Raw genomic sequence first — 72,089 nt, forward strand, 5'->3', positions numbered from 1 at the left:
TGCAGGCGCGCAACGACTTGTTTTATAAGTAGCAGGACTGATCTTTGGGGAGTAGTCTTTGTCTATCAGCCGGGATGGGATGCGCGCCGTGATAAAATCTTATCGATGATTTTAGACGACTAACGTATGGGCTTATCACTCAGTTTATCAATTCAGCCGGGGGAACAGTAGACGCGCGCGCGATCGTTTAGCTGTTGCGATGGCTCCCGAGCGAATGCTAGGCGCCGCCTCTTACATAAGCTCGGTCCCGTTCACGGCTCCGCGTTCGGTGCTAGGGCTGTTGATGCGTCGCGGGCGTATGAATTGTATGTGATCTTTTGGTGTGTACGTATTAATAAATATGTTTGTGTTGCAGAGGCGGGCGGCGGCGGCGGACTGGCGAGTGCGACGTCGGCGTGGCTGTGGGCGTCGGCGGGCGGCGCGTGTGCCGTGCTGGCCCTCGCCGCCGCGCTCGCGCTGTCGCTGTGCTGCCGCCGCAGCCGCCCGCCGCTCTCGCCGCACACCAGGTGACCGCACTACACACTACACACTACACTCGCGCGTCACTCACACTACACAGCGCTCGCCGCCGCGCTCGCGCTGTCGCTAGTTTTAGATTCAGAATATTTGCTGTAGCGTAAGCGTAGCTTCATTTTGCGCTTAGTAAGCAAGCTTGCAGCTTACACTTTGAACTACTAACCAATTTATACTTTTGTATGTAAGCTGCGAGCAGACGTGCACTACTTATTAACCGTGATTGAGACTTTGTAACCGTTGTGTTTGCAGCACGTACCAGAAGTCGTCGGCGTCGGCGGGCATCAAGCCGCCGGACCTGTGGATCCACCACGACCAGATGGAGCTCAAGCACCTCGACAAGAGCCTGCACAGCTCCGCCAGTAAGAGTACGCGCCGCACTGTCTTAGTCGAGCCCTTTCTTGCAGAACTCTCTAACCTAGGAGTTCCCTAACGTATTTGATACGCGCACACAAAAAAATCCGCCCCCTCCTATTTATTGGTCGTATCACAGAATAATAATAAGTACTACGTACAGAAGTTTTAATTCGCGAAGGTATTTAAAAAAATGTATGCTCAATGTCATTAACAATATGGTGTAATTTAGCCTGTCTCAAGAGTCAAGCACCATTTTGTTGACAAACGTCAGTGATCGGCACTGCGCCGAAGCTATAGGGCTGACTTCGGTAAAATGATGTGACGTGAGGTGCCAAACTGCGGAAAATGACGGAGGAAATACATGTTTTAGCATGAATTATCATGAATAATATTAACTACTTATTTACCTCTCAGTGTCTTGAGGCAACTTAAAAAAGTACATTCTGTGTTTTTATTATTATTTAGGCAGTTAAATACTGCACAGTATTTAGTACACCATTTTCTTTATTTTCTTCCATCATACACAAGAATACGCGTGCGTGAGTCAATGTTCGCTCGTATGTGAGGCCTTGTCGTATAGTATCCTGTAGGTGGGCAATCGTGCGTGTTTTGTTTGCGATGTAAACTCGCGGAGATGAACAGGCCTGGTCGTATCGAACAGTCTGGAATGCATTCTCTCAGCGGTCGCAGGTTTTTTATAATTAAGTACACATTGAAGCTGGATGCGGGCAGCGCAGGACCGTGCATTGTGGAAAACCTTAGGGGAGGCCTTTGTCCAGTAGTGGACGTCATTTGGCTGAAACGAACGAACGAAGTACACAGATGGCCCGCGGCCCCCTTTAAATGTCTTTGCGCCTTCCCTAAGGGACGCGCCCCCCACTTTGGGAACCAATGCTCTAACCATTAAAAGGCCGCCTGGCTTGCTACCCGACTGACGGCCAATGGGGCTGCAAGGTTCTGGAGTGGAGGCCACGTACCGGAAAGCGCAACCTAGGATGTCCACCCACCGGTGGACTGATGACCTCATAAAGGTAGCAGGAAGGCTGTATGCAAGCTCAAATCATTGTGGAAATCATTGGAGAAGGCCTATGTTCAACAATGGACGTCCTATGGCTGATATGATGATGACTAGTTAGCTACCGCCATCTTACATAAGTCTATGGCCATAGCAACAATGTTAGCACCATTGTTGTGTTCTGGCAGTTAGAGGTAAGATAGCCAATTCATATGGCTGGAGGATTCCAGGTAGAGCTTCACCTGGAATCCTCCAACCATTCCAGGTGAAGCTCTTTTCCACCTTCGGCCTGGTCATCACTTCCATCAGGTGAGATGAAGGCCAAAAGCAAAAATGCGTGATAAAGAGCAGTAAAGCAAAAAGCGAACTTCTGTGTAATCTCAGAAAATTGCGATTCACGATATTAAAACAATACCGTGTGGTATGTTCTTTCACGATAAAGGGATGTTGTCCTTTGCGTACAAGAATCCGCCGTCTAAGCAGGTTTTTACCCTTCCTATAATCAGTTTCTGGAACTGAATTAATTGAATCATGCTACAACTCGCTTGCAGTATCAGCGGGCAGCGTGGACGCGCCCAACCTGGCGTCATCCACACTGATGCTGCCTAAAATCAGTGGGGTTACTTCGAAACGCTGGAACGTAGTTTCGGGTCATCTGTCACTGGCATCTCACTTTGCGAGAAAGGGGTGGCAACATTCGAAACTTCGGATAACGTCTTTCGGAGTAACCCCGCAGTTCTCATTTTATTTTATTTTATTTTATTTATTTATTAGGTCTACCAACATTGTTACATAACAACATGTACACTTAAAAATAACAATAGGGATGTTTCCTGGGTCAAAAAGCAAGAGTTTTAATTAGTCCGTCAGTTAACTTATCAAAAAATACTCTACACGTATTTTTCACTTTTTCAAACTAATGAAAATTTAAAGAGATAAAGCGCGCCAAAGTTCATAAGAAGAGGCCCGTGACGTCAATGCTTGCATAAAAGTGCCGCACGTTGTGACGTCGTGCGGAATTTCAACGCACCATAACTATGTAATTATTTGTTAGATTGACAAATAAAAATATATGTGTCCAATATTTTTTGATATTAAACATGACGGACTAAAAAAATTTTTTTAGGAAACTAGCCTATTATGAACAAATTTACAATTAAGTTAAAGTCATTGGTGGAAATTAAGCACAACTACAACGTTCCCTCGCTTGCAGTATCGGCAGGCAGCGTGGACGCGCCGAACCTCGCATCGTCAACACTGACGCTGCCGCGCGGCGCGCCGCCCGCCGACTACGAGCCGGCGCGCATGCAGCCGCCGCCCGCCTCGCTCGACTCCAGACACTACGTGCCTACTTATGTCGGTGAGTTAACCTTTTAACTGGTATAGAGAAAAATATTTTTAATTAGTTTTGTACCTTACGTTTTCTCAATAAGGTTCAAAATATGGTGGCAACAATTCTGCCACTACCAGGTAAAGGTTTAAGAGTTTAAATTATCAGGTCATTTGGTCTGCACAACCTTAGAAGGGTAGCAGAAGCAAATGACATACCCACTTCTGTCGGTGAGTGCAAGAGATCATCATCATTCTCCTTCTTGTCGTGTGTACAACAAACCTACACAGAGTCGGCCTAAAACTCTGCTCCAAGAGTGGCGTTGTCAGTAGTATTCATCAAATCTTCCTTCGTGCAGTTTTTGGGCACGCAGGGCAATGCTGATAATGATGCCTCATCATCATTATCAGGGAATTGAGTCTCCACTGCAAGAAGACTACCCACTCGACTTTACTAGATAGGTACAAATGGAGGGACACTCCTCACACTGGCTTTCATGATTGTCAGGTATTTAGTTTCCACTGCAAGAGCACAACCCTCTCTTATTTACCAAAAATACGAGGATTTGGCTTAGGCCCGGTTTCCACCAAGGCGGAGCGAAGCAGAAAAAGAAGTGTTTTGAATAACCAATCAGATTTCATTATTTCCATCACGCCGCGCCGCGCCACTGCCGGTGTCAAATTGTAAAAAAAATTGACGGCTCAACACTGCTCCGCTTTGGTGGAAACCGGGCCTTACATTCCTTGCGCTAGCCAGAAATGGAAAGTTATTCAACAGGACGCGCTAAAATCGTGGACACGTGGTGACTCTTGTGGCATTTCATCCAGTCTACGATTAAAATATCGATTGTGACAAATCTCCTTTTCTTTCTTTCTTTTTATACAGCTTATTTTTTGTCTTTAAAAAAAGGTTTTTTTTGTTGTGTTTATTGTTTTGTTTTGTCTTATTATTTTTGTTCCTTTTCCCCCTACCCCCATAGACGGGCTACGCCCTTCGTCGCGCGGCGGCAGCGACTCGTGCGGGTCGTGCGTGTCGCGCGCGTCGCCCGGCACGTGCGCGAGCGCGTCGCAGGCATCACACGCGTACCCGCGACGCTACGACGAGCGCCGCGACGCGTGCGATTATTCGCGTGCGTTTATTTTTGAGTTGCTTTTTTTGTTGGCTTTTTGTTTTGTTTGATTTGGTATTTATCCTTTTTTAAATTATTAAATGTTTTTGTTTTTATTCATCGATAGAACAAGATTTCATGGTAAATTAGGAAACTTTTGGTCGCGATGGTTAAATTATTTTTTATGGACTTTTAAAATGCTGTCTTTTTCAATGTACCGCAATGGAACAAAAAGGATGGGTTTATCGCTAAAAAATTAATCAGCCGAAAGAATAACGAAAAAGGGAAATAACTATTTTTTTTCTCTGTGAACAGCGATGACAGGCGTGGGCGTAGGAGTGGGCGTGGGCGTGGGCTGCACGTCGACATGTGAGCGGCGCGGACACCCGCGACATAACGTTCCTGATCAGGTAAATAGCCCATTGATGGGCAAAGACTTGTTCTCGATCTAAACATCAATTTTAAAATGTCCAACAATTATTGAATCCTTTTGGTTGCAAAATGGATATATTCGGGGCGTTTGGTCGAAATAATAATAATAATGTATTTTTATTTTTTGATAATTACATTGTAAAAAGAAAAAATTAAAAATAAGAAAGAAAATTGAATAAAAGATAATAATAATAAAATATTTATTTTCATAAAAAGCTAGGTACAATACAAGGCAGCAGTAGTTATTGCACTAGGCTCGCAGACCTGTGTCGCAATAACTATAAGTGGGTTTACAATTTTTGAATTATTATTTTAATTACTGTATTACCGCTAAAATAGTGTCCTTTTAGCGGTAAGTGCTATCACTGCTAAAAAATGTATGGGAAAACGTCACTTGAACTTAGCAAACGTGTCCTCGCCGAAAACATGGTAAAGTTTTCGCCAAAAGCATTTCCATTGAAAGAATGAATGAAAGAGGAATGAACATCATTTAACATGTGTGCTGACATTTGCCTATTTAATTGTGTTCCCCAGAGCACGCCGCTGCTGTCAGGCGTGGGCCCGCTACTGTCGCCGCAGTCGTCGCTGGCGTCGCTGCACGCCCCACAGCACGCCCCGCCGCCGCCGCACGCCGCGCACGCGTCGCAGCGCGACTACTGTACGTATCAAAATCTTGGTGGCACTTATGAACGTCAAAATATAGTAAATAAAAAAAAGGTAGCCCTTATGGGGCACTTTACATGTCTCCTTATCTTTTGGGCCCTATCAGCGCTTCGAGACAAATATATGACAAGTGCTGAGAAGAAACGCCGGAACAAACTCACTTAAACCCTTAGCTAAACTGCTCGCAAAACTGGCTGAAGATGAAGAAGATAATGTAAACACGCACAACAACCTCGCCTCGCCTTGGTCGACTTCCGATTGTTATCGGTTTTTGGGCTCGAAGCATTTCAAAATTTGAACACGAAGTGTCCGACTACACTATTCTCTTAATCTGGGTAATTCATCGACCTAAAACAAAAGTACTACTAATAAAGTGAATGTTTGTCCGTAGGCGGCGGCACGTGTCCTTTAGGCGCGGCGTGTGGCGCGCCTCCTTCCACTGGAGGAGATATTTACGCGTGCGCGGCGCGTGAGAGAGGACACTATGTTGCCTACGAGCCGCTCGGCCACTATACGCAGTGAGTACTTGCTGATAACGGGACTATTCCCACCTCTCGTTCCCACCACTGCAACTCCTGTGTAGCCAGGATCTACAGCTTGACCGCCACAAAAACCCAACCAATGAAGGTCAAGTTTGTCCCGGGGGAAAGTTAAACTGTCATTGGACCCGCAACGAAATTAATCAGAAGAACATAGGAGGAGTTCGAAATTAAGGTTCGACTTCCCTCCATTATACTTGCTGATAAGTGGGGACTAATCTACTGACTTCATCTCCATCATAATCATCCTAGGCTGCATCTCGCTTACCATCAAGTGCGATTGCAGTCAAATACCAGTGGCCTAATTCACGTATTTTGACAATCAAGACCTCGCTGACGTTCAGAAGTCGTCCCATTGAAAAACAGTTCCAAATCCGAATTCACAAGGGTCATTTTCAACCGACTTCAAAAAAGGAGGAGGTTCTCAATTCGACCCGTATGTTTTTTTTTTCTATGTTTGTTACGCGATAAACTCCGCCAATTATGAACCGATTTGAACAAATCTTTTTTCGGCGTATAGGTAATACCTCAAGGGTGGTCCCATTTAAATTTAATAATAGAAAAAACAACCCCCAAGGGTGGAAAATTGGGGATGAACTTTTTTATACGCAATATCTCCGCCGATTATAAATCAATTTGAACGATTATTTTTTTGTTGAATAGGTGTTATCAAAAGGGTGGTTTCATGCGAATTTGAAGAAAATAGTTCACCCCCAAGGGTGGAAAATTGGGGATGAACTTTTTTTAAAGCAATATTTTTAATTTTTAGTTTTTTTTTGTGTACACGCATTTGAAGTCGGTTTTATTTTTTTAAAAAGTTAATTATGATAGAACGATTACTCGATAGGATCGCATTCAGTGATTTGTTGTCGTTGAAATTATGTTACGTGAATAAGGCTACTGTTTTGTGCGGCATAGTGCGAAGTATTTAAGTGATATGTGGCTCAGCAGTGAGTATTTGACTGAAAAATTGGCTCAACATTGGGTATACGACTGAGAATCTCATCTCAATTTATCGTGAGGCGTGCCACCTTCTATTGGTGGCGACATCTACGCGTGTGCGGCGCGCGAGAGAGGACACTATGTCGCCTACGAGCCGCTAGGACACTACACGCAGTGAGTACTAATATAATGACTTCATCTCCATCATAGTCATCCTAGACTGCATCACACTTAACATCAGTGAAATATGTACTTTGTGAAAAAAAGGTGCTTAGTGTCTGACTGATAAGTGGCTCAACGGTGGTATCCTGGTGATCGTTTATTCCCGATGTCCCCCACTATTTGTCCACCACTGGTGCACATCGAGAAAAAAAGTTGCAATGTCCACCAGTGGGGGACAGCGCTACTGAAATTTTCCCGTTGGGCCCTACTGGTGGACACTGAGAAGAAATGTGTTGCTCTGTCCCTCAGTGGTGGACATCGAAACCAAAAAAGTTCCGTTGTCCCCCACTATTATATTTGTGTTCATGAATTTGAATACAAACATTTTAAGTAAATCTTAAACTAATAATTATAATACATACATTTTTAAAGCATTTTTATTATAGTTTAAAACAATCCTTAATTAATACTGACGCCCGAAGGTGCCCGAAGTGTGCGTTAATTGGAATGGTTTTGTCATTTTTAATTTTCTAAGTACCTACCCACAATGTTCATGTTATCAGAAATTATTGTGTCGGTAATGTTACTATTTTGCACTTATTATCTGTAATAATGTCGGAAATTGCAGGATCTAGTTCACGACAAATTGAAAAAGTTTACATAAATAGGAAAGGTAGCCCATCAATACACTTTAAAAAGTTTTTTGTTTTTATTTTAATTGCTGTAGAATAATACCGCATTTTCTATGAATATTGTTAATATCATATTATATATTACTTGCGGCCGCCCGCGACTTCGTACGCGTGAATCCCGTTTTTCCCGCTAATTCCCGTTTCCGTGGGAATTTCGGAAATTCCTTTCTTAGTGCACCTCTACGGTACCTAAGCTACGTCCCTTCCAAATTTCAAGTGCCTACGTTTAGCCGTTTAGGCTGTGCGTTGATCTGTCAGTCAGTCAGTCAGTTTCGCCTTTTATATATTTAGAAGATTGCTATTAATATCAAGGACGAAGGTCAACTTCATATTATGTTAAAAAACTGAGAATTATATTTGATACGAAATAAAAATGTTTATTTTTTAATAATCATGAAAACAAAACAAATAGTGGGGGACAACGGAACTTTTTTGGTTTCGATGTCCACCACTGAGGGACAGAGCGACTCATTTCTTCTCAGTGTCCACCAGTAGGGCCCAACGGGAAAATTTCAGTAGCGCTGTCCCCCACTGGTGGACATTGCAACTTTTTTTCTGGATGTCCACCAGTGGTGGACAAATAGTGGGGGACATCGGGAATAAACGTTCCCACCGTTTTCTCGTTCCCACCGCTGCATCTCCTGTGTAATAATAAGCTTGTGACTTAACAGTAGACATCTTACTTATAAGTGACCCCAGTGACAATGACAGTTTAACTTTCCCCCGGGACAAACTTGACCTTCATTGGTTGGGTTTTTATGTTGGTCAAGCTGTAGATCCTGGCTACACAGGAGTTGCAGCGGTGGGCACGAGAGGTGGAAATAGTCCCGTTTTTTATAAGTGACCCCGAGTCCCCGATTGTCCTGCTGATAAGTGAGCTCAGCATTTTTTTGCGTTAACAACTCTGGCAGCTTCTTGTGTCAAAATACTTCAATATTTTACGAGTGACTTGTTTTTCCCTGGGCACTACATTATCACATTTCAAGGATGTAATGAACAACCTCTCCATCCATAGCCGCGACTCGCTAAGCAGCGACGTGGGCGCGGGCGCGTCGAGCACGCTGCCGCACTCGGCGGGCCCGGCTGGCTCTATGGGCGCAGCTGGCTCTATGGGCGCGGGCGGCTCGCTGCAGAGACACGCGCGCGCGGTGCACAGCTTCCTGGACGGCTCGGAGCACTCCACGCCGGCGCACTCGCGAGGCATGTATCATACATAGCATGCTGCCCCACTCGGCAGGGCGGGCGCTGTGCGCGGGCGGCTCGCTGCAGAGACACGCGCGCGCGGTGCACAGCTTCCTGGACGGCTCGGAGCACTCCACGCCGGCGCACTCGCGAGGCATGTATCATACATAGCATGCTGCCCCACTCGGCAGGGCGGGCGCTGTGCGCGGGCGGCTCGCTGCAGAGACACGCGCGCGCGGTGCACAGCTTCCTGGACGGCTCGGAGCACTCCACGCCGGCGCACTCGCGAGGCATGTATCATACATAGCATGCTGCCCCACTCGGCAGGGCGGGCGCTGTGCGCGGGCGGCTCGCTGCAGAGACACGCGCGCGCGGTGCACAGCTTCCTGGACGGCTCGGAGCACTCCACGCCGGCGCACTCGCGAGGCATGTATCATACATAGCATGCTGCCCCACTCGGCAGGGCGGGCGCTGTGCGCGGGCGGCTCGCTGCAGAGACACGCGCGCGCGGTGCACAGCTTCCTGGACGGCTCGGAGCACTCCACGCCGGCGCACTCGCGAGGCATGTATCATACATAGCATGCTGCCCCACTCGGCAGGGCGGGCGCTGTGCGCGGGCGGCTCGCTGCAGAGACACGCGCGCGCGGTGCACAGCTTCCTGGACGGCTCGGAGCACTCCACGCCGGCGCACTCGCGAGGCATGTATCATACATAGCATGCTGCCCCACTCGGCAGGGCGGGCGCTGTGCGCGGGCGGCTCGCTGCAGAGACACGCGCGCGCGGTGCACAGCTTCCTGGACGGCTCGGAGCACTCCACGCCGGCGCACTCGCGAGGCATGTATCATACATAGCATGCTGCCCCACTCGGCAGGGCGGGCGCTGTGCGCGGGCGGCTCGCTGCAGAGACACGCGCGCGCGGTGCACAGCTTCCTGGACGGCTCGGAGCACTCCACGCCGGCGCACTCGCGAGGCATGTCAAAGTCAAATGTATAATCCATTTTTATTGGAATTTGAACTTTACTACAGCGGGCTGGCAGACGTAAGGGCTAGGGCCCTGCCACACTGGCGGGTTGTAAGCTTTTTTAAAGCGGAGCATGCGTCGCGGCTGCGCGGCGAAGACGCTGCGGATACGCAACGTTTACGCCTTGAGTGAGCGGCGTACGACTCGTAGCCGCCCCACTTTGAAATGCTTGCAATCCGCCAGTGTGGCTGCTATCGTAGTGTGGGCAACATCTACTAGGTGGACTGACGATCTAGTGAAGGTCGCGGGAAGTAGTACCTGAATGCAGGTAATGCAGGATCGGTCATTATGGAAATTGTTGGGGAAGCCTTTGTCCAACAGTGGACGTCATTTTACTGAAACGAACAGCGATATAAGTTACGTAATGTAGAACGACTAGCCTTTAGCAGACACTTCTAAGAAAGGGGCACTCACTTGGTATGTACTATAATTTTTATACTTCATAGTTGACACCACTAGTGAGTCACATGACTTTGACTCTACAGTGGCGCCATCCTAGTGAAGACAAATGCGATAGTCCTTCTACCACTTGAAGAACGCTTACCAGTTGCCGCCACCGTTTTAGCCTAGCGATTAACAGATTCCTATTTTACGTCAACTGGTGAAGTGGTGAGGATACACACAGAAAATAGAGGATTATTTAATTATTTTATAGACACACTAGCTGTGCCCGTGATTTCGTACGCGTGAAAACTTGTTTTCGCACCATTTGTCATTGTTGCTCTGTTCCTATTGATAGTAGCGTGATGTTGTATAGCCTATAGCCTTCCTCGATAAATGGGCTATCTAACACTGAAAGAATTTTTCAAATCGGACCAGTAGTTCCGGAGATTAGCGCGTTCAAGTAAACAAACAAACTCTTCAGCTTTATAATATTAAGTATAGATTTGGGAGGAGTTTGTCGCTCTCTTTTATGCATTCCAGCATCATTTAATCCTACCTCTGCTACGGGACAATAAATGGGCCAGTGTTGAGAAGAAGCAGCGCAAGCACTCAGTCACTATTCACATAATTTCGTCGTGGCATTATCTAATGAGATGCTACGACACCATGCTGAGCGGATATCTTTTTAGTATCATTGTGTACATTCATTTTTAAAGATCTATGTTATTTGTTATTGAATAAATACTTTTTGTTTCTTTCTAATGAATATCTGGTATTTGTGATTCGCAGCGGGCAGTGCGCGCGAGACGTCGCCCTACAAGAAGAGTGCCAGTTCATCGCCTGGACATCTTCCTAACCGCCTGCAGCTCGGTCAGTGCACTGCTGCTTACTATTCTCTCATCATCATCATCATTTCAGCCACAGGACGTCCACAGCTGAACATAGGCCTCCCCCAATGACTTCCACATCGCACGGTTGGAGGCGGCCTGCATCCAGCGCCTTCCTGCTACCTTTAACAGGTCGTCGGTGGACGTCCTACGCTGCGTTTGCGCTACTATTCTTTATGAATGAAAAAACTTTAACATTTTTATCCAGTATATGGGGTGCGGATTTGTGTACAGTCAGCGCCAATTAGTTCGTGACACCCAAATTAACAAAAAGTTCACAACAAGTCTTTCATCCGTATTCACAAACGATGTTTGCGTAAGTGAAGCTTCAACGCTATGCGAAGTCAAACGTACAGCGTTGAATAGAGCTCTGTGATTGGTTCGTGTGTGTCACTCCGTCATTCAAGTATTCTCTATAAATGGGTTTTTTGGCGCACTGTGAAACCATATTAATGTTCGTGACGTATTCACGTTGTTTGTTACAATTGGAATAAGGTTGTGTTATCAACTTTTTGGTCACGTGACACGCACGAACTATTTGACGTTGACTGTACTTAAGTCCGGTCGACAAGCAGATAGAATTTCGTACATTGACCCCAAGCTACTGATCCTTATCTGTTTGTTGATTGTGCGACGGGCGGCCACAGTGAATGTGCGAGCGATAAGGATGGGTAGCTTGGGGTCATTGTACGAAATTCTATCTGCTCGGCGACTGGACTTTACAACGTAACATGCAATAATGTTTGTATCTGTCCCAGGCGGTGCGGTAGCTCACTGCAGCTCGGAATTAGAGCCGCTGACGCCGTCGCGCTCCACGGAGCGGCTGCAGCGCGAGATGCAGAACCTAGAGGGGCTCATGAAGGACCTCTCCGCCATCACGCAGCAGCAGTTCCACTGCTAGCGCAAGGAGTACCGCCACTAGGCCACACGGCGGACTATAGGTCAAGTGGACGCTAACTAAGCCACCAACTGGACTTACAGCTCACGTGGGCTCTAACGAAGCCACCAACTGGACTTACAGCTCACGTGGACTCTAACGAAGCCACCAACTGGACTTACAGCTCACGTGGACTCTAACGAAGCCACCAACTGGACTTACAGCTCACGTGGACTCTAAGGAAGCCACCAACTGGACTTACAGCTCACGTGGACTCTAAGGAAGCCACCAACTGGACTTACAGCTCACGTGGACTCTAAGGAAGCCACCAGCTGGACTTACAGCTCACGTGGACTCTAACGAAGCCAACTGGACTTACAGCTCACGTGGACTCTAACGAAGCCACCAACTGGACTTACAGCTCACATGGACGCTAACTAGGTCACCGACTGATCTGGTAACACTTACTAACTTTGTGAGATGACATGGACGCTAACTAACTGAGCCACCCCCGGCCAGATGGTAACACTAATTACACGGTAATTGAAGTTGGACGCTACACAGTATGCTGCGTCAGCGAATATTGTAAGAGGTCACGTGGACGTTAACTATGCCATCGACTGATCTGGTTACACTTACTCTAGGATACTTGTGAGCGAGCGCTCGCTAACTCTGGGATACTTGTGAGGGCTCACATGGACGCTAACTATGCCATCGACGGATCTGGGATTACATTTACTTTAAGATACTTGTGAGAGCTCAAGTGGACGCTACCGAAGCCACCGACGGATCTGGTAACACTTACTCGAGACTTGTGAGATCACATGGACACTAACTAGGCCACCCCCGGCCAGGTGGTAATACTTGTAATTGATGAAGGACCACTCCGCCATCACGCAACAGCAGTTCCACTGCTAGCGCAAAGAGTACCGCCACTATGCGTCGGGCTGACGGATTTACAGTCACGTGGACGCTAACCAAGCCACTGACTGGTCTTGTAACGCTTACTTGTGAGATCACATGGACGCTAACTAGGCCACCTCTGGCCTGGTAACTCAGATAGTAACAATTATAATTGAACTTGGACGCTACACAGTTTGCTGCGTCAGCGAACGCGAACATGTCGTGAAACTTGCAAGAGGTCACATGGACGCTAACGAAGCCACCGACGGACTTGTTTACACTTACTCTGTGAGACTTGTTAACTCTGGGAAACTTGTGAAGGCTCACGTGAACGCTAACGAAGCTACCGACGGATCTGGTAACACTTATAACTTTGTGAGATGACATGGACGCTAACTGAGCCACCCCTGGTCAGATGGTAACAATTGTAATTGGACTTGAACACTACAGTGTGCTGTATCAGCGAACGCAATGTGTGATGAAAGGCACAAGACACGGACGCGATTGGACCGACGCTACACAGTATGTTTCAACAATCCTGCGACAAGAAGCGACTTCACATGTTGCGTAGCGTCGTGTCGCGCCGCGTAGCGTCTTGTCGCGTCACGTAGCGTTTTGTCGCGTCGAGTCGCGTTTTGTGAGGTGAATTATCTACACTGCTCATTCGCATATTATTATGCAAAACATTAAATGGACTTATGGAAGACTACAACACCAAGTTAGCTATTCAAATGCATGAATGCATACATTAGTTGTGCAATCAGAAAGACAATTTACAGAAATGGATTTGAACTAACTTCTTACTAAATTTACTCCCTTTTGACATTATTTTTTAGTAAATTGTCTTGACCAACGGTTTGTATGATGTGATGACAACCTTTTCTTGTCGTAAAATCGTAACTGTACTACATCATATACTTGTAGAGGATTTACAATTCGTATGCTCAACGCAATGCTCAAGACTGCGATCTTAAGTATTTTAGCTAATTTATACTTGGATGCTAGGCTCGGCAACAAAAGTTGGATCTTTTATGGCACAAAATAGTATTATAAGTTTTAAACTACGCTGAATGTTAGAAAACTCTTTTGATATTGTTTGTTTCTTACATATTTAGGTACTTGAATGATGTTTAGAATCCAGAAACAAATCTCTTTGAATTCAAGTCGAACCAAGGCTAAGAAATGCGACGGCGTTTCTATCTCCGCTTACATACTTAGTTATGTTTATAAATGTGATTCATTAAATATATAACTTGTATTATATTTTAAGAATTAATTTTAGGCTTCAATTGTTTAGGAATTTATTATACAAAGACATTTGGTAGGTTAAGGAATAACCAATTTTATTAGTTGATTAACATCAATTTATACATTTAACTAAAACTTGTAGACATCGAAAAGTCGCCAATGAATCTTGTATCTTAATCCACCGTTATACTGATACGTATAAATGTATAAGTTTTATAAATTGTGAGTACAATGGTGGTTTAGGATAAACGTAGCCAATCTTGTCTTGCCTGAGTGAAAGATTTTATTATTTTTGTAAGCATTTAAGCAAAGGAAATGTGTGGTAACAACGGGGCGGGGCTATTTAATAAATGATCAATTGACAGTGGTTCAGCAGTCGCTGACGTTTGTTGTAGTTAACCATGAGAAAATGTACTTGCCACTGGCATTATACTATGCAAGATGTTAAGTGCCATTTTTACTGACAAACTGGTAAAACATTCAACTTGGCTCCTACAGTTCATATTGCATTAGCCCCGGGTCTATTCCGCACTATCAAGTCGTCGGACAGCAGGCATTTGTATGTAATGTAAAGAACTAGTCAAATAGTCCTCAGGTAGCTTAGTTAGGTTTTGTAAATGGGCCGGGCCGCGTAGAGGCGGGGCTTCACTGCGAGCGATAAACTGTTCAAAGATTAGTGTAGTGAAACCCCTGCCTCTTCCGTTGTTGGTCGGGCGATGTATCCTCAGATTTGTAGTTTGCGTTGAATGAAACTACTTTAAATATCATAGTCTACTTTCTTATTGCACTGTGATAAAGATAATTTTTGATTTCTCAATGGAGAAGAGCATATGTTGACAGTATTTAGAAAAATATTTTCTATGCATTTTGAACTGTATTACAAGGTCACAATGATAAAAATACAGTGGCAACAACGGTGAGACTGATATTCTGAGTAGTTTCACCCTACGCCCAATATGCCATCTAGATAGTTAAGGTGTACGATACTGTAGCGTTTTGATACTTGACGTTTGTACAAACTTCGCACGAACTGGTTTTTGAACATTTTGCGCTCAACGGCGGCGGGCGCGGTGTTGCCATCTATTAAAAGGTTTATATGACGCCATTTTCTACCTACATTTGATAAATTAAAAATACTTTATTGGATTTTGTATTGATTGAATAGGGTAAATGGAATGCTATGATGACAACACCGCGTTCACCCGCATTTTTGTAATATAACTAACGTTTACTTAGCATAGGACGAGTATACTGCACTTGTAAATATTTTGTACCTTAACACTAACGTCGTAAGGTTGATATCGAATATGGACTTTTTGATATTAATGTGGCGCGCAAGCTTCAGTGAGGAAATAAATAAATTTGATTGTATGGTATGATATTGTACTTAAATATGTTTTGTACGACTTAAAATCTTAGTAAAACAATCAAATGATCTCATGTCTAAAATGTAGCTCTTCGATGTAATTAAAGCCCGATCTCTGATCCTTATCGCTCGTCCGTCGCACAGTCGCGACAGCAACATAATTACGCGCGAGCGATAAGGATGGGTAGCTTGGGGTCATTGGACAAAATTCTACGTGCTCAGAGACCAGACTATACACACTATTGATTATTATAATGCATTGTGATTCATGCATAATGGACACTACACGCCCTAGCGTTACAGCTGCAGTGCAAGTCGTTCTTATTTTCAAGGTAATAAAAGCGATGGCAATACCAAAATGCTATCTGATGTCATGGTTCTGTTCATCAGTATGAAACTCCCTTCGCGAAGAGAAGCCTAAGATAAATATAAGGTTTATTTATTTCCTCGTGCGAGTTTCCGTTTTTCTATTTTGATCTTAACGTTTGCATTTTGATTCGGAACGTGCTCGTGTACATAGAACTTGTTTAAGATTATATTGTATTTGTAAGTAGTTAATGTGCGCTCGGCAGCAGGTCAACATCCACACAATGTCAATGGATTCTGAACTGTATTGCATCAATGTAAGATTCAAATTCAATTGAAAGATGTCGTTTGTGGCAAGTTGACGTGTTGACGACTGCACGCATGAATCGAGACCAAACCAGGAATTGCGCTCGAATTGATAGGTTATACAATTTTTCGATCTTTTGCTAGTAATCGATTTTTCCTTTTGAGATGTAATATTGACCTTGAAACCTTTTTCTGACGTTTTATTTGATAGTGAGAATATCTTTTTGTTTAAAAAGGTTAGGATATATTTTTTGTTAATGCAGTTGTGCACGATTACTTAACAACGTTAGAACATTATGTGCCATCTATTTTGTATATTTTCATAAGAAACAAAGACATATTGACATGCTTCTATGCAAAAACCCACAATGTATCTAATTTATCTTTCAGATAAGTTATCTGGAGGTTGGCCCGTGTGACAAAAAAATTGTTTTTGTAAAGTAATCGTGCGCACTGGAACCGTACCTTCCTGTATTCTTCCATCTTGCCCCCGCGGCACCTAATAACTCCATTATAATATTATTGTGACTTTCATGTTGATGCAGACTTTTTCTGCTCTAGTTCTTTCGCGGCGCTATTTTGTTTTAGAAGTTTTAGAATATACTAACTTTACGAACCAGGTACAAAAGAGAAGGGACTATTATTTATTTACATATCTATTTAACTAATAACTGGTCTGTTAAGGTCCATATAAACAATCCAAACCCAACTGTGTTTTCCTGAATAAAGAAAAATAAAATAAAACTCAGCAAACAAAATAGCGTCACAAAACAACTATCGTTTATATAAATACTTGTAATCTATCATTAATTCGCCATTACCCATTTATTAGTTGTTAAGGGGAACTATTAGACTGATTTAATGATTTTACTGCGATCATTTTAGAATTTATTTTTTCGCTGCGCGGTTTGTATGTGCAAATAGAGGAAGTTTTACCCAACAAAAGGGGCAGCCAGCTTGTGTGGCATCTATTACCAAGTCCAGTATTTAATCTATTTAATATGAAGCCTTTGTGCCAGGAACTCGTATGTTCATTTGGTAGGTATATGAATATAAAAATCTAGATTTTCGTATTTAGTGTTCATTCACTTGATCAATACGATTTGTGCCTTAAAATCATCTTGTAGTTCATTTTAGAGTTACATTTCAATAAGCGTAGTCTTTTCATCTTTTTGTTAACTGTTTTTTTCTTTTGGTTTGTCCCTCGTTATTTAAGATTCAAAATAATGCATATACAGTGCAATGTTTACTTTTATGACGTCACGTGGCGTATATTAAAACTTCCAGTTGCTTGCTCATCCTCACTGTTCGCAGCGTTTCTGTTCCCACCTCACGAGACTGGCTAATTTATTCAAAATTTATATTATATTTTACGTACTTGTATAATTTATACTCGTTTAGTTACGGATTTAGGTGTTTGATTGTATAAAATGACTTGCGTCGACCACGCCCTCTGTACATTTATAATAAACTTGTATTATTTATTGATGACGTGTTTTACTTTAAAAAAATGCGACTTTTTTTTTCAAATGATATGAATTAACGCAGTAATTTTTTCTCTTGCAACTTCCGAAAAATTAATCGAACGATTGAGTCTTTATAATTTTTATTTTATAATACATTTACACAATACATTCCATACACTTTTCAAGCATTCACATATTTTGGTGGGTAGGTACATAATCATAAACTACACTTAATCTTTGATTTTGATCACTGAAATAGAAACAAAACACGTGGGTACAGTCATCATGGAATATGCAATTAAAAAAGGGACGTATCTAAATAACAAAAAACAAATTTCGCACATCGCTTAAAAAATGTCACAACTCAAAAAAATAGGAATTGGAATCAAACATAAAACTCATCCTGTAAGATTTTATCGTAAATTCCATGTTTTATCTCTTTAATATCCGCATTTAAGTCCTTCCGAAATTAATTCTTAAATTACTAACTTAAAACTATAACATAAACTTAACAAATCGGTATTATACACAGATTAATTCGAGTCAGTACTTTGACAATGATCTATGATTTTTAGCCTAGCGCAGATCATTTACTTTTAACTTATACATGTATGTTATTTTCTTATTCTCTTTCTATAAGAATTTAAATTTATGTGAAACCGTTGCAAATACTTAACTCATACCTACAATGTATGCAAAAGAATAAGAAACTGAAGACTACACACAACACGTTAAAATGGCGACAAAGATACACGAATCATCCATTTTATGCTTACAAATATTTCTCTGCTGTACAAAAAACTGCGTCATAAACTTATTTATTAATAATACCTTGAGCGTTTGTTAAACAATAAGACATTCGTCATCTTTATTTCAAGTCAATGTAACGAAACATTTCATTTTTGTCAATTGTCTCGTCATAATATCAATGATGATCACCACTATTGGTAATGGTGTAAAGAATAAAAACTGAACATTTACATTACAACACTTGGGTCCACTGTCCAGGCAGGATTGGGGGAGAGCTCGTTGAAACTGAAAAAGAAAAACGCATTTGTGTAACATGCGGTAGGGATAAATTAGAGAGAACACATAAGGTTTGAACATTTGTGTTCGCATACGCAATAACCAATCGGAACTAATATTACAAAAGAGGTAAGTCCATGCTCAACTTCGAACTCTTACTTTATTTTAATTTTTAAAATAAAAAATCCTCTGTTGTAAAACAACGGATTTAGCGCCATCTATTTAAATATGCAACTGTAAAGCGCCATTTATGCTTCTTTATCTTTTCTTTGAACGACTTCATACCGGAGTCGGGACAAGCGAATTTATACAATGAAAAATAGATGGCGCTACATCTGTGCGTGCTGCTATCGCTCGGTCCGCACTCGGCCATTACAATACTCGACACTATACCTACTGCGTGTGAGAAAATACAAATACCAATACCGTCTCGAAATTTTTCTTCCCAATATCCTCATTAAGACTACAACAGAGATCAGCGTACATAACTTGTCTAATTTTGAACCAAAGTGGCAGCCAGTTTGTAGCCATTTTTGTTGCACAATAATCACTTCAATTACTACGGACATAAGAAGCTACCGTGTTACCTTGATGTGCTGTCTCGTCTGAACCTATTCCAAATGTGTAAAGTCTCATTTGTACAGATCGTTTCATCCACGAAGCCGCTCCCCACCAATTTTTTTTGTCTCGGTCGCGCGGGGTGCGGGGAATTCGATCCGAGCAATCCGTAAGGCATTATTGTAGTGTGCGTGTGCGCTCATGGATGATTTTGCGTGTACCGATAACACTTAAAGTCAAACATTAGCGGAAGAATGGTGGGGCGCGTCTTTGTGGATGAAACGATGTATACCAGTGGTTCCCAAAGTTGTCTGGGCTGCGACTCATTTAATACTCAAACTCGGGACCCACCTATAGGAAATTTCGCCCGCCGCCCAGCGGTTGGATCGGTAGGATGATGTGTCGTTCTACAGGCAGGGCCATCTCAATGTTCGTTTGGGACCCACCTCTGGGTCGCGACCCATAGATAGTTTGGGAAACCCTGATCTACAGGGTGTTAGGTAAATGGGTTTATGAGCCGACACTAGCCTATGTTAACATGGGCATATAAATGGTATGGTGAAGTCAGAAATTTGATATCATCATTTTATTTTTTTAAATTTTCATACAAAATAAATTTTATAAAATCCGATTTGTATGAAAATTAAAATAATTAAAATGAAGATATCAATTTTCTGAATTCACCATACCATTTATATGACCATGTTAACATGGGCTAGTGTCGGCTCATATACCCATTTACCTAACACCCTGTATACAATGTTTTCTCTCACCTGTTGACCAGAAGTTGCGCGAGCGCGGGGTGCGGGCAGCGGATGGCGCGCTCCCTCGCCTCCAGGGTTGTCACCGTGTCGGTGGTGGGGCTGTACAGGCGCAGCGCCAGCCCTGCCTCCAGCAGCAGCATGCCCGACGCCGCGTCCGTCAGCGCCGTCAGCACCTGGCCGGACACCTCATTTAATATCGGTTTTCTACAGGTTCACCTTCGGAGAATGTGCGAAAGAATGCTGCTTCGAGAAAGATCTCGAAGACTATAATTCGGCTCTTTCGAGGCGAGAGGAATTGAACGCTTAAAGGGCAGGTTTGGAGCATCCTAGACTGCATCCCACTTAATACCAGTTGCGATTATGATCGAACACCTGCCTTGTTAAAAAATATACGCACACATCGCCATCGGTAACTCATTTACCTCGTTACTGATAGAAAGTTACACGATCGTTCGCCTAGCTAATTTTCCAGGTGAATTGAGCCGACTAAAGCGGTCGCCTTTGTTTGCCTCGGAATTAATTCACCCAGGTAAACAAATGCGAAAACCTGGGTGAATCAATTCCTAGTTGAACTTAGTTTAGTCGAATCGATTCACCTGGGTGAGAAAAAATGGTTCCAATGTCAAATGAGGACACAAAATGGAATAATCCTTTGTATTTGAAAACTGTTGTTTAAAATTAAATTTCCATACAAAATTTTAAACAAGTGTTTAAAGTGCGTGTAACTTATAAGTAAGGGGGTAAAACTCAATTACACAGGTGGGGGTCAACGTTCGCTCGTTTAATATTAACGTCGCGTCTCTCGATACCCAAAGGAAAAGTAGAAGTGCTATACGGCAAACTACAGGGAACCAGGTTTTGGTTCAGGAATTCAAGTGGTCAACAGAACATCAATTTGAACCTAATGCTATGAAGATACGGTTTATTTATTTATTTATTTATTATCAGAAAATGTATGTTTACAGACAGGTCCAAAGCACGGTTGAATGAACGTATTGTTTTCCTAAGCTTAAATAACGAAGATTTATATGAAATAATAACTCACCGACGCGTACACCGGCAGGTCGCACGACAGCTTCTTGTAAAGTTTCGAGTCGGCCAGCACGTCCTCCGCGTAGACCGAAGTGTCCTTGTTCGGCGCAGACGTGTCCGCTGCGGACGCGTCCGGCGCCGCCGTGTCCGGCTCGGACGCGTCCGGGGCCGGCGCGTCCGGAGCGCGCGCGAAATCGCGCACTTTGATGCGCGCCTTCTCGAAGTGGACCGGCACCGGCCGGTTGTACGTCTTGCAGTTGATCACGTAGTACCTGCCACAACACGGAGGAAACGTTATTGCAATCGACTGATCACCTCTAGCACTCGAATCGATAGGATAACTCAGCGGTTCCCGAAAAGTGGTCCGCGGAACCCTGGGGTTCCGTGGAAAGGCCGCAAGGGTTCCGTAAAAAATATTATCCCACGTTTCGTGACCGACGTTGTTCGCGCGCACCGAGACTTGTTTACGCAAGGGAGAGGCAGGGCGTGCGGGCGGAGTAGTACAGGGGTTCCGCTAGGAAAAGTATAATCAATTAGGGTTCCTTGGCAAAAAAAAATTGGGAAACCCTGGGATAACTAACTGTGATGCGGACGGAATGTGAGTGGGAGCCTTTTCAGCAGCACCATCATCATCATTTCAGCCACAGAAAGTGCTGAACATAGGCCTCCCCCAATGACTTCCACATCGCACGGTTGGTAGCGGCCTGCATCCAGCGCCTTCCTGCTATCTTTACCACCCACAAGGTGGACCGACGACCTGATAAAGGTAGCAGGCAACGTCCCACGCTGCGTTTTCCGGTACGTGGCCTCCACTCCAGAACTTTGCTGCCCCATTGGCCGCCTCTACAGCATGCCTCAATAAACCGTATCGCCTCAGCAGCGCGAAGGCAGCAGCGACACGTGGCGCCGGTCCCGGGCTAGTGTCGTACCGGATGTGGTGGCAGGCGACGGCGGCGTCCGTCAGCACGAGCCGGCCGGCGGGCGCCCACAGCGGCCGGCGCCGGTCGAGCCGCAGCAGCGACACGTGGCGCCGGTCCCGGGCTAGTGTCGTACCGGATGTGGTGGCAGGCGACGGCGGCGTCCGTCAGCACGAGCCGGCCGGCGGGCGCCCACAGCGGCCGGCGCCGGTCGAGCCGCAGCAGCGACACGTGGCGCCGGTCCCGGGCTAGTGTCGTACCGGATGTGGTGGCAGGCGACGGCGGCGTCCGTCAGCACGAGCCGGCCGGCGGGCGCCCACAGCGGCCGGCGCCGGTCGAGCCGCAGCAGCGACACGTGGCGCCGGTCCCGGGCTAGTGTCGTACCGGATGTGGTGGCAGGCGACGGCGGCGTCCGTCAGCACGAGCCGGCCGGCGGGCGCCCACAGCGGCCGGCGCCGGTCGAGCCGCAGCAGCGCGAAGGCGGCGCCGCGCGCGAAGGTGGACACGTGGCGCGCCGGCTCCCGGGCCAGCGCGCCCGGCATCAGGAACTGCACGCGCGCCGCCGGTACTGACGAAACCATTTTTTTTAAATAAAGAATGTTAGGAATTTGTATTGCATAGTCCCGTTAGCCCCTCCTACTAAGCCAAATAGTCCAAATACCTACTAAATAAATAATATCTACAAAAAGTTACACAAGGCAAAAAATTACGTTTCATTTCGTAATTCTAATAATTTTGATTTTTTTTTAATGTATTACAAGTGAGTTCCGAAAGTTATAGTTTTCAATGTTTTGTTGAAATATTTCATGTGCATAACCACATTTTGAGCACGAATATGCAATAAAACATAAATGTAAGTTATTATTTATTGACACTTCACCGTTGATATGCTTGTTTACTAGTGGGCTCATCATAATAGTGATGTTAGGGGAAAAAATTCTCGACATATTGTATTTTTTACTTTTTTTACAGATAAAGCGCGCCAAAATTCAAAAGAAAAGGCCCGTAACGTCAAGAAGTGACTTAAAAGTGTAGCACTTTCTGACGTTGTGGTTGCGTTGCAGTCAGGATAAATAGCAGAAATAAATGTAGAAGAACAATCAGTCGCCATATTGGCAAATACAGTAAAAAAAAAAATACAACGGATGTAAATTATTTCGCTGCTAATTATTTGACCACAATCGCACCTGGTGTTAAGTGGGATGCAGTCTAGGATGGTACATATCTGCCCTGTAAGTGCCTATTCACTTTCGCCTTGAAAAGGCCCGGAAACTACAAATCATTGACTTACTTTTCTTCGTCCGGATGATGATCTTCTTGGGCGGCGCGGAGGTGATGACGCAGTCGTCGTCGTCGTCATCGACGGGCGTGCTGGGCGCCGCGTCGGCCGCGTGGCTGACGGCGGCCATGTTGAATAGCGCCGGCGCTATTCTGCGGAACTCGTCGGTGCTCTTCGACGACGACGGCAGCTCGTCGAAGATCCTCGGCGACCGCGCTCGTTCACTCGTCGACGGTTCCTCGTCGGGTTTCGGAAGCGTCTCCTCATCGTCTTTGACGACTTCCGTGACCCCCCCTCCACACAGCAGAGACAGATTCTTCACCATTTGCTGCCTGAAGTCCTCGCGGAAGATCGTCTGCCCTTCGGTCTTCGCTCGAGGCTCAGTGATTTCAGGGGTCGGGTCGGCGGGCTGCGCCTGCGGCGTCTGCAGGTCGATAGCCACAGGTACGATGGCCATGGTCGGGGCCGAGCGGACGGCGCTGGTGCTGGGCTCCTGGTAGATCATGTAGTAGCTGCTGCCGGTGTCGGGGAGCGGCACGAGCGGCGGCACCAGCAGCGTCGAGCCCACCACCACGATCTGGTTCGGAGCCGGCGCTTGGCTGGCCACGTGCGTTATTATCGGAGGCACTGACTCGACTGCCGCGATTGGAGTTGGTTCCTGACTAGAAACGCTTTGAGACTCTTCAGCCGGCGCTGCGCTGGCGGCTGCGTTGGCGGTTGCGATGGCGGCTGCGTTGGCGGTTGCGTTGGCGGTTGCGTTGGCGGCTGCGTTGGCGGTTGCATTGTCGCTGTTGTGAAGCGCATTGGACTCGTCTCCGGCTTTTTTTTTAGCCTCGTCGAGGGCGTAGGTGTGGTCGGCCGCTCTCTTCTTGCTTTTGTCCTTGCCGCTCCCGCGCAGCTCGAAGAACCTCCTGTGCGAATTCTTCTGCCTCATCCACTCCTTGTAATCGTTATTCTTTTGTTGCTTTTCTTTGTTCTGTTGTTCCGCTTCAATTTCCTTGTCATCGTTTTTGTTTTGTTGTTGCTCCGCTTCGATATCTTTTGTATTTTGTTCCAAGTTGATATCTTTTTTGTTTGTCTTTTTACTCTTTTTTCTCCGTTTCCCTGCTTTTGACTTTGGCCTCTTCTTTTTGGACTCGGCGACAGATTTGCTTCGTTTTCTACTGACAGGCGTTTGTTTTTCAACCTGGTAAATGTCACACACAATTAATTATTAGATTATTATTTTACGAGTATCTAATATCAAACTTTTGTTTATTTGTGTCAATCATCATCATCATCATTTCAGCCATAGACGTTCACTGCTGAACATAGGCCTCCCCCAATGATTTCCACGTTGATCGATTGGTAGCGCCCTGCGTCCAGCGCCTTCCTACCTTTATAATGTGCGAATAGACGTTATGAAAGATGTAAATATCAATTAGCAGTAAAATAAGAGCCTCATAAAGATGAGTACAAACATATTGGCAAAGTTATAAACTGTTTGCTTACCTCCGCGATGTCTATCACGAGGCGCTCATCTTCGGTGGAACTGCGCGATCCACGCGGCCTTCTTGATTGTTCTGTGTATGTTACGAAAAGGATCAAGTTATTAGAATAACATGTAAACACAAAGAATATAATAAAAAGAAAAACTGTTATTTTTGGTAGGTACGTACCACTGTTGCTCGAATGGGCTTTTTCTGGTGGATTATCCTGAAATAATATTTAGTCGGAACTTAATTATTGTGCAATGTATAGATTTATAAACGTCACATACAGATAACAAGCCAACTGAGTAGGAAAGATCTAAGTAGCAAATATAGGGCGATGGAGCGTGCTATGCTCGGAGTTTCCCTACGTGATCGAATCAGAAATGAGGAGATTCGTAGGAGAACCAGAGTGACTGACATAGCCCGCAGAAATAAAGTGGCAGTGGGCGGGGCACATAGCTCGTAGAGCTGATGGCCGCTGGGGCAGGACAGTTCTTGAGTGGCGACCATGAGCCGGAAGACATAGCGTGGGCAGGCCTCCCACTAGGTGGACCGACGATCTGATGAAGGTCGCGGGAGGTGCCTGGATGCAAGCGGCGCAGGATCGGTCTTCGTGGAAATCCTTGGGGGAGGCCTTTGTCCAGCAGTGGACGTCTTTCGGATGAAACGAACGAACAAACAAATATAGATAGATGCTAAACTCAAGATATCTTTTCTTTTTTTGGAGTCGATTTAATATTGTTAAAAATATTTCGCTCCAATTTTTAATTGACAAATAATCAACATTGATTTCAAAGCAATATAATATACAGCCCCCATTCATAAGCTTACAAGAGCGTTATTACCCGACTTCATTAATTTTTGAATTTGTAGTTAGGCGGAGCGTTGTGTGACAGCGTTAAGTATGTTCGTTTCCCACCTTCGGACGTAGCAGCGCTTCGACGCTCTTGAGCAGCTCGTGCTGGCGCTGCGCCAGGCGCGGCGGGGCCAGCGCCAGCAGGTGCAGGCAGCAGCAGCCGCAGCCGTACGGCGGCCCGCCGTGCTTGGCGCTGACGACAAATTCAAATTTCAAATTGTTGTTGCGTATTAAGTGACAATTGTAATGGTGGAAATTACATAGACATGGGTCTTAAACTTATGCCCGTTTTTACGATCAATCCCTAAGTTTTAAGTGACCCCTACGCTATGGTAAACACATAACAGGAATTTTGTTTTTAAAGGGGTCACTTGTTTTCATTAAATCACTGCAAAGCTCGTCAATTGAGGTAGCAAATTATCTTATCCTATGTTTGCGAAGAGAGACGTAATTATTCATCATCACCAAAAATATATTTCTGTATTGCAATATTGATTGTCACACGTTCTGATAAATAAAAATATCTTTATCTTTTAACTTTATCTCAAACAAAGATTTATCCATAGTAGGATTCGAGGCCGCACCCCAGTTAATTTTATTTCTGTATGCGAACAACTTGGCCTGACACAACACATATTATTATGACTTAACAATAAACAGCGTTGATAGATTGCGTTAAATAAATACGTTACTAAAGCCTGGTCCGTGAGCACCTGGACCAGGCTTTAGATGTGGTAAGAGCGCGACTCACTCGTGAATGTCCTTCTCTTGGAGCAGGCGGGTGGTGGTGGCGATGAGGCGGTGGCGGTGGCGCGCCTCGTTGTAGGCGCGGTCGCGGCGCGCCAGGCAGCAGTACGAGATGCGCTCGGGCGACGACGGCTGCGGACAAATTCATGGTTTATAATCTTTATTCTCATTAAGAATTATCATTTCCCGAAGACGATAATCCGGGCCTTTTCTAGGCGAGGGTGAATAGGCACTTCCAGGGCAGATATGTACCATCCTAGACTGCATTCCACTTAACATCAGGTGCGATTGTGGTCATTTACCTGCCTTGTTATGCATAATTTTTTTTTACAAAAATTCGCTTATTAACACAAACATAATAGCATTCATAGAAAAACATAGAAGTTGGAGGTAGTGAAAAAAAAGTCAGCGTCAGGTGTAAATGTTTTGGCAAAACCACGGTGCAAAACTAAACTTCGACCGCGGATATAGTTTCAAAGTGCGTTCAGCGTTTACAAGAAGTGGCCCGATTTGAAAATGGATCTCGTGTGTTTTAATGAATATTTGAGCAGTAGTGATTGTACATAATTTATGAGTAAGTCCACTGTTAATCATACACCAATCACAATTCCACCAGCTCGCACTAAGCGTTTCGACGACTCCTTTATAATGCGAACAGCTAGGGACGAATTCGCTGCCTGCTGGTGTATTTCCTGAACAAACAATTTATCTTGTGATTTGTTCAGTGTAGTTATATACGGTTTTACCTGAGATTGATTCAATATCATATGGAGCTGTTCCTCGGAGAGTAGGTCGTCGGAATCTGAAATATGAAGATGTTCTTGGTCAGTTCTGATTGGTTCAGTGACCTTGATCGACTCCCATCCCAGGCGGTTATACAATGTATCACATAATAATCGACGCGTCTATTAAAGATTATAAAAAGCATCAAAAAGGTTTTACTTCACCGGTTGCTGTACAAGAAAATAAGAAATTGTGTCGTATGGTATAGTCAGCGTCAAATAGTTCCTGACACCCAAAGTAGCCCAAAAGTTCGCAACACGTCTTTGTAACTTACAATGGGAATAAGGTTGCGTTGTCAATTTGTTGGCCACTTTGGGTGCCACGAAATATTTGACGCTGACTGGTAGGTACTTATGAGGGCTATTAACATACCTTCTTCTTTAGGCAGCTGCGTGAATAAGCCGAAATCTTCCAGCAACGGCGAATTCTGATACAAATGAAAATAAATTTATTACGAAGCCACGATTTTATTTAAAAGTGACTTCAATATCACCAGATACACAAACACAAGTCTTTATAATGAACACTCACCGATTTGTTGCTTCCGATCGAAGACTCTAAGGAGTCCGTCCGTTCGCTGGTCCGCGATGGCGTCTTGGCTTCTGCAAACAAATCATTTCCTTGCCATGCTTGCTTATTTGTCAATGACGTACACCAAGCGTACACAATGACGAATACGTGTCTATTACGACGCGGTCATGGACTGTGACGCTGATGCTGGTTTTAGAGTCACGCTGACGCACGCTGACCGTCAGCGCTGATTGCCGAAATGTATGAAACGTCGGCGCCGAGCGATCAGCGTCACTCAGGAACGTTCCCTTTAATTACATACATAATATTGATCTGTCAGCGCTAACGATTAGCGAGCGGTCAGCGCGATTCTAAAACCCGCCTAAGTACACCTTTTACAATATCCACAGGAGAGTGAGTGGTCCCTATATCATACAGTGTGAGTCACGTTAAAGTGTACATATGAAAATAGATGAAACTAAACCTATTTTTATCGACAAAAAAGAGGTCAAAAATTTTTTGAGATTTTTTTTTAATTTTTTATAGAATTTTTTTTCTTCAAATTACTTATTGTAAAAAAAACGTTATAACTTTTAAACTAAGCGGTATATCCTGATAAAATAAAAACAGTAATAATGCTAAATAACAGGTGATACTAAAAAAATACATAAAATACACAAAAAATGCCAACAAATAATAAAAAATGATACGTTTTGAAAAAAATCTGAATAAAAATTCGTGTTTTTTTGGTTATTTTATAAATTTCTCAAAAAAATGCCCCTATAACCGGTGGTTTTTATTACTTTGTATTATTTTCTATCGTATTATCTTTGTAAAACCAAAAATCGCATGTCTCTATCCCTATCACAACATTTGCTATGATCGTTTGAACAAAGGCCTGCCACAACATTATTCTACGCTACAGGTAGAGACAATTTTAATTTTAACTAAAATGCTTATTTTACTTCGAAATCTTTTGTTTTTATTTGAAATCTAACTTGTCTTTATCAAAATTACAAATCTAGAGCCATTTTCAGTTTTGTTGTAAACGAAGCGTTGAATGGCGCGCCCGGAGAGGCTTAGTTCAAACGATCATTGCAAACGTTGTGATAGGGGTAGAGACATGCGATTTTGCGTTTTACGAAGGTAATATGATAGAGAATAATACAAAGTAATAAAAACTACCGGTTATAGGGGCATTTTTTGGAGAAATTTATCAAATAACCAAAAAAACACGAATTTTTAAGTGGATTTTTTTCAAAAAGTATATTTTTTTATTATTTGTTGGCCTTTTTTGTGTATTTTATGTATTTTTTTAGTATTGCCTGTTATTTAGCATTGTTACTGTTTTTCTTGTATCAAGATATACCGCTTAGTTTAAAAGTTATTATGTTTTCTTTACAATAGGTAATTGGAAGAAAAAAAATTCTATAAAAAATTAAAAAAAAATCTCAAAAAATTTTTGACCTCTTTTTTGTCGATAAAAATAGGTCTAGTTTCATCTATTTTGATATGTACACTTTAACGTGACTCACACTGTATAAACCTCGCGCGCAATTTTTGAGTACCGAATCTTGAGAGATTCACGTGGATTATGCCACAGCTACTCACTACAACTTACAAGTTACTTTACTCAATATGATGATGTTTTGTTTTTCGGTTGTTGGCTTTACACGGCTTGTGTTGCTATTTGTCGAGTAATAACGGGGAAACGGTTAAGGAAAGAAAAATTACGGAACGGAAGGATCGGATGGAGAGAAGAAAGTGATCAGGAGAGTGGATTGTGGTAGGATAAAATTATAATATTATACAATAATTAATTTACAATATATTAGGTACACATTTTTTTTAAATGTACATACAAAATTAAAGTTTGATATTGTTTAAAATAATAAATGAAGCTAATGTTTTGTATATTGTAAAATCGCAAGAAAGGAGAAGTTGGGTAATGCTGGTCGGGAAGGGAACATGGGAAGAAATTAAACCATCCAAAAAGCTTGATCTGTCGTACAAAGTGCAAGAGAAAAATATATGATTTACGTCAGCAATATCAACCCTACATTCACACAGAGGGTCTCTCACGATACGAAGTCTAGCAAGGTGAGCAGGAGTGCATGTGTGACCTAGTATGATGATGTTAATCAGCATTGTAAAGGTGATGTTTCCGTTACCGGCGTCGTGCTGCAGCGGCGCCACTTGCGCGACGAGCTGGCGCTGGTGGCGGCGCCGCACCTGCTCCAGGTCGGGCAGCTGCACGGGCCGCGCCGGGCTGTCCCCAGCGTCCGAGCCGTCCGGGCCGTCCAACGCGTCCGGGCCGTCACAGCCGTCCGGAGCGTCCGCGACCTCGTCTTCGGCGTCCACGCTGCAACACACGCCAAATCACGAGGCTATAATATCTTTTTCATCTTCCACGTAGAACGATCAGAACCGATCGAATAGCAGATCAAGCGCAAGTGGAACTGGATCGGCCACACTCCGACCGAAGAGACCCCGATCACATCCCAAGCAGGCTCTGGATTGGAACCCCCAAGGAAAACGAAAATCTGGTCGCCTCAAGCAAACTTAACTTGGCGGCGCACTGTAGCAGACGATGCGAAGAAAATCGGCAAGACCTGGAGCGAGATCAAACGCGAAGCTCAAGACCGAACGCGATGGAGGACTGTTGTGGACGACCTCTGCCCCATTTAGGGGGACATAGAACCTTAAGGGTGGATTTGACCAAACAAGACAACTAATCTCAGAATAAATCGTCGGTTTTGACATGTTTCCCATACTGAAACTGACAATGTGTCAGTTATAACACGAATTATTCTCAGATAAAAGTATGGTCGAATCGGGCCTAAGTCAAGTAAGTCATGTAGAACGAGATCTCAACTAGGTTACACTATTAACAACCCAAAAACGATGGGGACTGAAGCAGGGAAGCGAATTTTTAAATTACTTATATCTCTGCTAACCCTCAAAGTGAGCAAAATACAGGGTGGCCAAAACAGTGAGGTCTAAAAGAAAAATTTAGATTCCTTACATCAAGGTGTACCTAAATCACCCCCATGTATACAGGGTGGCCAAAACAGTGAGGTCTAAAAAAAAAATTTAGATTCCTTACATCAAGGTGTACCTAAATCACCCCCATGTATGTAATACGATTGTGCTTAGTTTAGGAGATAGAGTTAATTTTGTGATATTTTAAAATTTTATGACCTAGTAGGCTTTAAACATTTTTATCTTTTTTTTGGGTTGACTTTTTTCAGATTTCTTTTTTTAGACAGATTTGTTATTAATTGCAGATGTTTGAAAAAAATAATCACCTTCCTATCTTTGATTCAAGATACAAAAGTTTTGCTAGAAACATTAAAATTATGCTTTTATCAGAACACTATCAAATTTTCAACTTAAAAGTTTAAGTAAAAAAAAGAACTTCCATAGGTCCAAAACCATTTTAAAAACTGCGCCGTTTCCTGTACTTTCATAATAATACAAAAAAACATGTACTTAATGGGCCACTATTTCCTGTAATCGGTCCACTAAAGTGGTAAGTCGGAGATTCCGTTACATGTTTTTGACTTTCTTAGAGTGAATTAATATTGGGAATATTCTAAGTTTACATTACGTAGAACAAATTTAGAGCAGTAACTGGACAGAACATGTTTTTATTCTCAACGAGGAAGCTCTTGCCCTTCATCACACCTGGTGGAAACTGATGATTAGGCTGAAGGTGGAAGGGAACTTCAACTACAGAGGAACTATGGCTTCCTACCTCCAAATTCCGGAACACATTGTTATTTTAAGTAAGTTTTAATGAACATAAACCAAATATCCCTCCTTCTTCTCACTGTAGTAGGTATTTCAAGGGTAATAGTAAAATGTAACAACTGCCTCTGTCTTCAAGGGGTAAGAGGTAAGCTTCAGAGGTCCCGGGTTTGCTTCCCAGTGGAGGTGAAATTTTCTGCTCGGTTTGGGTTTGATCTAAGTCTGCCTGGTTAGCAACTCTATTTTCGTAAGTCTGTCACTATAACAATAATGTTAACAGCATTACTGTATTCTGGCATTTGGAGGTAGGAAGCCATAGTTCCTCTGTAGTTGAAGTTCCCTTCCACCTTGAGCCTAATCATCAGTTTCCACCAGGTGTGATGAAGGGCAAGAACTTCCTCGTTGAGAATAAATACATTTTCTGTCCAGTTACTGCTCTAAATCTGTTCTACTTAATGTAAACTTAGAGGATTCCCAATATTAATTCACTCTAAGAAAGTCAAAAACATGTAACGGAATCTCCGACTTGCCACTTTAGTGGACCGATTACAGGAAATAGTGACCCATTAAGTAGATGTTTTTTTGTATTATTATGAAAGTACAGGAAACGGCGCAGTTTTTAAAATGGTTTTGGACCTATGGAAGTTCTTTTTTTTACTTAAACTTTTAAGTTGAAAATTTGATAGTGTTCTGATAAAAGCATAATTTTTATCTTTCTAGCAAAACTTTTGTATCTTGAATCAAAGATAGGAAGGTGATTATTTTTTTCAAACATCTGCAATTAATACCAAATCTGTCGAAAAAAAGAAATCTGAGAAAAGTCACCCCTAAAAAAAGATAAAAATGTTTAAAGCCTACTAGGTCACAAAATTTTAAAATATCACAAAATTAACTCTATCTCCTAAACTAAGCACAATCGTATTACATACATGGGGGTGATTTAGGTACACCTTGATGTAAGGAATCTAAATTTTTCTTTTAGACCTCACTGTTTTGGCCACCCTGTATAATCGCTCACCAGACGCGGTTTACCAGACTTATTCTAAACAGGATTGAACTAGCCTTCCTCGAGTCTTGAAACACAGTCACCGTTGGGCTATTGTCGCCTTATATTATACTTATAACACAACCGAAATAAAAATAATGAAAACTATACGTACTTGTTCAAAACTTCTTTGGGCAGCTTCTCTACATAGATAGATACAGGCGTGCACAGCCACCTGAGGTCCTCGACCCTTCCCTGCAGGGGTCCCTTGTACCCCCAGGGCCGCGTCAGCCTGTCCTGGGGCGCATCCGACCCCGGGACGCTGCCCTTGTCTGTGTCCACTTCGTTTAACCCTGAAATGTCCTCTTGTATCAAAGTTTGTGGCCTCTCAGACCGCACGCTCTGCGCTCGCCCGTCCCACCTCACGAGTGTTACACATGGAATCATTTTAAGTTTGGGGTCTGAAAGAGATATGCGCGGATATTTATAAATAAATAGATAAATGTAACTAAATAATTTTGTTAGCTATTGAAAGCTTACTAATAAAAAGTAACTGAAGGGTGTTAAAGGGTTAATTTATAAGAACGAGGGGGAAGTTATAGTGCAATAGATATTTTTGTGTAAACATAGCAAATAATAATTAGTGAATATAATACAGTTCTTTAGTTCTGGCCTAATTTAAAGCGGGTTTAAATAGGTTTTTTTGTCAACTACACAATTTAATTTATTCGGGACACCAACAGCAACGCTACAATGTGCAAGGCGCAAAGAAACATTTTAGCTTGGCTATTTACAGGGTAACAGGTATTTACAGGTTCTATTATAATGTAAAAACACAAATAACCAACATACCATCACTCATAGCGTCCTTGGAACTTTCTTCAAACTCCTCAGTCTTAGTTATCGTTGAATTATCTTCACATTTCACTTCTGATTCATTCACGCAATCGTCTTCGGTTTTTAAATCTAACTCATCGCCGGAATCGCTCAGTTCGCATATTTCAACCGTATTCTCTATGATCTGGCAATCGTCTTCTGCATCCATTTCTGGCGATTTTGTTTCCATGTCCGAGTCGCTTTCGAATATGATACTGGTGGATGCGAGTCGCGGGTCTATCGATTCTAGCGCTGAGAGACTGTCGGTCATCGAACTTTGACTGTCTAGTAAGTCATCTTTGATATTTTGAACCAGTGATTGGAAAACGTCCTGTGTTTGCTGCGTTGTTTTATCATTAGTGTTGGTTTGCTTGGGTCGGGCGGGCGTTGCGACCGGTTCGGGCTTGACGGGCGGCGGCGGCTCCTCTATCGCTGTGGTCAGTCGCATCGCTCCGAGAAGTATTAAATCGTCGTCTGTGGAAAAGTTTGCACTTTACAGACGGAGGACAAGGTAAGATTTAAAGAGAGAAAGAAAGAAAAAATATTTATTTGGTATCAAAGATATTACAATACAGATCAACATAAGGAGCAAAAAAAAGAATTATTTGTAAAGCCTGGTCCGTGAGCACGTAGAATTTTGTCCAATGACCCTAAGCTACCCATCCTTATTGCTCGCGTGTAATTTTATTGCTGTCGCGACTGTGCGACGCGCGCCCGCAGTGAGTGTGCGAGCGCGACAGCAACATAATTACGCGCGAGCGATAAGGATGGGTAGCTTGGGGTCATTGGACAAAATTCTACGTGCTCACGGACCAGGCTTTACCAAATTGGTCTTTGCTCAGTATGAGGCCATAACGTACTCGGGAGCACGTTACTGCCACTGGTATTCTGCAGACACTGGTATTTAAATTAAAGGCACATTTGTCAATCCGGAAAAGGATCGTAACCGTATCAACTCGAGGCGGTCAGTATTCTTTGTAAGAAACTCCATACTTTAACGCACACTTTATCTTCACTGTAACGTAAACGCCTCGCATCGCGATTGGCAACGCGCGAAAAGCGATGACAGCTCGCAAAAGGCGATACGGTGTTGATCTCTTTCCGAGTAGATATGTCTGCTATGTCCTTTAAAAATATTTTATTGTAATCTAAACACTTGATTCACAATTAAATGTTTCTTTATAAAAATGTGGTTTTGAGAGTACCTGCGACCGGCAGCGGATCGACGAAGTTCTTGAAAGCCTTCACGTCCTCCTCCTGTGGAGACGGTATGGTTCAACAATTGATATTAAGTACAAATAACAAGATCATTTTAGAGAATCATTTCAGGCTTCCACAGACCAAACGCGGGTCAGAAGCAGTGCGGGTCAGTTGCAGCGCGGCTGAGGCACACTGAAGGCAGCGGCAGTTTCAAAGCAGTTGCAACGCGGGCGGTTGTAAAATAATCTGGGGGCACGGCAGTGCCCCCACCAAGTCGAGCACGGCCGTACCATCCTTTTCTCGAAGCAATTCAGGCCATTTTCGACCGCCTGTAACTTCGTTCTGGATAAAACTAGAAGGCTGAATTTTCATTAGCTATGCAGGCATTGTAAAGACACGGTATATTTCAAATTTCATTCAATTTGAACCAGTAGTTTAAGAATTATAACGGGTCAAAGTTACTTAATTTTGTCACTCACTGACTCACTGACTGACTCACCGATCATCAAAACTCTAAGGCACTTCTAGCAGACCTAGAAGCTTCAAATTTGGAATATAAGTAGTGTTTGGTGTATGAATCAAGGAAAAACTAAAATATTTGGGGGCACGGTAGTGCAACCGCCAAGTCGAGTAAAATTTTTCATTTTCGGTCCAGTTTTCTAGATACATAACTGCTGTCTACAAAATACAAAAAGAAATGAGATCCCATCAAAAACAATACTTGTCAAAAAAACCAAGTCTCGCAACTCAGTTGTTCTACGGTAAAAAGTTGTGAGATCCATGTAATACCAAGTCCAGGCCAGGAAATCTTTAACGTTTTACATAAATATATTGACTTGGCCATCGCATGAAAACACGTGTAAATTAAATTATTTAGTGCAATGGTCAAGTCAATAATTTATGTTAATTGTTTTTGATGGGATACAATATTCGTAAACCGCTTTCAACGCTCTGCTACCGCCCTAAGCTGCCTCCGGTGGGTCATGCTAATATGGCCGCCATAGTAACACAACAGCGCGGGCCCGCGTTCGCGCCGCTTCTGTCCCGCTCCCGCGCCGCCTGGTTTGTCGTTCGGCAGTTGCAGTGCGGCGCGGTTGGAGCGCGGGCCCGCGTTCAAAGGACGATTGTATGGAAGGTGGCGTCTTTTTACCACCTTATTTTTTTATTACAAAATAGTGTAATAAACCAAACTTACTATGACATGTATACCTCTTAACTCCGTCTGAACTGAGTTTGATGATTTTACATACTAGATTTGCTTTCTGCGCGCAAGTTTTGTAAGAAATTGCAACAAAATAGTGACATTGTATGTGTAAACAAACAATCCCATCCATTATAGGCTCCAGCCAGTGTGGAGCAGAACCAGCGCAATAAAAAAAGGCGTCACTATTTGTTTTGTCATGTCATATTAAGTTTGGTTTATTACACTATGTTGTAGCCAAAAAACATGGTTTGGTCGATGGCAGCGCGAAAAAAAAGGACGCCAATTTCCGGCATTGTCTTTTGGTGTGACACACTTCAAAGAGTTTTTTGTATTTCAACTTGCGCGGGCCCGCATTCGAACTGCGCTGCTAATGCCCCGCGTTTGGTCTGCCGAAGCCTTTCATATCGTTAGAAGTAGCTATACAGGGTGGAATTTTGTAATGCCACCTGAAGGGAAAGTACTCTTAATACAGCAGATAGAAATTTTTACTGAAAGAAAACATTCCTTTATTTTTGAAAAGAAAGACAACTGCATTCATATATTTTCGAAAAATTTTCGAAATTTCACTACCATACCATACAATTTTCTGTACATTAATTAAAATAATTTAAGATTTTATGGATTTCCTTTAATTTGATTTATCAAGTTTGTTAGAGAGATTTCATCCTTATCCTTGATGCTAACGATCGATGCAATAAAAATACAGGGTGTAATTTTTAACAGATTTAAGCTGGTTTGATTCCCGGGTGTGGCAAGCAATTTTTTGAAAATCTTTGAATGCAGTTCTATTTCTTTTTAAAAATAAAGGAACGTTTTCTTTGAGAAAAAAATTCTATCTACAATATTAAGAGTACTTTCCCTCCAGGTGGCATTACAAAATTCCACCCTGTATACACTTTTTAGAGTATTCAATGAATGTACGGCCGGTGTACTCACGGTGACGTCGACGATGAGCGCTTGCGCGCGCAGGTCGCGCCACGGCGGCACGCGCCGCGTCGCCACGTACGGGTATCTGCGGACATAGCACCATTGTAAGGCCAGTTTCCATCTGCCGAGCGAAGCAAAGTGGAGTTGTGCAAATGATGGAATCAGAGGTGGAATTATGTAAAGCAATCGTTATCATTTTACAGTTCATAACGTATGATTATTCTGTCAAAAACTTTGTTTAACTGACTTTATCGTATGTTATGAACTGTCAAATGATTACGATTGCTTTACACAATTCCACCTCTGATTCCATTATTTGCACAACTCCACTTTGCTTCGCTTCGGTGGAAATGGATCGAGCGGAGAAGTGTCGGATGCACTTGTTTTTTTAGGGTTCCGTAGCCAAAATGGCAAAAACGGAACCCTTATAGTTTCGTCATGTCCGTCTGTCCGTCTGTCCGTCTGTCGTACTTACGCGCGGAAACTTGTAAGCAAGCATTGTTTGTTTCACAGACTCACAGTTTCACTTAATGTTTATGTTTATGTACAAAAGATTTACAAAAGTCACTTGGTCTGTAGTCTAACTAACCTACTATATACACACTATAAAACAATAACAGTTAATGTCACAGTCTGTACAAAACTCTTACGTGCACTGGATAATGTAAGTCGAGCCTGATAAACGCACACTTGCACTAGACTGACTTCTCAGTGGAAAGACGTAAACAGTTAATAATGTTCGTAAAGTTTTTACAAGTTCACAACACAGTTCAATTCACAGTTCGAAGCCACTCGTTGGATGCGCCATTTATAGGCGTATAAGTAGGTTTAAATGGTTTATTCACTAAAGACAATATTATAAACGTGACACAAGTAGATTTACAAGTTACAAAGCAGAAAAGACAAAATGACAGTGAGAAACAAAATGCGCCGGCCCCGCGGCTCGTGACGCGCGCACCGTTTGCCTTTCTGAGACGGACTGGCCGACGAGGGGCGCCGGAGTTTATGAGCGCGGTGTGCGTAGGCGGGGCGAGCGGCGGAGCGGGCTAGTGGCAGTGGCGTTAGGCACAGTACTCCTAGTTCGCGGTAAAACATCGCGCGCTATATAGGTTGATTTAACTGTTGCTGCTACGGAACCCTTTGTGCGCGAGCCCGACTCGCACTTGGCCGGTTTTTTCTATAGAATTTGACAGCGGCGGCGTGACGCGACGCTGTGCGTTGTCAGCTTTGGTGCACCGCTCCGCTTTGGTGGAAACCGGGCCAAACAGTTCCGTTAACTCCTCGTGGTAAGTTAAACATGTTTATGTCAAGGGCAGGTACATCATCATAGTCCAGCCGCCAGTCTTGTGTATACACCAGCCCTCTGCCACACAGCGAGCCTGCCTACCTGTGCAGCACCAGCCGCCTGCCAAAAGCGAGCCCGCCTACCTGTGCAGCACCAGCCGCCTGCCACACAGCGAGCCTGCCTACCAGCGCCGACACCAGCCGCCTGCCACACAGCGAGCCTGCCTAGCTGTGCAGCACCAGCCGCCTGCCACACAGCGAGCCTGCCTAGCTGTGCAGCACCAGCCGCCTGCCACACAGCGAGCCTGCCTACCAGCGCCGACACCAGCCGCCTGCCACACAGCGAGCCTGCCTAGCTGTGCAGCACCAGCCGCCTGCCACACAGCGAGCCTGCCTAGCTGTGCAGCACCAGCCGCCTGCCACACAGCGAGCCTGCCTACCTGCCACACAGCGAGCCTGCCTACCTGTGCAGCACCAGCCCCCTGCCACACAGCGAGCCTGCCTACCTGTGCAGCACCAGCCGCCTGCCACACAGCGAGCCTGCCTACCTGTGCAGCACCAGCCCCCTGCCACAAGCGAGCCTGCCTACCTGTGCAGCCCCAGCCCCCTGCCACACAGCGAGCCTGCCTACCTGTGCAGCAGCAGCGCGTGTAGCGGCGGCAGCGGCTGCTGTGCGCGCGCCAGCTCGTGTGCCTCCAGCTTCAGCTCCCACCAGCGCCGCTGCAGCACCATCGCCGACGACACCAGTCCCCTGCGACATACACACAGACAATAGGGATGTTTCCTGGGTCAAAAAGCAAGAGTTTTAATTAGTCCGTCAGTTAACTTATCAAAAAAAACTCTACACGTATTTTTCACTTTTTCAAACTAATGAAAATTTAAAGAGATAAAGCGCGCCAAAGTTCATAAGAAGAGGCCCGTGACGTCAATGCGTGCATAAAAGTGCCGCACGTTGTGACGTCGTGCGGAACTTCAACGCACCATAACTATGTATTTATTTGTTAGATTGACAAATAAAAAATATATGTGTCCAATATTTTTTGATATTAAACATGACGGACTAAAAAAATTTTTTTAGGAAACTAGCCTATTATACAACTTCTCCTTATCATCCATTTGCGACGACAGTGTGATATCTCCAATGAGGGTTATCACGAATGAAAGATCCGCTAAATGGCGGGACGTGGATGTGGGGTCTGACTGCTACGTGATTGGTGGATTTTGACACATCTGTCAATGTCATGTTTAAAATAACTAATCATGCAGCATTTGGATCTCGCGTCAACGTATTGCCATCTGGCGGATTTTTCATTCGCGAAAACCCTCATTGGATTGACGTAGCAGATGTCACAATATCGTTGCGAGAGGACGCTATGTTTTTCTGATTGATTTCATTGCGGGTCCGATAAAAGTTTCATTTTAACTCGGGACAAGCTTGACCTTCACTGGTTGGGTTTTATTGGCGGTCAAGCTGTAGATCCTGGCTACACAGGAGTTGCGGCTGCGTGGCCTCCAGCGAGAACTGCTGCACCAGCCGCAGCAGCACGACGCTACATCACGCTACATGTCTCACCACTCGCTGTAGCTGCGGTAGGCGGACAGCCAGCGCGCGCGGAGGCTGCGCGGCTGCGTGGCCTCCAGCGAGAACTGCTGCACCAGCCGCAGCAGCACGACGCTACACGACGCTACATCACGCTACATGTCTCACCACTCGCTGTAGCTGCGGTAGGCGGACAGCCAGCGCGCGCGGAGGCTGCGCGGCTGCGTGGCCTCCAGCGAGAACTGCTGCACCAGCCGCAGCAGCACGGCCAGCGCGCGCCGCTCCGGGTTCGAGCTGCCCACCTGAGGAAGGTCATCATCGGGTCACTTGGTCTCCAGTGCAGGAGCACGATGCACTCTAATGGACGGTCGACAGCATCAGACTATGAACTTTCTTGCAAAATAGCACCCATCCTGCAACTGTAGCCGCCAGCGACCACAATAAAAAACGTCTTCGAATAGAAACAATGAATGTTTGCAGCCGAAGCCACAAGCAACTTTCAGCACAGAAACACCACATCGGTCATCATAATAGAAACAGGAATAAGGCCCTGACAAGAGCCGTTGCATAGCTCTGAGAAGAGCTGTTTCGTTGTGACCACTGCACGTCGCACCGTCCCTCATCGCAGCACCAGCACCGCTCGCACCACTGTCACCAAGCAGTCGCGGCTACACATCTTAGACTCATTCAGTCTCTATTGCTGGAGCACGACGCACTCTAAACTACAGCCACCGAGAAGCGATACCAAATGTAAACAAACCCAATGTCATGGTCATTTGAAATAGTAGGGGTGGGTTGCACCACCTATCTTTAACGGTAACTATGAAGTTAACCGGTGCTTTTTGTATGGAATTTGACAGATTTTTGACGTTTGTCAAAGTAAAAATAAGATGTTGCAACCCAGCCTAAGGGTTTGACTTTGACATATTTTAGCGGGAGAACGAGACATTACGACAAATACCGAAGAGACAGAATAGATTGTCAGTTCGACAGTCGAATTAACCTTTTGTATCGCTGCTAGTTGGCCGTACTTTAGAGGCATAGACCAACCTCGAGTGTGTACTGTCAATACACTGTATTGACAGTACACACTGACTGTCCCTACAAGTGCGTCGTGCTCCTAGACTACATAGACTCTATGTTTATGCTAAGCGAGCCGAACGCAAGCCGAGCCGCTCTCACACGCAGTGTAGTGTGGGCGTACAATGAGCCTACAAGAATCACTCTTCTTTAATGAACACACACCTATTTGTCTCTTAATCAACTCTTATGACACATAGACCTGCAGATATGGTAATAATTTAGTAGAGGACTTTTACAGGTACTAATGTGATATTTATTTTTCTGGTTTCAATAGGTCAAAGTCACTACAAACAAATGGTAATGACACTGGGCTTCACAGTTCTGGATCGTTTAATCCTACTATAATATTATAAATGCGAAAGTTTGTGTGGATGTTTGTTACTCTTTCACGCAAAAACTACTGAACGGATTTTAATGAAACTTTACAGTATGACCCCCTTACTAATAAAACTTACGCGCTCGTTGAACAGTGTTTTAAAGTGACGTTTAGTATGGAAATGTCATTTTAAAACAGTGTTCAACAACTGTGTAACTTTTTATTAGTAAGGGGGTTATTGTTTATAACCCAGAATAACATATAGGCTATAATTAATGACGATCTGTGACAAAATACATTTCACGCGGGTGAAGCCACGGGCAAAAGCAAGTTTGGAATAAAGGTGTTACGGTGTAGCTAGTGTGGATGACAGCGAGAGCCACTCACCAGCCAGGCGGCCCGCTTGTCGCTGGCCAGCAGCGTGGCGTCGGCGCACAGCCACTCGCGGCGCGACAGCCGCGCGCCCGGCGACGCCACGTCGCCCAGCCGCGACAGCGCCGTCAGCTTCAGCAGCGCCACGTGGCATGCCTGGCTCCTGCGTGACAACATCATGAATCAAGTGAAACATAGGTATGTCCTGGATAAAGAAAAAGAAAGAAAGAAAGAAACATTTATTACGATGAACATCACTTAGTTAAGGACAGGGAACGTATACAGAAAAAAAGACAGAAAAAGCACATAAATATTCGTTCGTTCGTTCGTTTCAGCCGAAAGACGTCCACTGCTGGACAAAGGCTTCCCCCAAGGATTTCCACAAAGATTGGTCTTGCGCCGCTCGCATCCAGGCTCCTTCCGCGCTGCGTGATCGAATCAGAAATGAGGAGATCCGTAGGAGAACCAGAGTGACTGACATAGCCCGCAGAATCGCTAAAATCAAGTGGCAATGGGCGGGGCACATAGCTCGAAGAGCTGATGGCCGCTGGGGCAGGAAAGTTCTTGAGTGGCGACCACGAGTCGGAACACGTAGCGTGGGCAGGCCTCCCACTAGGTGGACCGACATAAATATTACAAGAAAATAAAAAGTGAACTGAGCAGTCTTATCCTGTTGCAACAGCGATGTCCATCGCAATGGGACTCCACTCAGTGGCCCACGGTGGGGAAGGCCACGACACTGGTTTTCAGTGTGCCGTGGCATGGTTCCGATACTGTCGCTCGTGCTGGCAGGCGTCACTCACCACACGCGGCGCAGCTGGGCGGCGGGGCAGGCACTCACCACACGCGGCGCAGCTGGGCGGCGGGGCAGGCACTCACCACACGCGGCGCAGCTGGGCGGGGGGCAGGCACTCACCACACGCGGCGCAGCTGGGCGGCGGGGCAGGCACTCACCACACGCGGCGCAGCTGGGCGGCGGGGCAGGCACTCACCACACGCGGCGCAGCTGGGCGGCGGGGCAGGCGATGGCGGCGGCGAGGCGGCCGACGGCGCGGGCGCGGGCGTGCGGGCGCCGCATGTCGCGCGCGAGCTCCAGAAGCACGTCCCTGGGCGCGCGCGGCGGCGGCCGAGGGAGCGCCTGTGAAGGTAATGATGATGACTATGTTCATCATTAGTGTAAGAATAGTCTATAAGTCAATGTCCAGTCAATTAGTTACATTCCGTAGATTCTAAGACATTTTAGTTCGCAAGACTGTCAATAGATGGCGTTGTGCTGACTTACATCGCGGTGTCGAAGTTTTAAGCGACCCATATATAAAGGTTTTGAACCACCGTTCACATTAACCATCCTACTTGTTACTAACCGATTGTGGTGACGTAATAAACCCGTCGTGTACTGAGTTTGGCTTTTATTTCTAAGCTAGTACACCCTCGATTCGACTTTGACCCAAGGGGGTTAAACAATTTTTTAGACTTTTTGGACACCCCGCAATCTACAGACTTTTGGGCTCGGTTTCCACTAAGACGGAGCAGAGAAATGTTTTGAATAGCATTTTTCTGCTCCGCCTTCAGGCATGTTCATCTCCCCGAGTGGACATCGAAAACTAAACACGCGTGGTGTACCCGCCGGATTTAATCCACAAGAGATTCACGAACGAGCAGTGAGTGACGCGTGTGGTGCATAGACGTCAACGCTGTAGCTTCTTGTAGCTGTTATCCCCGGATCGGCACAGTGCTGATCACTAAATAGGTTTAGTGTATTTAGAATCGTTTTCTCGAGTAAATTCGTTTGCAATGGATTAAAGTAAGTGAATGATGCTCGACTCTGAGACAAGCTAAATTACATCATATTGTTGACGATATTGAGTAGACATTTATTTAAATACCTTCGTGAAGAAAACTTTCTACATGTGTAGTAGGGTGGTCTTTATACGTACAAAAAAAAATTTTTTTCTCATATTTTGCGGGGCACCACGTAATTTGAATATATACCATATGAAAGTCTTTCATTATTTTTTTTAAATTTTTAAAATACATTTAGTGGTCGCTACCAAGGTTTGAATTTTAAGTAAAAACAAAATCTGTATTTGTTAGATTCATTTACTTTTAAAGCCAAAGCCAAATAAAAATATTACAAAATTATTGTTGTTGCTATGAACTAAGATATTATGTACAATGTACATATTTGAATCAATTATTTTTAAGATATAAGAGTTAACTTGTTAGTATCCGACGCGTCGGTACCATGGTCGGTACAGAAGAGGGGTTGAGGGGAGAAGGGGACAAGAAGCGATTGTCTATTCTATCTATGCGATGTTCAATTGCAGGTAAAATGTGATATAAAGACTTAAATAAAACATTTATGAAACCATGATTTAAGATTTTCAAAGCTTTTGTAAATATTTTGACAGCTGGTAGCGACCTCTAAATCTTAACTAAAAAAAAAAACAAAAAAAGCTAATTTCATATTTAGAGGTATATAATCGAATGAGAAAGTGCCCCGGGGATAATTCAAAAGTCGAAAAATAAGGACCACCCTAATGTGTAGTAAATATGTATATTGTGTGTACGTGTTTGTACCTCCACGATGGCGGGCAGCCAGCGCAGGCGCTGCTCGAGGTGCCGCACCCAGGGCGGCGCGTGCTGAGTCACGGCCTCAAGAGAGCGGTGCTGCTCAGCCAGCGAGCGCAGCTGCAACCAAACTTGGCGTTACAGCACTAATGCAATAGAGCGACAGTATAAGAATAAGAATAAGAAAAACTTTGACACAAAAGAAAACAAAAAAACAGAAGAAAGGGACTTAAAACTACACGCATATTTTGTGCCAAAAAGGCGCCCGCTCAGCATTAATCGAGCCACGCGTGCATGCACGCGTGCCCCGACGCTGGTTTTCAGCGGGTGCCTCTCCAACCAACATTTTAAATACAACAAAAAGGAAAACATTGACAAGAGGGCGCCACTATCTCACCGCACCAATTTTTGCCATGTTTAGAAAATACACTCGATTCCGCATTATAGCCTGACCAGGAACATAAAAACCCTGGCATAGAGGCGCCTCAATTGCATTTGATAGTGCAACACTGAGTACAGTCGTACCTGTGTTAAATTAATAGGCTAACTTTATGTATCAGGATTCAGGATTACGGGCTAATTTGATATTTTCATAAATTAACGAAAAAATATTATTATAGGTAACCTGGTTTAAATAAATTAAATGAAACCATCAATCGAGCTAGTAGGATTTATTTTAATATCACGACTGCTTGCGACTTAAACGGCCGAATACTGAAACACTACTCAAATCTGTCACTCAGCTGACGGGCTCCTAAATTTAAGTATCCTTCAATTTTAAATGGTATTCTCAAACGCCACTCAACGGATTTGAAGCCGTGATCAGCTAAGCAGCTCTCAAATGTTTACATAATGGCAACATTTACCAAAAAAAGTATGTTTTCATTTACACAAATGATAACTTTACGTTTTTTATCCATTACACGCAGCAGCGTTTGGTTATGTATTGTCTTTTATGGAAATATTACTCAATCAACTTAACATACAACAGTTTATTTTTAGTTTCTATTAAACATAAATCTCGTTTTATCATATAAAAAAATTAATGCTTGCATTTTTATTTAATTAAAAAAATAATTTTAAATGTGATACTTTTTATTGTTGAAATCTATTAAGTGGCGATCGTGGACCGAAACGTAACCACAATTGACATTTATCATTGTTGACTGACAGAGCATCAAATTGACAAATCAACAACTCTTGGAAATGCTGCTATGCGATGTCCCCTTAATCCTCAGAAATAGGCATGTTTATGTAAAGCGATTTCATAGCAGCTATTTTGGTTGTTACTTCGTGCACTATACGATGCACAGTTGGCTGTTAGATGTGGAAGATATCACCTAGTACACGTTCATAACTTCCCGTTGCGTAGAACAGTAGGGTTATAATAAGTATTTGGTCCACTGGTTATATGGCGTTTGGTGCGGGGTTTCAAAGAGCTTCCAAATTATGAATCCAGACACAACACCGTTTCTTTAGAGATGCGGAACCTCGCTCGGAATTGCATGTCATTATAATAATATTTTTCAATAGCGTTCAGAATTATTGCGTTCCTGCGATTAGATCTAGGTATTTCCTCGAGCCTCGAAAGAAATGATAACGATGACACACATTATTTACCACTATTTAGGTCGATTTAGGTATAAGAATAGGATTTAAGATACCGCGCAAGCACTCTCAAATTTAACAGCTGCTTAAGACGATTTGACAGTTGTTTGAGTAATGCTTAGCGTTGAATGGCGTTTCAGTATGCGAAAATTCATTTAAGTGGCGTTTGAGTGCAACTTAATTTGAGAGGTGCTTAAAAATTGAGAACTGCTCAGATATTGTTTTGAGTATGCGAAATGTAAGTTTAGGAGCTGCTTAACTATTTGAGAAGCCGTCAAATATTTAAATGGCGTTTCAGTATTCGGCCGAAAGGTAGCCTTTCGAACCAAGCGTCACAGACGCAGCGTCTTTGGCTTTGGTCTTGTGCCACCAACGCCGCGTCACTAGCTCGCTTCCAAAGGCTACCTTTAAGACCAAAGCTAAAGACGCTGCGTCTGTGACGCTCAGTTCGAAAGGCTACCTTAAGTCGGCGACGACGATCGGCAACAGTTGCCGACCACAGATAGAAGACTGTCGCTGACGCATCGCGAATACCGCCGATGGTCACCGACAGTCGCCGATGCATCGCGACTCGAAGACGGGCAGTCATTAACGTATAGTCAGAGTGTCATGTGTCATGACAGGCTATCTAAGTAAACTCCGACGCTACACTACTTAGACAAAGGATATTCGCCTTAGCCTGAGTAGTGTAGTGTCGAAGTAAAGTCATGTCAATATTCAGAAGTGTCGGAATAACGTAATGTCGAAGTAAAGTTTGTCGGAGTTCAGTTTTTGAGCCGTCATGACAGCGAAAGGCGCGAGTCGAAGACTGTCGCCGACAGTCGCTGGCCGTCACCTACCACTGTCGCAAGCAACGCCAACATAATCTCGCACGTCTATGAGCTCTCAAACATTTCAGCAACCACCATACCACATGCAAAAAAAAGTGAAGGAAAGAAAAGAAGATATTATGATTATCAGAGAATGCATATCACGGCGACAGATTACTACACAGTATTCATTGCAACGTTGTCTGAAATTTCGAATATCTATCCCTATTTTTTCATTTTAACATCAAGTCCATATTAAAAAAAAAACATTATTTTTTAAAATGATGTTATGGTATAGCCGCGCAGCATTGAAGAGGAATCCGCTATCTTAAAGGGTCTTGAAAATAAGAAAAAAAATGGTGATGCATCTAAAGGGACTTGAGAATAATTGAAAAAAATAGTCACGTCTCGTTCCCACCGCTGCAACTCCTGTGTAGCCAGGATCTACAGCTTGACCGCCAATAAAAACCCAACCAGTGAAGGTCAAGTTTGTCCCGGGGGGAAAGTTAAAAGATACTGACGATGAGGGTCGTGAATAGTGATGATATTATGACTGACCATTTCCTTGTACCGCTTGGCGAAGTCCCGGCAGCGGTTGGCCAGCCCCGCCGTGTCCTTGAGGCCCAGCTCGCGCGCCAGCAACGACAGTGCCCGCCGCCGCTGCTCCTGATACACACCAGTGCTTAATGTCAATCCTATGTACACACATGTTTGTACATACAGGGTGGAATTTTGTAATGCCACCTGAAAGGAAAGTACTCTTAATATTGTAGATAGAATTTTTTTCTCAAAGAAAACATTTTTGAAAAGAAATAGAACTGCATTCAAAGATTTCCAAAAATATGCTTGCTACACCCGGGAATCGATCCAACTAAAATGTGTTAAAAATTACACCCTGTATTTTTATTGCATCTATAGATTGGGTATAAGGATGAAATCTCTCTAACAAACTTGATAAATCAAATGAAAGGAAAACCATGAAATCTTAAATAATTTTAATTATGAACAGAAAACTGTATGGTATGGTAGTAAATTTTCGAAAATCTTTGAATGCAGTTCTCTTTCTTTTCAAAAATAAAGAAATGTTTTCTTTCAGTAAAATTTTCTATCTACAGTATTAAGAGTACTTTCCCTTCAGGTGGCATTACAAAATTCCACCCTGTATAGATCCATCATCCACGAAGACGCGCCTGACCATTCTTCTGTTAACGTTTGAGTGTTATCGGTACACGCTAAAGGCATGAGTGCACACGCACACTACAATAATGTATGTATTTACAAAAAAAATATTTAAGTATGTTTATATCCGTTGTCTAGTACCCATAGTACAAGCTTTGCTTAGTTTGGGGCTAGCGGTGCAGTGTAAAATGTCCAAGGATATTAAGGATAAGGATGTCAGTTGGTGCTAAGAAGAAGTAACGGCAAATATTATATTTGCAAAGATAGCGCACATAATGAGCAATAAAATTTCGCAACGTATCACAATATAGGATTTTGTCCAAAGTTCAAATATTTGTAACTGACCAACTTTTTGTCCATCTTTGCAAACATCTTGACACATATCTTTGGTCAGCATTATGATTAGTAATACTGTTTTCTATAAAAACATCTGTAAGTGACGTACACACGGCTACAGTGTTAACTATCCATTTCCGTATTTGCTCTCGCTTTCATCAAATGGTGATTCTTTGCGATAGAACGAGACGACATGACCGGCAATGGGCAGTTAACACTGTTGCCGATGGTATTTTTGTCCACCTTTGCAAACATCTTACACACATCTTTTACCAACATTATGATCAGTATACTCTTCTGTAAACAACAATAGTTACCTCTGTGGCGTGCGGCTTCCACAGCGCAGGGTGCTTCGCGAACGAGTAGCCGAATAGCTGGTCGCCGGTCGGCACCGACACTGCGAGGAACGCAAGCGTAAGATATGGTACATATTCCAACTCAAAATATCTTTCAACTACTGGTACATAGGTAGCCAAATTATAAATGATGATAAAGTCCGGTCGCCGAGCACGTAGAATTTCGTGCAATGACCCCAAACTACCTATCCTTATCGCTCGCGCGTAATTATATTATTGTCGCGCTTGCACACTCACTGCTGCCGTCCGTCGCACAGTCGCGGCAGCAATGTATTTACGCGCGAGCGATAAGGATAGGTAGTTTGGGGTCATTGGACGAAATTCTACGTGCTCGGTGAGCGGACTATAAATCGGCTGCATTTCTCTTCATAAGAACACCATAGTCAGTGTTTAATTCTAAGGTTACTAAGGGAAAACATTTATGTTCTGCAAACAGGCTTTTAAAAACCCTTTTACACGTCTCAGTATTATTCAAACGGGCGGCTACGTGACGTGCGGGCGCCGCGTAGCCACCCGCACGCCGCGTGGCCGCTCGCTCGCTCGCGTTACCTTCACACTCGCGGCACAGCCAGGGCGCCCGGCGCAGCGCCGCGGGCGGCGGCAGCGCGGCGCAGNCCAGGCCAGGAAATCTTTAACGTTTTACATAAATTATTGACTTGGCCATCGCACTAAATAATTTAATTTACACGTGTTTTCATGCGATGGCCAAGTCAATATATTTATGTAAAACGTTAAAGATTTCCTGGCCTGGACTTGGTATTACATGGATCTCACAACTTTTTGTATTTTGTAGACAGCAGTTATGTATATAGAAAACTGGACCGAAATTGAAAAATTTTACTCGACTTGGCGGTTGCACTACCGTGCCCCCAAATCTCATTTCTTTTTGTAGTTTGTAGACAGCAGTTATGTATCTAGAAAACTGGACCGAAATTGAAAAATTTTACTCGACTTGGCGGTTGCACTACCGTGCCCCCAAATATTTTAGTTTTTCCTTGATTCATACACCAAAGACTACTTATATTCCAAACTAGCTGTGCCCGCGACTTCGTCCGCGTGGAATAATGACTTTGGGTAGGCACTTTTAATAATTCTGTACCCCCAGTGAAAAGGGATCTAACTCGACTTAGATCAAAATTGACTTTATAACATAATGTGAATCTCTGAAAAATTAGCTATTTTTGTATCTAATCGGTATGTTTCTACGACGTATAGAAAAGAAAATAATTTTGTGCCAAATGATACAAGTAAGGCTTTGTGAACCAATTTTGAGTTTTCTTTCGTGTATATTGATACATGTCTACTTTTAACAAAGTGTACCGGAGGCTTCTTTCAATTTTTTATTGTGTCAAGAGGTACGACTCGTGTTACTACTTTTTACACGATTGAAGTTGTTCAGATTGAATTTGTGATTAACAATATAAGATGACTCATATTAATATACACAAAAAAAACTATGTATTGTTGGTTGGTGAAAAAGAATGTAACTTAATTTATATCACAAAAAGTAAAAGACAAATGATTATTTATTTTGTGTATAATGATTCAATTAGACTAATACCATTAACCACAAAAGTTTCGTACATGTGTAAAATGTTATCAGTTACTTAGATCAAAAACATTTGGTGGTTCGCGCATTTCATGAAAAGTTACTTCGGTGCACATCATTTAGACCGCGTGAGCTAGAATTATTTCAACACCCTGAACTGATTGAACCTGTACCTAAAAATGAGACGCACCTTCAAGTAATTTATGACGGTGACGTGGGATTAGTGGGGCACTGGAGTTGTATTTATTACATTAATGGAATACTGCGTGTGTACGATAGTCTTGTTGGTGTTCTAGGAAAATCGCAAAAAATATATGTAAAAGCCTTGTTTCCGTATCTATCGGAGTCATGTATTCAGTTTCCAAGTGTTCAGCGACAACCGAATACTATTGATTGTGGTTTGTTTGCCATTGCTTTTGCCACCTCTTTAGCTCGGAATATTTATAAATACATATATAAAATTAATATTCATACATAAAAGTACAAGGCAAAATATCGGGAGAGTTTAGGCTCCATTCACCAGGTGTATAAATTGACATAATAAGTTTATTATATTTGCTGCTACGGAACCCTTTGTGCGCGAGCCCGACTCGCACTTGGCCGGTTTTTGAAAACTGGTTTAAATCAATCCTGAAGTTGTAATGAATCAATAGAATTCAAATTTTATAAAACTTTGATTTTACGATTTCGATTTATCGCGCAGAAATGCTAGCCGTCAATCCGCCACACAGTGTGTTATGGGACTGTATAATCGGACATTCTCATTTATTTGATGAAACATATAGAGCTCAGTTATACAAACATGATAGTAAAACTCCCGTTTGAAAATTCCACGTAGTTTTCGCGGTATAAAAATTCAGTTACCTATTTTTTTACTTCAAAATTATGCAAATATATTCTCACTCGTTAACTAATAACATTTAATTCAGAATTGTTATAATACTTCATAGAGCTCTTAAAACTACACGTAATAAGCGTATTAAGTGCTTCGTAAACGCATTCAGTTAATTAGGAAAAATGATTTTAGTGATTTTTGTTTTTATTTTTTTTCTCTATTATACCTTAATATATGCAAACATTTTTAATTCCAAGATATAGTCTGATATTTAATCTAATTGTATAAAAAAAACAGCTTTAAATTCCGTGATATATTTGAGAAAAATCATAAAACGTTTTAATAAAATTTTTACGCGTCTAGGGTCGACAATTTTGGAAGGAATAATTCATGTCTAAAAAGTTTCAAATCCCGCCTGTTATGTGCATAGTGTTGAAGGTTCTAAAAAGTCACATTCACATTGTTTTTAACCGACTTCAAAAAAAGGAGGAGGTTCTCAAGTCGAGTTTTTTTTCTTTTTTAACACTCTTATATGTATTAACTTAAGGTGTATGTAAGTAACTAACTAAAAAAGTATGTAAACAAATCTAGGAAGTCGAATTTATCCCACCTTTAATAATTTTCTCATCGATTTGAAACCTATGTAAATCGGAAGTCAATACAATAATTTGGTACAATCGAGCTGATGATATTAAAACATCCAAAAGAAATATTTCTATTAAAAAGTGATGGGAAATTTACAATTCTATGTGACAGCCCTGGCGCATATTTTCAATTTGATTTTCCTCAAATATATCACGGAGTTTAAAGCTGATTTACTGATACAATTAGATTAAATATCAGACTATATCTTGGAATTAAAAATGTTTGCATATATTAAGGTTTAATAGAGAAAAAAAATAAAAACAAAAATCACTAAAATAATTTTTCCTAATTAACTGAATGCGTTTACGAAGCACTTAATACGCTTATTACGTGTAGTTTTAAGAGCTCTATGAAGTATTATAACAATTCTGAATTAAATGTTATTAGTTAACGAGTGAGAATATATTTGCATAATTTTGAAGTAAAAAATAGGTAACTGAATTTTTATACCGCGAAAACTACGTGGAATTTTCAAACGGGAGATTTACTATCATGTTTGTATAACTGAGCTCTATACGGTTCATCAAATAAATGAGAATGTCCGATTATACAGTCTCCTAGCATACTGTGCGCCATGCTGATTTAGATCGTGACGTCACAGTAAACAATACAACTACGAAAGACCAAGTAACAAGATTTGTGAAAATAATGAGTATGTTTACTTACATTGCTGTTTTAACATTTCTCAACTCTACCCACAGAACAGAATGCAAAAAATTTCGTAATTGATTATTGGTTGATTTGCACTTTCTGCTTTTACAGAACCTTTTTCCAAGATGTGATTTAAATAAAATTAAACTTTTAAGTCCATATTAACAGATAATAACACAAACACTTCAACAAAAAAACACAGTAGTTTGTGTACTAAAGGAACAATGACACTGACAAATGGCATTTTAGACATTTGAAGAACAGATTAAAAAAGACAATTTTTAAAACAGTTATAATTTTTTTTTGTTGCATTTTTAAGAATAAATTAAATAGGTATGAACATTTCTTGTTCATTCTTTCTTTACTAAATCTATTATAAACATACATAAATAAATATGCATGCACAGGGATTTTAGTTAATGAACTCAATGGTGGTAAAAACTTCAAAGAAAAGAACTATTATGTCAAAGTGACACATGAAATTCGATTCGATCTAAAAGTGCGTTTTGTCTAGACCCACAGCAATTGATGTTAGTAGTCTATGGTTCATCTATTTTTTTTCATCTTGTAACGCCTATTATGAATTATAATTATTAAATTGTTTTTATTTTTGAACCGCTAAATTATACGTAAAATTATTTGTATTTTCCCCTTAATCAATAGATTTTTCTTGATTTTTTGAAATGGTGTACAACCTCTGGGCCAGAATTGGGACATCTTTTTTAGTGCCACAACATTCGCTTGTGCATAAAAAACCTTAAATACTGAATGAATGATGAATTTAAATATTTTCTTGTTTTAATTTTAAAATAATGTTATTCTTTTTAGCTCATCAAGTATTTTAGTATAGATTTCCATATAAGAATTCAAACCAATAGACTTAATTAATAACAGAAACATACTTGGTGATTGGCGGCAGCTATTGCAGAGCCATTGTTTAATTTCTGTGGGCGGCACCATCCAGTCCCCCGCCTCGTCGCACAGGCCCTCGGTGCACTTGCGGTCGTAGTGGCAGCCGCACTGCTTGCAGCAGACCATGTCGTCTTTGCTGGATTGTGTGGAACATTTTTCACAGGACACCATCATGATGTACCTGAAATGAGGAGGGAAGATAAATGTTTTAATGTGGTAGCTATGTTATCTGCACAAGAACTTTACTATTTTCTTAAGTATGTACTACAAAAACCTAACTAAGGCTGGGTTGCACCATCTTACTTTAATTTTAACTAACATCAAAAGTCTGTCAAACTCCATACAAAAAACACCGGTAGGTCAGTTAGGTGGTGCTACTCAGCCATAATAATTGATAATAATTATAATGGCTCTCAAGTCAGAGAGATCTGGGCCACACCTTGCAACTATACAAAGAAGCACCGAAGTATACGCGAACACTTGGCTTGGCTACATCGCCATAACGTGAATTTTCGGGGTTACAAGGTTATGTATACAGACTTGTTAAGTATGATGTTTAATAATCAAAATAATAACATCGGCGAGTGGTTAAGGTTAAATCGAATGTATACCACGTCGTAATAATTGATATAAAGAGCCTTAGACATTGTTAGTTATAGGGAAATGGTAACAAAACCGACGTCATCCGGTATTATGATAGGTTATGCCAGGATCGTTTTCATCTGCCGCTTTTTTCAACCGTAAAACTTGCAATTAAGAGAGCATTAATGATCAGAGAAACACATGAAGTGCTGTTTTGTATGATTTACGGCATATTTTTTACACACGAACCTTTATAATTGAACAACGGTAGACGTATGTTCGGTGATCTCACTAGTAAGAAGCAGATATCAGCTCGATTCAGCACAAACACCTCACTTTTCACAACAAAGTCAAAACAAAATTTACGTTAGAAATTCAGTAAAATCTGTAGAAATTAAAAAAAATAGTCACCGACAAACATTTTTGTTTTCGGAGTCTCGGGCAAACGACAACAAAACGTTGTTGACACTGACAGTCAGGCTGACAGTGACATTTAGAAGCGGCACACCGGTTCCGGTTCCGGTTTGCACGCAGCGCTTATTTTAACGACCAAGTGAAATAACGTTACCGGTATTGGAACTTCGTTATAATCTCGGATTTAAAACAAAGTGAATAAGTAAGTACTAGCTCAGGCTCAGTGGTGATCTTGGACAGAAAACAGAATGCATCGTGTAGTATTCGCTGGGTGCGAAGTACTAGGTGGGGGTAACATAATCTATCGCAGCGCTCATGGTGGTCAAAAGTAGAAATATAGATGACCCACGCTGAACTGTCCCGCCAAACTCAATGACAGGGGGGCGCTACCATCGTTCAACTATATGGTTTCCAACATGGCAAAAATCTGAACCAGCGATCCGGTATTGACGGTGGCGCCCCACTGTCAATGTCATCGACAGGACAGTCCAGTATTTTGGAACTATAATGTAAGCTCTGCCATCAGTGGGTCTAGACAAAGTGCCATTTATAATCGCAAACCAGTCGAAAAGTGGTCGAAAAGCCCCTTTTTTGTATGGAATTTGACGGATTCGATTTTCGATTCGATCAAAAAGTGCGTTTTGTCTAGGGGGGCAGATGTATCTGTCAATGGCAAAGCGATTCTACATATAACATTTTTATATCATTAATTAATCGCATGAAAAGGGTCCTACTGGGAACTTAAATAAAAGAGTGGACTGTATTTCGATAGGGCTGGTTTAATAGCCGTTTACAATTTGGAAATAACTAGACTATACAACGTGGTAGTACAAAAATGAGTCACAGTAGTTGTTGTGCACAGATGTTTGCCTTATGATGAGAGCGTGAATTATTGAACTCTGCCCTTGTTTTGTTCTGAATTCTTCTACATCTCGGACTTGTCCAGCCAATACCAACAACTTTCCTTTAAATACGGTTTGTGGTTGGANAAATTAAAAAAAATAGTCACCGACAAACATTTTTGTTTTCGGAGTCTCGGGCAAACGACAACAAAACGTTGTTGACACTGACAGTCAGGCTGACAGTGACATTTAGAAGCGGCACACCGGTTCCGGTTCCGGTTTGCACGCAGCGCTTATTTTAACGACCAAGTGAAATAACGTTACCGGTATTGGAACTTCGTTATAATCTCGGATTTAAAACAAAGTGAATAAGTAAGTACTAGCTCAGGCTCAGTGGTGATCTTGGACAGAAAACAGAATGCATCGTGTAGTATTCGCTGGGTGCGAAGTACTAGGTGGGGGTAACATAATCTATCGCAGCGCTCATGGTGGTCAAAAGTAGAAATATAGATGACCCACGCTGAACTGTCCCGCCAAACTCAATGACAGGGGGGCGCTACCATCGTTCAACTATATGGTTTCCAACATGGCAAAAATCTGAACCAGCGATCCGGTATTGACGGTGGCGCCCCACTGTCAATGTCATCGACAGGACAGTCCAGTATTTTGGAACTATAATGTAAGCTCTGCCATCAGTGGGTCTAGACAAAGTGCCATTTATAATCGCAAACCAGTCGAAAAGTGGTCGAAAAGCCCCTTTTTTGTATGGAATTTGACGGATTCGATTTTCGATTCGATCAAAAAGTGCGTTTTGTCTAGGGGGGCAGATGTATCTGTCAATGGCAAAGCGATTCTACATATAACATTTTTATATCATTAATTAATCGCATGAAAAGGGTCCTACTGGGAACTTAAATAAAAGAGTGGACTGTATTTCGATAGGGCTGGTTTAATAGCCGTTTACAATTTGGAAATAACTAGACTATACAACGTGGTAGTACAAAAATGAGTCACAGTAGTTGTTGTGCACAGATGTTTGCCTTATGATGAGAGCGTGAATTATTGAACTCTGCCCTTGTTTTGTTCTGAATTCTTCTACATCTCGGACTTGTCCAGCCAATACCAACAACTTTCCTTTAAATACGGTTTGTGGTTGGAATTTGATATTGTAACACTCACAAACCCGGTCTTCAAAACAATACTCATTTCGATCTGAAAACGATATTTAATTTATTACTAGCGATACAGGAACATTTAAATATATTTACTGTTATACAGTGTGTCCGGGCTTGTAGTGATCAAACTTTAAGGGCGTAATCTATGGACAATTTTATCGATGAAAAGACTTCAAATTTGGGGCTTGACCCATTTCTCGCAAAATTACGAGGATTTAAGTTTTTAATTTTTAGTTTTCACTTCTTCCTTCAAAAACAAGTGAAAGCGTGGGTAGCTTAACACTAATAAGCAAAAATTTTATAGCCTGACCAGGAACATAAAAACCCTCGCCATGTTGCGGAAAACTAATGGTACTAATTTCTTTTAGTGGCAACAGTAACTGAAAACTTCATTGACATGTCACCTTGCATGTCAGCCTATTGTTGTCAAAGTGTAAACAAACTTTATTTTAAATGTGTGCAATTGATTTTGTGAATTAAATTGCTAAAATATTTTTAAAGTAGTGAAAGAAAAGTGGTTCACAATGTGTTAATGTATTTGTCGAAGAGAAATACTAAGGGTTCGGACAATATTTTCATTGATTAATGTTTCCGACAAAGGTTGTCAAATTGACTGACATGTTTATCGTATAGTACAGTCCACTATGAAAATTAGCTGTAGTCTGTTTCAATTTTTAAAGTTTTTTGTCACTTTCTAAGTTTTGAATTTTATGGAATTGGGAAAGAAGTACCGAGTTTGAAGCGTTAATGAGCAAACATTGCAGTTGAATATTCAAGTCCTGAATTTGATTATTGATGAATAATAAAATAAATCCTACTAGCTAGATTGATGGTTTCATTTAATTTATTTAAACCAGGTTACCTTTAATAATATTTTTTCGTTAATTTATGAAAATATCAGATTAGCCCCTAATCCTGAATCCTGATACATAAATTTAGCCTATTTTAATTTAACACATGTACGACTGTACTCAGTGTTGCACTATCAAATGCAATTGACGCGCCTCTATGGGCTCTATGACAGGGTTTTTATGTTCCTGGTCAGGCTATATATCATGCGATAGCCAATAAAATTATCTATTAGCAGAAGTAAAAAACAGATACAAGTTTAATACATTTTAAGGGAGTAAGAATGGATTTAATTAGAAAAAAACATGACTTTTTTCACTTCTTTTTCAGTTATTTTCCAACACAAGAACAACCAGGTCGTTAAGGTATGTTTTATTTGCATTTTATTATTAGTATTTGAGCTATTCTACAAAACGAATGTAAATTTATTAGTCTACGTCTATTAGTTTCGACATAATTGTTGAACAAAGATACCCCTTCCCAGCGGTTTCCATAGCGCACGCGACATGCGAAAATGCACTGCCTGAAAGAATCACACAACCTATTCCGATTACTATGGAAACCGCTGGGAAGGGGTATCTTTGTTCAACAATTACGTCGAAACTAATAGACGTAGACTAATAAATTTACATTCGTTTTGTAGAATAGCTCAAATACTAATAATAAAATGCAAATAAAACATACCNGAAGGGGTATCTTTGTTCAACAATTACGTCGAAACTAATAGACGTAGACTAATAAATTTACATTCGTTTTGTAGAATAGCTCAAATACTAATAATAAAGTGCAAATAAAACATACCTTAACGACCTGGTTTTTCTTGTGTTGGAAAATAACTGAAAAAGAAGTGAAAAAAGTCATGTTTTTTTCTAATTAAATCCATTCTTACTCCTTTAAAATGTATCAAACTTGTATCTGTTTTCTACTTCTGCTAATAGATAATTTTATTGGCTATCGCATGATATAAAATTTTTGCTTATTAGTGTTAAGCTACCCACGCTTTCACCTGTTTTTGAAGGAAGAGGTGAAAACTAAAAATTAAAAACTTAAATCCTCGTAATTTTGCGAGAAACGGGTCAAGTTCCAAATTCGAAGTCTTTTCATCGATAAAATTGTCCATAAATTCCGCCCTTAAAATTTGATCACTACAAGCCCGGACACACTGTATAATGAAACCGTTAAAGTAGCTTTTTCTTTTTGTTTTACTGTAAAACTACAACTATATAAATGAAGTAAACAAACCCTGACACAATCAAAATTAAACACATTTTTTGGACTTACCTCATTTGATTTGAATGACCAAAATGATTTCAATACCTTTTTTCCACCCAAATCGTGGTATCACAACAATTTATTAGTCTAAAATATTTGTTATTTTTTCATTTCGATATTTTTTCACAAATATACGACCTAAATGTCAATGTGACAGAGCCCTCAAAGTTGTGGACGCTAGTTGGCGCTGTAATCGTGCACAGAGCCAATATTTTAACCACAAGTCTGTGGTCTAGTGGTAAGGTCTAGCTTCAGAGCCGGAGGTCCCGGGTTCAATTATTTTCATCGGTTCCGTTGGTGGTAAGACTTGTCCTTAGTCCGCTTTGCTAGCTGGCACCATTTTACATAAGTCTGCCGTCATTACAACAATGTTAACAGTATTGTTGTGTTACGGCAGTTGGATGGAAGTAAAATAAGTCAGTTCATCTGTCTATAGTTGAGGATTCCGGGTAAATAATGTACTTATCGTCAAAACCCTACTTAATACCAGTAGGTATACCAGTTTATTTGCAAGTGTTATAAACTTACCCAATCAACTTGCGCAAGTAGGCACCTAAACCGCTACGGCCTGTAGGTTAAATAATGTAGTTTAGATTGTTATAAATGTATAGAAATACTTATTTTACACGGAAATTTTCAGGCGTGGTTCGAAGAAAATGCATGAATAAGTAACTTGCAAGCGCAATCCTTTCAGGGATCCCTTCAGGGCGCAATCTGCGGAAGATCTAATTTCTGGCCTTCCTTTGTGTCTCGGCGTTCTACCTAGCGCATTTGAGATTGTACATTTTAACCTCATAATCACACGCACTTGAGCAATTTTAAACTTATACAGGGTGGAATTTTGTAATGCCATCTGGAGGGAAAGTACCTACTCTTAATACTGTAGATAGAAAATTTTATTCAAAGAAAAGATTCCTTAATTTTTAATGCCACACCCGGGAATTGAACCTACTAAAATCATTCTGTATTTATTGCATAGATCATAGGGATGAAATCTCTCTAACAAACTTGATAAATAATAATTAAATGAAAGGAAGGAAAATCATGAAATCTTGAATTATTTTAATTATTTACAGAATATTACGTATGGTATGGTAGTGAATTTTCGAAACAAATTCAAAAATCTTTGAATGCAGTTCTCTTTCCTTTAAAAAATAAAGGAATGTTTTCTTTGAGTAAAATCTTCTATCTGCAGTAGGTATTAAGAGTACTTTCCCTCCAGGTGGCATTACAAAATTCCACCCTGTAGGTAGATAAAGAAACTTTGTGTAAAAATATACGAGTAAGTAAGTAAGTAAGTAGGTAACGCCCGTATTCAGCACAAACGATGCTTGCTTACCTATGTGAAGCAGCAAATCGGACGCACATCGTTGAATAGAGCTCTGTGATTGGTTCTTCTGTCACCCTGTGCGTCCACGCGCACTGTGAGACCTCACGGGGTAGGTACCTAATGTTTGTGAATACGGGCGTAAGCCTGCCTACTAAACTGCATGTCAAATCAAGTCAAACCGAAATCAACACGTTATTTTTAGGAAACGAAAGTAACAATTTATGTAGGTAGTTATCTGCAAATTGTCTGCGTGGGCGATTATAGTTTCTCCGTAGGTACCTAAGTAAATAACTTTATTTTTACAACTACATAAACAATTATTTTCTGATCAGAAGTTGTTTATTCCTGCTAAACAAGAGCAAAGGCCCGTTCGAGTAAATATTGCCCTCCGGAACAAACTCGCAGGGATTCGTCTTCCAAAATAATCACATTATCTGCTCATTTCTGTCGAGCATAAGAATACTAAGGGAGTGTCATCTGTCTTATAACTTTCCTTAATTCTTATTACAGTAGACCTTAAATCGACTATCTGCCCGCCTACTCTCTTTGCCTACTCTGTCTACCATACTTACTGCAAGAATTTTAATGCATTTTATATCTAAACTTACTGAAAATACCAATACCCCTTGAAACAAACCCACGGGTAGTTTTATCTACCTACATACTTAAGTAGGGTACAATAATATTTTCCATATCCATAACATGAAAATTATGGGTTCCCTAAACAAACTATGAATTTCTGTGTAATGAAATTGGGGCTTCACGTTCATCTCGTACTTAGCTCTCTCTTAAAAATTCAAAGGTGAAATGAATCTTGAAAATAGAAATGTTAGCTTACAAACATTGTTGGAAAAACACAAAACGTTGTAAAGTACGAAGTGCGTAAGAGCTACATATTTTTTTCCCATAAGTCTCTAAATAAATTATTTAAAATAAGCAAATTAATGAATCGGTCAGAAGAGAGCCTGAAGTGTCGCTTTGAGAGAAGATTTACGCTAGGGCCACAGAATAATAATAAGTACTTAGGGCTCCTTTTGTTAAAAGCGTTGCAGATAAGCGTTTTTTTTTTAAATGGTTCGCTGGATTTTAGTCCAATTTTTAAATAATTATCTACCAGTTTATTTAAATTATCTTGATATTTAATTACAAGATTTTATTCAGTTAACTACGGATTATACTGCATTTCTTGATACTTTTCAAAAGCTTTATTAGCTCATCCGAAAACGTTCGTCTGCGAAAGTCCGTCGCGTTGTTTTGTGTCTGTAGGGCGGCAGGTCGAGTCGTCGGCAAACACTCGACGGCTAAACTGCCAACAGTCGGCGGCCGTATTCACACCGACTTGTGAGTCGGTACGATGCGAACATAATACGCGTGCCAGATGGTGCTGAAAGAAAGTAAAATATAATTATGATGCTCAGCTAAAAATTGCATTACATTATTCATATACCAAATCGAATCTATTGTTCTGACACAGAGAGACAAACCACTAAAAAGTTTGTCAAATTCGACACTGTGTACGAAATAATATCGCTTTGCTGTAGTCCCAAGATCCAAATAGAAGCTACCTTTGCCTGAAAAATGCGTTACGATTCGGTGTGATATTGTCCATCCGTCAGGCATCATCATTTCATGCCTCTAAACAATTTGTGTTGTTCCATTTGCGAGGGCGTCTTCTTACCGATTGAAGAATTTGAAGAGGCCTCGACAATTTGAATGGCAAAGAACTTAAAAAAACACTAAAATACGTGGAAAAAAGCAGTGTTTGTACAAGCCCTAAACTAGGCCCTAGCACTGCATTTTTGCATTTCGTAAGTTTCGTAGTCGGGAAGAGAACCTCTCAATGAAAACAACTGTGACCGATCAAATTAATATTCAAAATTCAACTAACGTACCCATGGTCTATTCAAATTACGTAGCGTTTGATTGAAACTATGTAGGTAATTATTGGCTACTTGATGTAAAAGGTTGCCTTATTTTTAGGGTTCCGCATCTCAAATGGAATTTCAAATTCGGAACTTTTCTTCGACCTAACAGTCAACGTGGGGAGTGTTGGCCAGATCCTTTATAGGTATGCCCCAGCGGTTGAGACAAATTGACCTTACTATGAAACTACTTAGTTACTGGCAGTGAATATTTTGAGCCAACGCCCTCAACGGCTCTGACATTATTGCTTATCAGGGTTTATCGCAATTAGCAGTTATTTCGGCGTCGTCGCGTCAAGAGAGCGTGTGGCGGCACTATCGGGCGGCTGGTGGCTGGACAGCGCTAATCAGCTACTACACAACCATATTTGAGAAGCCAAAGCTCGCCGCGAAAATTAATATCATTTTACACTACGTCATCTAATCCCAAACTAAGCGATGGTACCTGACTGATAAAGGAAGTAGTCCGTTACGCGAGCCACTAAAGTGGCCAAAAATTTTTCAAAACGGCCATAAAATTACTCCATTTTTTTAATTTACAAATTATATAGAAGCGAACTGAGGTAAAGCCTCCGAGTCCATCTGGCGTCTGTTAACATAATTGTTTTGAAACTGTTTACACAAATCCTCTGTTTACACAACGCGTACTTAGTTGTTTGTGTTGTTGTATCAACTTTCTAATGTTTTTCGAAGCTTTAATATAATTTATGCGTCCCAAATCGTATGCGATAATATTATTTTGGTAATCAAACTGTAGGTAGCTAACAATATAATTCACAATCCTTCGTTTTAAAGTTAGTTTTAGTTACATCGAAGGAATGCGATTCAAACGCCCACGAAAGAATAACTACCTACGTACTGACTTTTCAGTTTCAGGTAATTTTCACACGAAAGGTAAAAAGCCGTCTTTTCTAATTATTCAGACTTACATTATTTAATGTTGCAATAGACAGTTAATTACATCAAATACCTATGGTAGTAGCAGAGACGTGTTCAACAGCAAGTCGATAGAATATTGATACGGAACCATCGGTGCCCTAGTCCGCTACGTATTGGCCAAGTGTTTTGATCACTCAACCAGCTTAAATGGTTGCTAATGCTGTCCAGGCCTTCAGGTCGAATTGCAGTTAAAAATTAAAACGACATTGCCTTTGACAGAAAATTAGAACCGGGATTCCTAAGCGCATTTAAAATTTTCCAATTTGTTTCCAATCAATGTAATCCATCCTTGGCTGGGGTCGTACCTAATCAAAACATTCTATTTAAGCTGTAAATATTCCACTTCAAACCATCTGATTGAAAAATGCAATCACATTTTTAATTTGTGTACAATTTTCAAGGCAATGTCGACGTAAGTCTTCAGATAAGATAAATTAGTACAACTTAGTTACCCTTCATTTGCATCGGGCAGCTTTGTGGGAAGCCGTGCCGGGTCGGCCGCGGCCCCACCGTGAGCGAGTGCGATGCTACGAACAGTGTTACTGGTGTTACACTGGTGCAAGTGTCACTCTTACTCGTAGGACTACAAATTTTGCTATCTTTACATTGTCATCATTACATTGTAAATTCTGCTTAATTTGTCTCCTATACCTAGTAATTTTGAAAACAATTTGAATCGCGGATTCGATCTTCTCAATACAAACATTTTGAAAGATCTGTTTGTATTTTGATCAGAGTTTTCTACATTATTATAGTTAGTAATTAAGTTTTTTTATTTTAAAATGAAACACATAAGTAAAATAAGGCAAGGATTTGTCGCGTGTCGCGCCGCTCTCAGTTATGCCACGGACCTTAAAATTATTATCTGATATCTTTAAGTACAGCTGGCATTCACTCAGAGGTAAATTCCACTTAATTGAATGCTTTGCTATCAAAGGTCACAAATATTGAATGGGTCTATTTTGAATTGTCCTCAAGCAGATTACCTCGGCTCATTTAAATTGCATTAACTTTGAGATAATAATAATAATACTTATTTGTGGCATCGGTTCCATGTAGGCGGGCCATGACCTTCCGACCTAGAGATGGAAGATTCCCGTGTCATTGCGATTCCACGATTCTGGGAAATTTCCCCTTTCGTTGCTGGAGGGAGTAGCTGTTAGCAGTGTGGCGGCGTAGCATGGCTTGGCACCCGGGGCGGTCACCCCCCCCCCCCACATATATATCTCGGGGCTATGGCACCCCAGAATGGTCAGGTCTGGTACCCCCCAGGAGTTTTGGGTTACCGACTTGAAGAAAAAAGATACGAATCAGCTATAATGATACCAATCGCACCCAAGTATCATGATCTTTGTCATGCAGATGCGCCAGTGAGTACTAATCTGCGCGACTTGTGTCACCCCCTGATGCTTGGCACCCGGGGCGGACCGGCTGTTAGGAAATGCTTGAAACAAACGCCGATAGTGATATCCCGCGTCCCCAAGCCCGAGTCATATGGCTCAACATTTATGGCAGTCAGGTTTATAGTGGGTAGGCCCTGCCCTTCTGACAGGGAGAGCCCCACATACCGCTACCCCCGTGGCTAGTGGGTATACAAAATGTATTTTATTGACGATAAAAAAAAATAATGTGGTTGCGTATCTATTGCGTGCTTGTTACTGTAATCTTGTATATAAAATATAGTAGGACTTTGGTTTAGGATTTGCTACTGGTACCTACTTAAATCATCTTTGCTTTACTTTATTGCATTACTTTCCAGTTACAAATATTCGTCAAAAGTTGCATCTCAAATAATTTTTAAAAACTTCTAAAAATCTAGTTGCCTCAGGCAGGTGGGGATTGAACCCACGACATTCCCGGTTACTCAGTTGTTACAACCCAGACGACAAAAGGTTAATATTTCAAGGAAGTCAATCAGCCAAGAGCCGCCATTCAACAAGATTTTATTAAGACTACCCGCGTCCAGTCCATCTTCCATGGAATGTTTCTGTAGTCAAAGAACTGCATAAGTCCTAAGTACGTCACCTCCTGTTGTCTGTTCATGATTGCTAATAACTTACTTAAGAGAACAAAAATCTTATAGTCTGGAAAAGCTTATTAGGTTGTCTTGTTTTCCAAGATGTATGATTTATAATGTACTAGCTTTCCGCCCGCGGCTTCGCCCGCGTGGAATTTTGTCTGTCACAGAAAAACTTTATCGCGCGCGTCCCTGTTTCAAAAACCGGGATAAAAACTATCCTATGTTCTTTCCCGGGACTCAAACTATCTCTATGCCAAATTTCATCAAAATCGGTTGCGAGGTTTAAGCGGGAAAGCGTAACAGACAGACAGACAGACAGACAGACAGACAGACAGACAGACAGACAGACAGACAGACAGACAGACAGACAGAGTTACTTTCGCATTTATAATATTAGTTGGGATTCGTCGAAATCTACATACTTTAGAAAAAGTAGGTATTTTATATTAACAAGAATAGTTTTCTAGCGTCCTCAGTATTCAAGACAGCTGTTTACAAACTTGATACGTTCTGTAAACTAATAANGAAAAAGTAGGTATTTTATATTAACAAGAATAGTTTTCTAGCGTCCTCAGTATTCAAGACAGCTGTTTACAAACTTGATACGTTCTGTAAACTAATAAGTTTATATCAATCGTAACTCGATTGGTCACATTCGTATTCACATCGTACGCGGCACAGACTTAGACAAACTATGCAAATGTGTGGAGTAACTGAGTTACTTATTGTTATTATGTTACTAACATTTCAATACTGTCCGTTGCCTCGTAGTTAGGTGCTAGGAAATGGAGCTAGGTCTGTTTAATCGAATTACATAACATTTTGAATTTGAATTATGTAACTACCTACGTAGATAAGTATATTAATATAAGCAAAGCGCGGAATAAGTATATTTAACTCCAACAAAAACCTTTTCATCTAGGCTTTACCCTGGATTTAGTAAGTACTAACTTTTGCCCGCGACTTCACCCACATGTAATTGTTCTGTCACAGAAAATGTTTTGATTTAAATCGTGCGTGTCGCTCTTCCCAGAAGAGAATGGGTATAAAAACAATCCTAAATTTTTCCCTGGGTCCGAAGGTACAAAGGAAAACTAAGGAACAAGTGAGTTGGAGGCATAATATTACCCACGCAGTCGAAGCCGCGGGCACTTCAGGTGTAACTAAGTACGAGTATGTATCCTATGACCTCACACTCACACAACCTTTGCCCAAAATCAATTCCAGAGCCTATCCTCTCACTTATATAATGATATAAATAAAATAATAGAAATATACCCATTGACCTATCGGGAATGCAAAATTAAACTTATTAACTGGCTAAAAACCTTAGACTATGATGAAACTGAAAAATTGCTGAAATACTCTACTTGATACAATACACGTGTACACACACACGAAAAGTTAACGAAATAAACATTTTTCATTTTCTTTTTTTTTTTTTTTCACCTATCCGACTAATTTTCCTGAACTCTACATCGTAGTCAAAATAATATTATGTGGCATGGCTGTATAAGCTTATGCGATGCGACATGGCATCATAAAATTTCACCTTCAAAATTCTCCTGCCTGTGGCGTGTGGGTAAGATTTTCAGGGAGCATGCAGGCTCGCTCTGCTCAGGCTCCGCTTTTTTTGGAGTCGCTTAAAATTATCTTTTTGCCTATTTGTTGTTCATCTGACTGGAGTAATAATTGCTCATGTAAGCTGTTTGAGCACTTCAAGTGCAATAATCAGATCTTGCTATGAGCCATAGTAATATTGATATGACAAATTAATGAGAGATGGTCCCAGTGCATTCATGGGACTCATACAAATTTTAATATCGAACGTTATTTTTAACGTTTCTTAACTACTTAATCTCATTTTATTAGTAACTATAATGATCTTAGGAAAATGTGAAATTTTTAATAATATCATGTCGCCTGATGATTTAATGGGAAAAATATTAAGTAAATACAAAATAGTAGGTATATTTTCAATTTATTTTATTGATATTTCATACGCATACTTTCAACAATATTTATAACATTTCCTTACCTAGTCTTAATAAATACAATCGCCAATCGATGGTGCACTCAACATAAGCAACCGAGTAAATAGTTTATTATACAAAAGTAAAGAGTGTGTAATGTATGGGTTGTGTAAGTGGAGAATAAGGTAGGAATTAGATGTTTTCTTGAAAAAACTGGTGGTTTACACCGCGCCGAGCCCCAGCCTTTGCTAGGCGCGGTACAAACGTCTCGGCGCTCTCTTGTAGTTTTATGCTCGCCTGGTACCTACTTCTCAATCCCCAGTATTAACTTTTGATTCTAACAATAAGAAAAATCTAGTCTAGGATAAGTCAAAATCTGGATTGAAACCGTTCACTGTGAGATCGGTGTCTCAACCCAGAGCTAGGTCAATCTGGACTAGAATATACAAGCAGACTATTATTTCCATGTGGAAGTAGGAATCATCTAGAGAAAAGTATTGTGTAATAAAGAAAATAAACGGTGGTTAGTTACATTCTGGTCTGAAAAAGTAAGAAAGCAAGAGTGGGTCTAAATTAATACTATGCTAACTCCTGTCTAGCTCTTCAGTCACCTTCTAGAGATACACAATAAAAAGATCGAAACAATCCGGGATGAGAGCCATTAATCGATGTGGACGCTTTCAGTTGGAAGATTATCAGAAAACAAAATTGCTTACATAGTTCATAACTTTTTGAGCTGTTTAAAGCTGCCCTAAACTGTTTACATTTTCAGTATAAATATACAAAATCAGATTGGTATGTGGCCGTTATTTTTCTGGGGATACTGATGGCGTCCCGTAATATCCATCGTCGATTGTAGTATTACGCGGGCGGGGGCGGGCGGCGCTCACTCGTCGTCGCCCAGCTCTCTGTCGTCGTCCGCTCTTCGGTTGCTGAGGACAAGTTACCGAGTTAAAGTGGAGTATTATTATGCATTTCTGCGATGTGTGAAGACTCAGAAGTACAAAAATCCTAAGTAGTACGACAACAACTCCCCAAGACAATAAGTAATTCATCATTTATTGTCCCGAAGCAGTAGTAGGGTTAATACTTGGACGTGTAAAAGTGCTTTTTAAAATCCTATTTTCAAAAATAAATGAGTTTTATGAGACTTTTTTATGAGGTTTTTACAAGCTTTGCTCTATGTGGGTTTACAAATACCAAAATGACCGCAAAACTTTTCGGCGATGAAATTAATTGTTGCGGAAACGAAAAGTGATAACACTGCGGTTAATTATTTTTAATTTGTTTTCGTGCAAAATATTTGAAAACGCAAACAACGCGGGGCTTGTTTGATAATTGCCTGCCAAGCCAACGCGCAAATAAAAAAGCTGCGAGCGAGAAGTGTCATGTCGACGCCGAATAGGTAACGGTTGTTTGTGCCCAGGGCAGTGTCTACTGAAACTGTCAAAGAAGACTCCATACAGACAAACTTGCATACTTTGTTGCATATCAAATTATTTTGTTAATGATGATTGTCACCTCCATCACAAATTCACGACCTCATAATCAAAATGGACCTTCATCATTCATAATGAATTTGCCAGTTCACAGATCATTGGGCTTTTAATCACTGTATCCTTTTTCTCTTGGAACTCTAGTAACTAGTGGAATGAGACCGCGGTAACAATAAAATTGATTTTTATTACATCTCAATTCACTGGTACTTGAAGGGTTAACAGGGACGTCTCAAAATGAAATCTTAAAATTTAACAAAAATGCTAAAACTATTCAACCAAATAAAATTATTTATTATTATGGGACTACTTATTTCGAATTGAACAAAAAAATAATCACGTAAATCGAATCAGAAATCTCGGCGTAATCATGTACCATCGGAAAAAGTGGTAACTGCCCATTGTCGGTCATGTCGTCTCGATCCATCGCAAAAATCACCATTTGATGAGAGCGAGAGCAAAAACTGAAATGGATAGATAGACTGTGGCCGATAAGTAAAAAAAATCAATCGAATTGAAAAGTCTTTTAAGAAACAATTTATGGTACAGTCAGTTTCTCATAGGAGTGGCGGTCATACCTGTTGTCATAAGAGTGGTGCGTGTAGGAGCAGCGGTAGAGCTGGAAGACGCCGGTGTAGTCGCACAGCAGAGTACGCGGCGGCGGCGGCGGCGCCAGCGGGAGCGGCCCGAGCGGCGCCTCCGAGCGCTTGCCGTAGCGGCTGCCCATGAAGAACCTACGCAACGGGCAAAAAACGCTCATTAAATATCGTTACATCCACAAAGACGCGCCCGTCAACGTAGTCCGTTTTGAACGGCTGACAATATGTTTGGACTCGTGTCATCAGCGTTTCAAGACTGGTTACCTGTCATTCCTTGGCGCGATAAGTCGCGGCTGCGAGCGGCCGTAGCGGGAGCCCAGCACGAACGGCATCGGGGACACTGTTCGATAAACACAGATACTTTATGGGCATTTCTACTGTACGGTGTATTTTTTCTCAATTCGGTGCTAAAATTTATATTTAGTTTTTTAAGTAGTTTCAATACAAAAAAATAAATGTTACTCCATTCTGAATGTAAAAATAGCATTGTCACTAAATATTGTTAAGTGGTTTATGAGAAATGTTAAGCATCGAATTGAGAGAGCACCGAATTGAGAAAATGAATCACGGAATTGAGAAATGAATCTCCAAATATAAAAATCGCTCCGCAAACTTAGAATTGATGACATTATGAAGAAATACCTAATGTATTTCAATAATTAATATAATAAATACTTAAAACTTTTTGATATCTGATTGCTGGTCTATTAGATGGTTCATTTTAGGTTTATGTGTCTGAAATACCAATGGAATAAAACAAAAATCCTAATCAATATGATTATTTTTTTAATAAGGAACTATAATAAATTCTTAATTTTTATATATTATTTTAATTTTATTTAAATAAAACAAATAAATACATAACACAGGGTCTCTTTGTTTATTTATTCTTAACCTTAAACATAAAACAAATATTGCAAAACCCAAGAGCTAGATTGACCTGACACTATACCGAAGATATTATATCGGACGTCAGTTTGTACACGATTAAAATGGCACTCAAATAGCTGAAATACAACAAGGCACCAGGTGTTACGGCATTATAGCTGAGCTTCGCCGGTACTAAAGGCTCTACAGAAGCAGTTCAATTCCGTCATTCTCGAAGAAAAAACGCCTCCGGCATGGCACAGAAGTGTGGTGATAGCATTATAGACTCATCTCACTTATGAGGCGTGTTTACAAGCTGTTTTCGAGAGTCCTTACGAATCATCTCGCTCGCAGACTCGACGACTTCCAGTCTTCCGAACAAGCTTGTTTCCGAAAAGGCTTTAGTATTATGGTACACACACAGGTACGCTACGGCAGATTATACAGAAGACCAAGGAGTCGCGATATCGGGGATGATATCGGAGTCATGGCCTCCGTAGAGCCTTTCAACAAGTGGGTCTCAAAATGAACATGGACAAGACAAAAATCATGTCAAATGTCCGTGTTGCACCCACTCCTCTGAAGGTTGGAGACTACACTCGAAGTTGTTGACAATTGTGTATACCTGGGACAAGAGTCCAGATAGTTAGGTCCAACTTTGAGAAAGAGGTCTATCGCTGAATTCAACTCAGCTAAGCATCGATCGGGAAGCTTCGCTATTACGTCTGAAATACCGCAGCGTCTTAAGACAAAAGTCTTCTACCAGTGTGTGTTGCCAGTGATGGTGTATGGATGTGAAACTTGGTCGCTTACTATGAGCCTAATAAGAATCAGAAATGTGAATATCGGCAAGAGAACCAAAGTGACCGGCATAGCCCGTAAAATTGCATAAATCAAGTAGCAGTGGGCGGGGCACATAGCTCGTACAGATAATGTCTGTTGGGACTGAAAAGTTGTCGAGTGGAAACCACGGACCAGTGAGCAGGCCCCCACTAGGTAGACCGACGATCTGGTGAAGGTCGAGGGAAGAACCTGGAAGAATTATTTTAATAAGATAGCAATAGCAGTGTATTTTTTTTAATGAAACCTCAAAAAAATAGTTTTATTGTCTTCTGTCCAATGACTGGTACGGTCCAATGATTGGTAGTTCACCCTATTATTATGCTCTATTGATTTCATTATTATTTTAAGTTACACAAACAATTTATAGCACAATAAAAGTATCTATTTTCATTTAATATCAATTCGGTGTACGTGTTTTCTCAATTCGATGCCCCATATTCCGCGGAATTGAGATCCACGGAATTGAGGAAAAATCACATTTCATCAAATTACTCGAAAATATTATAAATTACAACGATTTCTACCAAACGTAATGGCAGATATCAGTTAAATACTTAATTAATTCAGCAGTAATCTCATTAAATACTTCATGAACATTATTAATATCGCACACCGGTTTGAGAAATGACCAGTGACCAAAAATTCTGAGTGATTTCAAACCTCTGAAAAATGCTCCTCAAAGCGACTGATCCCTCTTTTATACTGCTCGACCACTCGAGTGCAACTGCTAGTTTATGGGAATCAGGCGTGGGTGTTCGTATTGTGCGTTGTTAGTGATATAGGAGCACAAAAGTAAAAATCACGGAATTGAGGCACACACGTCGGACAAAATTTAAATGTGTTACTGTATTAAAACCCAAGGACTTGCAATAAAGAAACTCATTTATATAGCTTTATTAACTATCCCTTGTTCTGTGAATGTGGGTTTCATAATGGGGAAGTTATTATTTCAAAAGTTATGAAGCAAAAACGAGTAAATTCTGGAAACCGGACACTCCATTTTAGGCCAAATTTCGCCCGTTTTTGAACTTTCGGATTTTTTCAAGGCGAGATGTAAAACCTGGCGGTCTTCTAAATATGCTCTCCATCAAGTCAAGAGTTCTATAAATACGTGTGATTTTTTTCAAGTCCGTACTTCAATTTTAAAGGTACTTTTTTCGCCCCAGTAGGTCGATCGGTCGTCCCCGTAGAAATGCCCTTATCAGTTTGCAATGAAATTTAATTAATTAGTTCTTTGTGGAAATTCGGCCGGCATTAGGTCAAATAAATACTCGTGACACTCATTGGAAGACTTGATTTGCGCCGGGGTCACCATGACGATAGTTTTAACTATAATTTCTCTTGAATTTATTGACAATAAGTCATCAGCTTTTTACGAGTAGTTAAGTGTTTTAACGTGTAATCTATTTAATGATGTTAATTGGTTAGGATAAGACGTGTCATAAGAAGCAATAGTCCCATCAACAGCTTTAGAAAGACTCCCCCATTAAAGCTTTAATACTGCAACATCATAAAAAAACTTTGTACCCTGGTTGTACCCTCAGTCTTGTTCCCACGGAGATATTTTTATTATTTAAAAAGATCACCAACAAGATTAATTACACCACAAACTAACAATTATTATGACATCCCGTTTTTGCTAGAACTGTTTTTTGAAGGATCCCGTTTAGCGTTCACACGAACATCCCGTTTGCTGAGTCCCAAGAAAACCGATCGGTTCAAATTTCAAACACTATAATATGTGTGACAGTCCAGTTTTCCTGGGACCTGCATTACTGGATTCCGCAAAACTGGATGGCCGTGGGGACTAACCCTAAAGATCCAACGCGTACCTATATTAAGAAAGAAAAACGTTTATTTGGTTTATAATTGTTGTCTAGTACCCATAGTACAAGGTTTGCTTAGTTTGGGACTAGAAGCGCAGTGTAAAATGTCCAAGGATATTTATCATTTATCATAATATAAAACGATGTACTCACTGAACTCGCTCTCGGCGCGCTTGTCGGAGGCGGGCGCGGCGCGCGCGGCGCACAGCAGCAGCGCGGCGCACGCGCACACCAGCGCGCGCCGCGCGCCCGGCGGGGGGGCGCTCATGCCGGGAGGTCTGCGGGGGGCGTTACAGGTCAACTTTGTTTTAATGTATTTTCTGCCCTATGGCAAACTGTTCGAAAACAAGCCTGGCGCTACATGTCCTGAGTTTTATGTTGTCTTTGAGAGCCAATCAACTGCTGTACGGCTAGCACGAAAAACTTTCGAGTTCAAATCGTTTGCGTACTCGAATCGCCATCAAAAGATTTAGTAAGAAAACTACAACAGCGCCCTTGTGAACGTGTCG

At 41.7% G+C, this 72,089-nt stretch overlaps 2 protein-coding genes across 2 annotated transcripts; one reads left to right on the top strand and one right to left on the bottom strand.

Moving 5' to 3' along the window:
• The first annotated feature begins 456 nt into the window (after positions 1-456).
• On the top strand, positions 457-13,076 carry LOC114366055 (uncharacterized). The gene is made up of 13 exons (XM_028322820.1): positions 457-506; positions 766-881; positions 3,099-3,245; positions 4,195-4,344; positions 4,639-4,733; positions 5,290-5,378; positions 5,793-5,936; positions 8,769-8,953; positions 8,991-9,089; positions 9,263-9,348; positions 9,515-9,905; positions 11,130-11,210; positions 11,986-13,076. Exons 2-13 carry the CDS (start codon positions 833-835, stop codon positions 12,126-12,128), a joined length of 1,659 nt encoding a protein of 552 aa, XP_028178621.1. The 5' UTR covers positions 457-506; positions 766-832; the 3' UTR covers positions 12,129-13,076.
• Positions 13,077-17,822: 4,746 nt separating this feature from the next.
• Positions 17,823-51,190, bottom strand: LOC114366056 (uncharacterized). The gene is made up of 27 exons (XM_028322821.1): positions 51,165-51,190; positions 48,589-48,668; positions 48,001-48,080; positions 46,727-46,834; positions 43,761-43,871; positions 42,173-42,318; positions 41,196-41,343; positions 39,578-39,711; positions 39,443-39,544; positions 38,501-38,620; positions 36,595-36,670; positions 34,460-34,511; positions 33,231-33,728; positions 32,554-32,839; positions 29,815-30,005; positions 27,665-27,735; positions 27,506-27,560; positions 27,097-27,152; positions 26,355-26,482; positions 25,667-25,796; positions 24,934-24,970; positions 24,767-24,837; positions 23,288-24,461; positions 22,381-22,564; positions 21,093-21,351; positions 20,057-20,220; positions 17,823-18,734 (listed from the first exon to the last, which is right to left on the bottom strand). The coding sequence occupies exons 1-27, from the start codon at positions 51,188-51,190 to the stop codon at positions 18,677-18,679; spliced, it is 4,545 nt and encodes a 1,514-aa protein (XP_028178622.1). The 3' UTR covers positions 17,823-18,676.
• Positions 51,191-72,089: the final 20,899 nt, after the last annotated feature.

Source organism: Ostrinia furnacalis, unplaced genomic scaffold (genome assembly GCF_004193835.3).
Source record: "Ostrinia furnacalis isolate ACB-3 unplaced genomic scaffold, ASM419383v2 OfSCF0521, whole genome shotgun sequence".
Lineage (NCBI taxonomy): Eukaryota > Metazoa > Arthropoda > Insecta > Lepidoptera > Crambidae > Ostrinia > Ostrinia furnacalis.

Excerpts from the sequence above, each read along its gene's own strand:
- LOC114366055 (XM_028322820.1), top strand. The coding sequence starts at position 833 with ATGGAGCTCAAGCACCTCGACAAGAGCCTGCACAGCTCCGCCAGTAAG. Across the intron at positions 3,246-4,194 it reads CTACGTGCCTACTTATGTCG|ACGGGCTACGCCCTTCGTCG; the intron begins GTGAGTTAACCT and ends CTACCCCCATAG. Across the intron at positions 11,211-11,985 it reads TCCTAACCGCCTGCAGCTCG|GCGGTGCGGTAGCTCACTGC; the intron begins GTCAGTGCACTG and ends TATCTGTCCCAG.